This window comes from Lupinus angustifolius, chromosome LG12, assembly GCF_001865875.1.
Source record: "Lupinus angustifolius cultivar Tanjil chromosome LG12, LupAngTanjil_v1.0, whole genome shotgun sequence".
Taxonomy (NCBI): domain Eukaryota; kingdom Viridiplantae; phylum Streptophyta; class Magnoliopsida; order Fabales; family Fabaceae; genus Lupinus; species Lupinus angustifolius.
This window is the reverse complement of record NC_032020.1, coordinates 12,445,593-12,509,152: the sequence shown is the minus strand read 5'-3', so window position 1 is coordinate 12,509,152 and position 63,560 is coordinate 12,445,593. Positions and strand designations below refer to the sequence as shown.

At 32.3% G+C, this 63,560-nt stretch overlaps 7 protein-coding genes and 1 non-coding gene across 11 annotated transcripts; 7 read left to right on the top strand and 1 right to left on the bottom strand.

Annotated features, from left to right (window-relative positions):
- On the bottom strand, positions 13,354-21,201 carry LOC109362917 (phosphatidylinositol 4-phosphate 5-kinase 8-like). Of its 2 annotated transcripts, none has more exons than XM_019609008.1 (10): positions 21,003-21,201; positions 19,652-19,815; positions 18,473-19,546; positions 17,999-18,166; positions 17,269-17,434; positions 16,542-16,652; positions 16,274-16,461; positions 15,269-15,423; positions 14,481-14,646; positions 13,354-13,716 (listed from the first exon to the last, which is right to left on the bottom strand). In XM_019609008.1, exons 2-10 carry the CDS (start codon positions 19,666-19,668, stop codon positions 13,434-13,436), a joined length of 2,328 nt encoding a protein of 775 aa, XP_019464553.1. In that variant the 5' UTR covers positions 19,669-19,815; positions 21,003-21,201; the 3' UTR covers positions 13,354-13,433. The 2 variants fall into 2 exon arrangements, with proteins under 2 accessions (XP_019464553.1, XP_019464554.1); XM_019609009.1 differs by having other exon boundaries at positions 18,473-19,534.
- On the top strand, positions 25,307-33,087 carry LOC109363029 (probable 3-hydroxyisobutyrate dehydrogenase-like 3, mitochondrial). Its single transcript, XM_019609191.1, has 2 exons — positions 25,307-26,298; positions 33,071-33,087. The coding sequence occupies exon 1, from the start codon at positions 25,367-25,369 to the stop codon at positions 26,282-26,284; it is 918 nt and encodes a 305-aa protein (XP_019464736.1). The 5' UTR covers positions 25,307-25,366; the 3' UTR covers positions 26,285-26,298; positions 33,071-33,087.
- Positions 32,006-34,069, top strand: LOC109363028 (glutelin type-A 2-like). The gene is made up of 3 exons (XM_019609189.1): positions 32,006-32,215; positions 32,867-33,593; positions 33,743-34,069. The coding sequence occupies exons 1-3, from the start codon at positions 32,020-32,022 to the stop codon at positions 33,876-33,878; spliced, it is 1,059 nt and encodes a 352-aa protein (XP_019464734.1). The 5' UTR covers positions 32,006-32,019; the 3' UTR covers positions 33,879-34,069.
- LOC109361596 (probable receptor-like protein kinase At1g11050) lies at positions 36,546-38,497 on the top strand. Its single transcript, XM_019607097.1, has one exon. The coding sequence runs from the start codon at positions 36,625-36,627 to the stop codon at positions 38,494-38,496; it is 1,872 nt and encodes a 623-aa protein (XP_019462642.1). The 5' UTR covers positions 36,546-36,624; the 3' UTR covers position 38,497.
- Positions 44,070-50,852, top strand: LOC109362633. Of its 2 annotated transcripts, XR_002109428.1 has the most exons (12): positions 44,071-44,424; positions 44,820-44,944; positions 45,866-46,289; positions 46,403-46,521; positions 46,856-47,633; positions 48,023-48,478; positions 48,688-48,876; positions 48,999-49,226; positions 49,351-49,693; positions 49,803-49,986; positions 50,137-50,699; positions 50,736-50,852. XR_002109428.1 is itself a non-coding variant. In XM_019608576.1 (11 exons), exons 1-11 carry the CDS (start codon positions 44,218-44,220, stop codon positions 50,621-50,623), a joined length of 3,561 nt encoding a protein of 1,186 aa, XP_019464121.1. In that variant the 5' UTR covers positions 44,070-44,217; the 3' UTR covers positions 50,624-50,785. The 2 variants fall into 2 exon arrangements, 1 of the variants encoding a protein (XP_019464121.1); XM_019608576.1 differs by having other exon boundaries at positions 44,070-44,424; positions 44,799-44,944; positions 50,137-50,785.
- Positions 52,190-57,528, top strand: LOC109362580 (transmembrane 9 superfamily member 1-like). Of its 2 annotated transcripts, XM_019608460.1 has the most exons (12): positions 52,196-52,370; positions 53,264-53,462; positions 53,547-53,651; positions 54,478-54,495; positions 54,590-54,687; positions 54,774-54,926; positions 55,067-55,201; positions 55,319-55,485; positions 55,759-55,853; positions 55,957-56,330; positions 56,544-56,817; positions 57,132-57,528. In XM_019608460.1, the coding sequence occupies exons 1-12, from the start codon at positions 52,290-52,292 to the stop codon at positions 57,197-57,199; spliced, it is 1,767 nt and encodes a 588-aa protein (XP_019464005.1). In that variant the 5' UTR covers positions 52,196-52,289; the 3' UTR covers positions 57,200-57,528. The 2 variants fall into 2 exon arrangements, with proteins under 2 accessions (XP_019464006.1, XP_019464005.1); XM_019608461.1 differs by lacking the exons at positions 56,544-56,817; positions 57,132-57,528 and adding an exon at positions 56,426-56,478 and having other exon boundaries at positions 52,190-52,370; positions 55,957-56,376.
- On the top strand, positions 58,786-59,571 carry LOC109362908 (ferredoxin-like). The gene has a single exon (XM_019608992.1). The coding sequence runs from the start codon at positions 58,871-58,873 to the stop codon at positions 59,312-59,314; it is 444 nt and encodes a 147-aa protein (XP_019464537.1). The 5' UTR covers positions 58,786-58,870; the 3' UTR covers positions 59,315-59,571.
- On the top strand, positions 62,633-62,706 carry TRNAR-UCG. The gene has a single exon. It is a non-coding gene; the product is annotated as a tRNA-Arg (tRNA).

Below are 63,560 nucleotides of genomic sequence, written 5' to 3'. Positions count from 1 at the left end.
TCGGATATTACAATAAAGATCAAAGACTAAAACCTAAGAAAGAACTCACAAGACTTCCTAGTCTAATATGAAATGTACATGCATGAGGTTTCTGAAATTATGCAATCATAAAAAACTATCTTGTTTTCTTTCCAAGAAACACAAGAATGATGCAAGAAAACTTTTCAAAGAAACATGCAATATGAATGTGAAAACTAAAGCCTTAGCATGATCTAGTCTTTCTCTTAATGCAACACTCTCTAGTAGTTTCTAACAATGATGATCAATTCTCTTTTCTCTGTGTTCTTCGCTCTTAGTCATTTCTGCAATTTGCCAGAATTTATACAAAATAGTTTTTGCCTCTAAACACGGTTTTTTCAGTTATGCAGTTGAAACAACAGAAAACATACACGTTAATCGATTAAGCCATGAAGTTAATCGATTAACCAGTGTAACATGATTAAAACAAAAAACAATTGAGTTAATCGATTAAGTCACCACGTTAATTGATTAACCAACATATTAAAACACGTGATTCAAAAGACAAACTACTAATGTGTTATGCTTAACTCGACAAACTACTAATGTGTTATGCTTAACTCCTATACATGTTTTAACAATTATATTATGCCTAATATGCACATATAACATGTATGATATGCATGAACATATAATATGATATCTCATTTTAGTGGATTAGTTACTTTATTAAGTCTTGTGAGACTCACACCTAGATTTACCTAACTTAGACTCATTATCTATGGCAAGCATCTTAGACTTCTAAAAAGATAATAAAGAATTATAACCTAAGTCTAATAAGTCACCACTTGAGCCCTAGGCATGTTGATTGTTGAGCCATCTTCAAGCTTTAATTAACTCATTGTCTTCATCAAAATATAGGCAAAACATTGCTAATGCAATCCTTGACGCTTTGCACTTTAAAAAAAAACTACTTCACATCTTACTCATTCATTTTAGGGAAATCTAATGTTAAGATTCACTCACTAATTCAAACTATTAAATTTCTCTAACTAGAATGAATAGCTAAGATATAAAGTATCTTTTTACCATTTATTCTTGTAAGAAGATCCCATCTCTTATAAGAATATTTCCCTCTTATTACAGTCATAACTCTGCTTCCCTGAATATATACACCCAAAAAAATCAGAAAAGTTAAAAATAAATCCCAAAAGAAAGTCTTGTTAATGGAAGGAGATGTTGCCATTATCAAAATGACTTGCCCTTCAGATGAAGCAAATTCTCCTGGATGGCCTCTACTGCTCTTTCTAACTTTCTCGGCTCAAGCTTTAATTTACTCCCTATGGCATCAATTACATTTATATATAAGTCAGAAAACAGGAGAATTCAAAAGCAAAAGGAATAAGAGGAATAGATTTCAGCTGACTTAGCTTGCAATTACTTAAAAACTTCCAAGTTATAGTGTAAAAATACTTCAAGCTAGGAGAATCTACAATCCTAAAAGTTCTTAAAAACCATTGTGAAACGGTGCGTAAAATATATGCCAAAAATATAAACACTAATTATTACAAGTTAGGTTATCTTAATATGATTAGTAAAACCCTTTTTCAAAAATGTTAGTCCTCATGGACACTTCTTCTGTGTTCTTTTACACTCCTTTAACACTATTCCAACACATGTTAGACATCTCATTTTAGATTTTAACTTTAAAAATATTTTTTTATCAGCTTCGACATTTAATAGATACGTTTTTAAGATTTAGTTGATGTTTATTTGACACCCTAAATTGACTTGTACATCCTTCAGATACTCATCTCAATATTTTTTAAATACAATGAGGAAATTTTTAAAAATTAGAATATTTTGATAAAAATGAAACTCAAATATGGGATATAATAAATGATTTTATATCACCTAATGATTGTAGATTTCTTGAATTGAAGTTGCGAATTTGCCACTTGATGGACTAGAACCAGAGACTAAAATAATTAGGAGAAATGTTTTATGCAAATTGTAAAACTAAAAAATAGTTCACCTATTATTTTGAGGTCTTTTTTATTTGTAAAAGTGACTAAATTGTTATGTTTTAAAGTGATGTCTCTTAGTATATTTTAGGCTCATTATCATTATGAAATATATAAATATTGGTTTCAATATAGTTTGATTGTAATGTTTATATTTAGATTTATTTGACATTGGATATATACATATAAAAATATTCATTTATATTTATACTGTTGTGTTCATGTATTATATATTTTGGACATTATCCAAATAGTAAGTCAAGAACAAAGTTTCTGTTTCAAGTAGAGGGAGAGTAAAACTAATGAAAGGAAAATGAAGATGAGCAATGACAAGAAGAAAAGGTATATATATGATCGAAAAGAGTGAAAGTGATGACTCTTTGATTTCATTGTACAAAAACTCTCCTCCAAATATAGAGCATAGCAAGAAGAAAGGAAAAACTTATAATAAGTAAACATAGTTAATTAAATTTCTTTGTTATGTTGTGAAATGTGGTATTTTAATTGATGTGTCAAATTATGAATGGTTGGAACATGAATAGGGACATGATTTAGACGAGTAAGACTTCTCTTCATTAATGGAGAGACAAATTATAATTTGTAATGTATTTTTAAGGTCAAAATTGTAATTTCAATGAAAAGTAAAAGTCATAAATGTCATTATTTATTGAGTTTTTAGTGTATTTCCCTACAACTTGCCTCTCCATTAATAGAGAGGAGTCTAACTCGATTTAGACACATAATTTCACTGGCATAAAACAACTAAGATGTATATGATTGTCTCATTTATAATATATTTTTTATAATATCTCATTAAACTTCATAATATTTCAAAGTAACGCTCCACTTTTTTTTATATAAAATTGATTACATGGTTAAAGATATTTGCAGGGTACACAAGCTTATTATGTTACAACTTTATAAATTTGTGAAGTGAGAAAGGCTCACAAGGAAAAACACACAGGAAGGTAAGAACATTTTGGAATCTTATGATTTTTAGTTTATGAATTTTGATTTAAGTGTTATATATGTACCCTACTATCTCTACAAAGTACTAAAATTCTAAGCATGTATTGTTTCTAAGTTTTCTTTTGAGTTGTAATTTTCATTTGAAGGTTATGAATGCTCTAATACTAATCTTATCACTCAAATTTGCACTTGGTAGTTGAAGAAGAGGAATTAGACGAAAATGGGAAGAAGAGGTCCATGTTCTCACTGTGGAACTAATCGTAAGTCTTCTTCATGTTCTTAGAATTTGTTTTTATTCCTTCCACTAATCTTGAGTTTCTTCATCCATTTCACTGAATTGGTATGAATTGTATGATTTAATTTAATCAGTTTTATGTTTTAGAAATTAATAAGTAAATTGTGATAAATCAAGTAATATAATTAATAATTTTATTACAAAATTCTTAAATTCATAGTCCATTGAAATAAATGAATGTCACTAATGATACGAGAACATGAATATGAAACAAAGAAGATAAAATACATTATATTGAGGTCTCCATTATAAATTTTGACTTTTATAAAATATATTATTAGTTCTTTGGCATATACAAACAAATGATTATTATAATAAGGGGAAAAATTTCATTCAAGTTAAAAACATTAATATTTCCCCTTCAGTAATATGATGAATAGTAATTCACGTTTCTCTTTTTGTTTCATATTTTCTTTTAATCTCTTCCGGGTACATAATTGTCTCTTTCAACAAGTGTCACTCCCAAAAATTAAACCTTTAACTTTTTAGTCATCATCAATATTTAACAAAACTTTACACCACTAAATTAACACATTGTTAGTGAATAATGGGAGATTTAATCAGGAAGGAAATGTACTCTCTATCTTTATTTAGTTTGATTTCTCAAATTCAAATCTTATTATCAGACAGACACCTATATTAATTATAATTGCTGAATATATATACTACTAGAAAAATGTATGTACTAACCGTGTATTTTATATATTTTTATTGTATCATTCATCATTTATATTTTATTATTATTCTCTCTTCTAAAAAAGAATATAAATAATTATTAGATGATTGTATAAAAATATTTACACCAATAAAATATAGATTATTAATTATACTCATATATTAACATGATTTGAGGGAGGGATTCTCCTTAGAGTCTCCCACACAATTTGTAAATTTAATACATCTTTATCTTACTTATTTACATACTTTATCCTAATGGGTCAACTTAATTAATTAATTGGTACAACTATAAAACATTACCTTATGTGAGCTATTCAAGTGAGAATAGTTCTCATATAAAAAATTGTGAGAATAATAAATTTGGGCCTTACAACCAATTATGGATTGTTAGGATTAAAAGTGACTTACGATCACATGATAATCGTGTACATATATCTTTTAATTTTAACTGTTCAATCAAGATCTAATGATATATATTAAATATTCTCATTTCTTACGATAGAGTATTGTTATCAAGTGAACAACTTCCTTATCTTATGGTTGCTATTTCTCCCTTAAAAGAAGCAAACAAAAAATGTGCTATTAAAAAAATTATATACTATATACCAAACATCTATAATAAATTCAAAATAATTATATGTTATTTTGGACTGAAATGTGTGTAGATTATTTAAAGTAGTGTGTGAAAAACTAGTAGATCATTATACTCCTAATTTAGTTAAGAACAAATTATTAATATATTACGACTTATAGTGAAATTATACAAATTATTAATTCTTTTTTTTTTGCAATATATATATATATATATATTTTGTAATTACTACTCTCTAAATGAGATGAGTGTAATTTTTAAGCAAAAGAAAGTAGCTAGTGTAATTAAGTTAAATTTCAAGATGTCATGTAATTTACTATTAATAAATTATACATTACCTAAAATAAATTGATCATTTATAAATTTTTACATAAAATTTGATTATGACATCACTTTTTTCTTTTGTGTATTTAAACGATATCTCCTTATAATTATTAGTATATTTTGTAACAAACAAAAATCAAACTTTACAATTTATTATGTTTTGAATTGTATGTCACTCATTAGGAAATGATGAAATAAGTTTTGACACGGTACATTATTAAGTATGATAGTGATTATTTCTTATAACTTAATGGAGAAACTAAAATCCAATTTTCATTGGATCAAACAACAAAAAGGTTATCTCTCCCTTTATTACTTTTTTAAATAATAAGATATGTTTTATTATTTTGTAGTAATGATATTTTAATATAAAAATACATAATTTCATGTATGATTTATGATATTATGATTTTTTATATAAAATAAGAACTTTTTATTTGATCTTGAGTTGTCTACATTATTTTTAGTCATCTTCAATAAGTCTTAAAATAATAATAACAAAATGACAATTCATGTATGATTGTTTCATTTAAATCATTTCTTGGTTCTACCCGTATATCGTTAGCACCAACAAACTTAAGTGTTAGAGATAAAATAAAGTATATTGAGATTGACTTTGTGTTTGAGTTTCTAGGTACTTATTAATCATTATTTATTTTACAAATAATTATATTTATTAATAATAATGGTTATAGAGAATAAATGATACAACATGGTTTAGTCTCACAATATTTTCACAAAATATGGTATACTTTGGAGTCTAGTCAAATGAGATAAGATTCAATAACTCTATTATTTTTGGTTCATTACAAGATACATTTATAATTCTAAAGAAATATTATTTAAATATATAAAAGAGAATAATAATTTCATAATCAAATTCTACGTAAAAAATTAAAAATAATCAATTTATCCTAACTAATGTATAATTAAGTAAGAGTAAATTATAGCATTTAACTTGATTATATTCATCATTACTACTATAATTAATGTTTCTTGTCATGAGAGATTGATATGAAAGAGTAATTAATGTTTCCTTAAATATATCACATACAATATATGTTATAATAGTCGCCCCAAATTTATATATAATAATATAAAATAATAATGTATAATTAATTAATAGCCAATAAATTTGGGATAGTACTTTACATCAAAATTAAATTCAAATCTTAATTTCCAGCATAAAAATGTTTCACGGAAGTGCCAACAGCATCTTTCTTCTATTGTTAGAAAAACAATAAGATAAAAATAGCAAGAAATATGATGTCGTTAATATAAAATAAATAGACACAATCCTATAGAAGGCACACTTATATTATTTCAGTTTGGATAGATACAACTCTCAGTAGTCGTGTGTATAGCATATCTTTTTATTTGAATACATAAACACAATCTTTAACACACCATGTTATTTAAAGAGTGAAAAAGTAATAAAAAGTTAAACACGATCTTTCGTTAACCTCATCACATTAGGGTTGAGGATAAAGAGTGAAAAAGTAATAAAAATGCATCGAGAGTTTGTCCATTTTCTGTTAAATTAATAAATAATTAACTTTACTATGCAGCTTTACTTGTTATAGACTCTTATATAAGGGCTAAAGTTAAGAAAATCCTATAAAATAAGTAGATACAACACTTATGAACTATTATGTCATTTCTATAGATTCAGCAGAATAAGCAGCTACAATTCTTAAGAACTAAAATGTCCCTCTATAAATAAATAAAACTATAAAGTAACCAAGACAATGATATAAACTTAGTTCTTACAATGCAAATTAAAGTAACGTGTTTTGATCATGATCAGGTACTCCACTATGGCGTAAAGGACCAAAGGAGAATCCAACATTATGCAATGCCTGCGGAACGAGATACATGAGAAGGGGAACTTTTAAGAACTATGTTCCCAAGCACTGCAAGCAAAAACAACACCACAAATATCTGAAGGAAATGAAGAGCAGAGGCAAATTGAAAGTTTTTGGTAATGGATATAGTTATAAATTAACTTTTTCTTTAAGATCTATACTATGGATTTTTAAAATGTTTGTAATATTTTGTATCTTCATTTTCATAGGTGATTTATTGAACTTCAAAATACCAACAAGAAAACGTTCAAGAATGGTTCTCAAGAACATGACACCAATGGAGATGTTTCAAAAACAACTTCTTTTATTGTCAAAATGTGACATGGAACAAAATGAGTCATACGAGGAGGAGGTTTTGCTGTCCAACAATGGCAACAACTTTATACCCAACAATGAGATAGGACTTGGTGCCATTCTTCTCAAACCAAATGATGCTTCTACTTAGGATGAATGTACATTCATGTATCCTTGATCACCATATAATAAATGTGCCTTTTAAAATATGTTCGACCTTTTGAATTTATAGACCTTTGTATGGGTCTAGTAGTACAAGCTACAAGTAATTATATTTTGTGTTTTATGAAATGATTATTATAATCTGCACTCAGTATGAATCAAATCTATATATTTTGGTCTGAAATGGGTAGTTTCATTTGGAATATTGAACCAACTTGAATATTTTTAGAGTTTATATTTGATAGAATTTTTATATAAACATTCAATAATTTTGCATATCACTAAGAGTGTTGTGATTTTTAAAACAAAGAAAGCTACTTGATTTTAAGTAAAACCATTTATATATGATCTCATACCCTGCCTCATTCAAGTTAATTTGATGGAAATATGTTATCTTATAAATCATGTTTCATATGTTGTTATGAGCGAATGATAATGAAGTAAAAACAATAATAATAAATATTTAAAATTTTAATTGATATAATATTTTTTCATTGGCACGAGATAGGAGACATGATGTGAGACAACATATCTATATATATTTTACACCTGGCTACTTTGATCACGTGTCTTTCCCCAATGACTAGATCTAAATTCTCTTTGGTAAATTGCATTGTTAAATATATTTTTGAGAGAAAAAGGTGTATAAGTGTAAGATTTTCTTACATTGTTATTACATTATTTATCTTTCATTTTTAATCAAGATTGATTTTTTAAGAAAAAGTAATTCAAATGAAATGTGAATAATGCACCGATTGTATATAAATCTTTACACATCCATATTATACTCTCCTTTTTATGTGTCTATAAGTATTTTATGTTGTGTGCTAAGGCTAACTGCATCATCAATGAAGAGACATTTTTTTTATAAGGTGTTACAAACACCAAATTTTATAGAAGAAAGACAAGTTTTGATCATTTTTTCAATTGGAATAATTTAATGAATATATACATATTATCTATTATTTATATGTGTTACATTATTTGAAAATATCAATCCATATTAATATATAAATAATATATACAATGAAGGATGTGAGGAGTTCACATAAAATTGAATCAGAAATAGCTGGTGACCCTTGTATAGTAGTGGTCATCTTTAAGTTTTAAATGAAAACATTTTTTAAAATAATGTCTAACACGTTTTTGAAATTTGAGTAACATGCTACATGAGTGAGAATCAATTATCCAACAATATTTGAATTGGAGTAATCGATTATTCAAATTTGAGTAACCGATTATTCACTGTTGGACAGAACATTTGGGTAATCAATTACTCAATGCTGTAATCGGTTACTGAGAGATGTTACATCAGTTTTTCATATTTGAAACTCAAGAGTTTTCATCCCAAACGAAATGTCTTCATTCCAAACAATTTCTACTCTTTCATAAAGGAACAAAGACTGATTGGAAAGCATATTTAAATGCATTAGAACTCACAATGAAAACAACCTTTTGAAAAACTCTTTAATTCTTTTCTCACAACTTTCCTACACTTTTCTGCACTTTTAAGCACTTGCACTCAAACTTTCAAAGTAAAGTGTTTCAAACTTTTATAAACTCAAAGAACATTATTATTAAGTATACAAAAGAGTTGATTGGATTGCAAGTGTTATTATATTTCATACTTGTAAAGGCAATCCAAAGCCATCATTCAAATTCTCTATTCATTGTAATAACTTTCTTTCACGGGGTGTGAATAGAAAGGGGATAGAGTTACTTGGAAATGTGTTTTCTAATAGTATAAGTATTAGTGAGTGTGTAAGGTACATAGAGATCTCGGGGTGAGATATTGTAATTACAACTCATAATATTTAGTGGAAAATCTATTGTGCTGCAAGCAAGAGTACTGGACGTAGCCTTCGTTGGACAAGAAGGTGAACCAGTATAAAATTCTTGTGTACTCTCTTCTCCCTTACCTCTTTGATTTCTTCTTGTTTATTTTCTACAATATTATCCGCTGCACTATAACTCTTCATTTTGCAGAAAAAATAGTCATAATTTTTAGTCAATTAATTTCCCTCCTCTTAGTTGCAATCTCAGTCTTACAAATGGAATTAAAATTTTCTATCCGACTAGATAAAAGTTTGCAGACAAATAAAAAATAATATTTTATTTTAATTTCATTTTACAAAAATAAACATTAATATCTACCTATCTAAATTTAGATGTGTGGAAAAGCATTTGTATTTGTGATAAACGGTGGTCTGAGCCCATAGTTTTTCCCAATCCCAAGGTATACACGTTTCAATCAGAGTTGAGACAAAAGTATCACATTTTCAGTGCTTATCTTACTCTCCCTCTGCATATATAAAGAGGCGTTCTGCCAAGTTCTAGAGATCAAGAATGTTTTAGGTTCAGAGTAATTCATATCATTATTGGCTCTATAGTTTTTTTTTCCTTCACGAATGTGAGATATCTCCCCATGGCATATTATTGGAGTTTGGGTGTTCATGGCAATGTTGTCTGATCCGAATTCATATATAGATTATGCCTCAAAGATCTTTTGAAGCTTCCATTTCTAGGGTTTCCTTCTTTTGGATCTTTGAAACAAAGAATGCTTCTGGATTTTGTTGCTAATGATTTATGTGAATCCGGATCAGGCTTCATTACCATCAATAATTCCATCCCTCTTCACTCTCCTTCCTTTTCATATATCATTTTCTCCATCAATGGATCAACTATGGTGTAAAAATAATTTCAGTTATATATATATATATATATATATATATATATATATATATTATCTCTTTAAATGAATTTAAAAAAAGAAACAGGTTCATTTTATGGAAGGTCTATTACACTCATTTGATTCATGATGTATCGTAAAATCTCAGAAAGATGCCCTTAGAACTTGTAGAACATTTTTGTAATGAATTATGTTTTTTCTTTACAACAAATATGATTTGTTGTTCCTATAATTCTATTCTTGTAGATATAAATTTATGATATGAGTCTGTGTGTGTAATAATGTTCAAAGGAAAAGTCAAGAGATTTGGCAAACTGTTAAATGAAGCATTTATCTCAAGAATGCTGTTTTTTTCAGAGGCAATCAGTTTGATATCAATGTCATTTCTTATTTGATAAAACTGTATATGAAGCATTTGGATCCTCGAGAATTTTGTTATTTTTATAGGCAATCCGTTTGATATCAAAAGTGTTATTGATTTGACAGAAGTCAGAATCTAGTCTTGATTGAATGCATATTCATAATATCTTTATTTGATATTTAACTTGTGTAAAAAAATAAGTAATATGAAAAAAGAAAAAAGGGTGCTCATCCATATATAAAATTGTACTCATCAAACCATGTTACAAAGATTTAAGATATAAAGAAGATAGTTCATATGATACATGATTAAGGATTACCACATATAACATATCATTGAGTAAAGTCATGGAGGCAACCTAAACCAAAATCACATTCAAAATCCAACTTGAATTAAATCTATCATGTATGAGTACATATGAGTTTACTCTGGAAAATTACCATCCAACCAAATGATCCAAACTATTACAAACTAAAACATTCTCTAAAATTGACCCACTATTCTATGGGATACACAAATAGGTGCTGAATAGAATGATCTAATCCTGTAATATAAAACAAATTGAACACCAGCCACCTATAATATTAATCCACCGACACGTTTGATGCAAAATCACAATTCAATAATATATGATTTATATGTCTCCATATATAGCAGCCCTTGACTTGCATTTCAAATTTTAGCAAGTAGGGTATTTCGTAATATGTTTATGGGTTAATTAGAGTACTACTCTAGAAATATATATTTTGCCTTATACAACAAGTTTGATGAGATTCATTTCTTGCATGAAAAAGTTGTCAAACTTAATGTACATAAACTTTGCTATAAATTCTAAACTTTAGATGTAATACTCTTTTATAATGACCACAGTGCCTTTGTTTATCATCATCGTAATTTTTTTCTAATCACCTCTCATTTAAGTTCAATCTCTTCAAATAATTACACATCTTTGATGATGATTAGTGAGTGATTGTTATTAGCTTTTTTAGGGTAGTGATGATGACACTGTTCAAGGGTAACGCCTTTATTCAGTTGGTTTTTGTTTTCATTTTGGCAGTTCAGAAAAGTAACATACATTACTCTTGTCCTTTTCTTCCTATGTTGGTTGTTCCTCATAGTTTTCATGTTTCTTTTATGAGGTGGGGCACTAAAGTTGAAACAAACCTGATTCTAAATCCTGTAGCAGTTATATATGTGCTTATTCTCCTGTCTCTTTCTTCTTTTCTTGGGAATTGTCCTAGATAACTTGAAAATAGAACACTTATAGCAAAGGCTATGATATTTATTCTCTAGGATTAATTAGATATTCTCATATCAATAGAAAAAACTTTAAAATAAAAAACAATTTTTTTCTATTAATTGTTAAAATTTGATCAATCTGGAAGAGAGAATAAGGATAACATTAAGGACAGACGATCTATGTTCAAATAATTAGGAGTGAGCTTGAGATGAGTTAAGATTTGTTTTTACCCAACCCTAAATCTTGGTTGCGTCATTTGCATAGAGACGCATACAAACATATTGAATGACCATGAGACGAGTCAGTATAAATCATATTTGGTTCCTACCCGACTGTAAATATTAACCAGGTCTAATTTTTGAACTCAAACTTAATCCGATGAAACCCAACTTTATTCGGATCCGATCATAATTGGGTCATATAGAATGAGCGGGTAAGATCAGGTACTGCTCACCCCTAATTCAGATAACCTATGGAGTATTCATGTCATTATTCAATTTTATTAGATTTTTGCTAATAAAGAATGTTTTATAATAAAGAGAATGTTTGTGGAAATCTATAATCTGATTAATATGGACTTGACCCTTTTCAAATGTATGTTTGATGCCAAAGTCCTCAAACAAACATTTAGGAATGGCAAAATCAGCTTGGTCTGACGGACCAGTCCGTTCGAAAAGATATTTTTAGTAGGTTGGGGGTTTTAGCCCAAAAGTCCGTATTCAACCCGTTTCAGACGTTCGTTTTTCAGACGAGTCATGGAGGGTTGGTTTGGGCTAGCCCATCGGGCTTACATGAAGATTAAAGTACATTTGCTTATCATGTTGCTCATTACAATTAAAATTAAACTTGTACAATTTTAGTTTATGTTTGGATGCTATAAGCATGTAATTCTTCTTTCTTCTTGCAAAATGAATATTTAATATCTCATTCTGTACTTATCTATGATCTTCACTCTTATCCAATTATTGTACTTATTGTCAGATAAAGATGAAGCTTCATTGACAATTAGGGGTGTTTGAACCAAATATAAACATTTAATTAATTGAAATGGAAAATTAGAAACTCAAACAGAACTAGTGATTTTGATTCCTTTTGGAAAATTAATTGAATTCGAATGTGTTTCAATTTATATTTTTAATGTAGTTGAATTCAAATTGAATTGAGTAATATGTATACTTTATGTGACTGATTTATAATATAATAGTTTTGATTCTTATACATTTTGTAAAACTTAGAAGTTAAAATTTTTATTGTGAACTAGGAGTCTAAAAGTTTAAGACTATGTTGATTTATTGTTTAGAATTATAAGTTTTGAACTAAGGCGATATGTTATTATGAGATTGTGTCTTTTGTTTGTGATTTTTGTTTTAAAATACATTTATGAGGCATGTGAATTATTTATTTTTGTCTATAAACCTTAATGTGTATTTTTGGAAAGAAAAAAAACGAGTTAGCTCGCTGGTCTGTCAATCCTGCCAAATATGGGTCGGATTGACATTTTGAGTCTTTTTAACAATAAGAGTCGGGTCGGACTAGCCTAAATTCTGACAAGTCAAAGGCGGGATTTTATCCATCATGGAAATGAATGCTAATGATTTTTTTGGTAGATTGAATATTCTAACAATTTTATAGTTTTTATTAGAACATAAATCATAAACTCTGTTTAAGCAAATATCAATTGTTATTAATATTTCACTTCATTACCTTTTTCCCGATAATCAAAATTTGTTAAAGGTATCAAGCCCTTACAACAAGATCATGTCTTAATTACAGAAGCAATGCAATGCAATGGCCTTATACACCAATCTAATTAACCACTGTCAAGAACGAATCACAACCTGTAAAGCTTAGTTGAATCTTTATGATATTAATAGATGATATTAATTTTAGATAGAATACAAATAAATAAAAGAATTTGAAAACTAAGCTGATAAAATAAAACACTCTTCCAGTGTAACAATTACTTACATTGTTATACATATTCAGGCATTGTGTGGGAAAACCTCTTTATCCAAGAAATTGATAAAACGTTGAGCATATATCTTAGGTTCTACTACTGATATAGTGTGGGGGTCAAATTTCAGTGATTTGCATGCATTCTCAATTTTCTTTTTCATATTGTATTCTTGCAATATATCAATTATGCCCATGTAGAGAACCACATCATAAACCTCAAAAAGCTCAACTTCTGATGCATCCACTTTATCCTCATGAACTTTGCTAATAGCTTGAGCTGGCATGTTTACTCCTAATTGCACTCTCAACCTAAGTAATCAAATGAGGATACATTCAATTAGATGGGTTTTTATAAGAGAGGATAATTTTATTCATTTTAGAAGAAAAATTGAGAACAAATTATATATATAACAAATTTGTATTTAGACATATTATGTATTACAAATTTACAATCCAACACAAAGAGGTAATAATTTTTGCTTAGATTGTTAATGAGTGTGACATGAATTACAGTGGAAGAAACAGAATGCACAACAAAAAAATAATACTTTCTATTATCAATTTGAATAAAGTTGTAAATAGAATCAATGCCTTGTGGAATATATTCAGAACAGGCATTTATAGCACTCAAATGCTTGATGCATTTCATAATTCATCTTTCAATTCTGACAGTATCAAATCTCAGCAGACTATAGTATAGTGTATATATAGGTCAAAACTATATGCATGTTGAACATCCCATATAAAAAGTAAAATGTTGAACATCCCATAGGAAACAAGCTCATAAATGCTTAATGAAATAAACAGCCTATGGTATGCTCAACATGACCTGAAGCTTGTGGCATTCAAAGTATTACTGTGAATGCTTCTCTTGCTAAGACATAAATGTTAGCCAGATATAAATTTATACTTTTCTACTTCTGATACTTAGGTGCATATCAAGGGAAACTAATTTAATGCACCCTTCAAATTATACTCATAATTTTATGATATAAAGTTTCAAACTTTCGAACCGCTTTAAAAAATTTAACTCATCCCCCCCAAAAAATAATTTCTAGTTTAGTAGAAGATACCTTGCAGTACCAGGAAGCAAAAGATCAACTTCCCTGTCACCTATGGAGTATGCCCTCAATGTATGCCCTCTAATGTGGGGTCCAGGTGCAGTGTTCACAAAGTTGGGTTCATGGGCAACTAATAGCAATCCTTTAGGAATAATCAATTGATCCCCTTGTTTGACATCTAATGTAAGCAAAGCAAATGAAAAAGTACTCAATAGTAAGAAAAATACTGAGGCGTAAATGTGAACTTGCATATGCCAGAATTCACACTCGCAGAGTCGCAGATAGAATCAATGAGACAAGTTAAGAAAAAATTATTACAAAAGATGAGAAGAAATCCATAGAAAGCATGCTGTAATCATTTATCATTAGTACGTATTTGGGTGCAAAGAGAAGCAGTTAATCCTTTTTTCCCACATATAAATGAGTTACTGAAATAAACTTTGCTACCGCCCATTTTGCAAAATATTTTGATGAATGCCATGTGTCTTCTTGAATTCTTAGGGCACAAAACCAAAATGATAATCATGAGTGTATGATTTATGTCAAATTAGCTTAACTTCATTGCTAGAACCCTTTCATCCATTTTTGACTAAGATACATCACTTCTCGATATAACAGCAATTTGTTTACTGCAAAACATTCCTTGTGATCTAAATGTCATATTTAACATCTGTAGATTTTATACCATAAATGTGAACTTAAATATTTTCATTTAAATTATGTATATGAAAAATACAATAACTTTTGAAAGAAATTTTCCGAATCACGTTATAAATAACTGGCATCAGAGGAATATTTACCATCTCCAAAAGGTATGCTATCCTGACGCTGCATTGATCCAGGAAGTTCAGCTAAGGCCTTCAGATTCTCTGGAGCTCTAAAATGTAATCCTAACAGAAGGCTGTAATCAATTATGTGCCGGGACTCCAAGAATTTGCAGTCAAGAGAAATTTGGCTGCACCAGAAAAACAATTTTGATCATAACTAGAATATCTTACTAACCCTTCAATCAATGAGAAATTGAATGCAATTGTTATGATACATTTTAGTGGATATATACTCAGGCTATTAGTCACAACTCAGTACTATCACATGCCAAGTATGAAAGTAATCAATCATAACCAAGAGGGGCTCCACTATTCGATATTTATACAAGTAGCTGAGTTCCAGTTAGTCATTCTTAAATATGAATTGTAAATTTGACCATCCTAAATAAAATTCACGGAAGCAAGTTGCATCTTTGATGATTATTTCTTACAAATTTTATCACCCAGGGAAATGCATCACCTCTAAGACGGACGTATAATGGTTTTTGGATACTAATGTGAACTTCTATGTTAATCTTTTCATTTTTAAAACATAATGAGATGTAAAAATTTATGACTTTAGAAGTTCTTCCCTTCAAAGTCAACCAGACACTGTGATCACTAGATGTAACAGCAGCAGGATCTAACAAAGAGCTTGATTAAAGATAGAGATAATCCAATATATCTCTACTACTTTAAAAGACCATCTATTTCAATTTATGTGGAGTTGAAATAGTGACAATTCAGAATTACATGCAAAGTAGTTTCATGACCTATGGTTTTAACTTTTAAGGGTAAGATTCTATTACAACAATGATCAATATTGGACCAGTATTGTTAATCCACCATGAAATAGGCGATATATTATGTTTTATAGAATAAAACACTGTTATATTCTTGAAATTTGCAACAGGTACTCCTTGATTATACAGTAAAATACATTGCATATTAGTAAGTATAAGTGTATAACAGAAGTGGCTTCATAAAATAGAAACTTACTTGAGTAGTGATTCTCGCAATTTTATATCCATTTGAAAGACATATTTTAGATCAAGATCTTTCAATGTTGTATGGCTATTAATTTTATCTTTGTCTGTGCATCTTCCATGAGAAGATCCTTTCAGATCAAAACGACGGTGGATATGCAGTTCTGTGCAAAACATATTCCCCATTACCACAAAGCGCACCTGATGGACAAGGAATTATTTTTAGTTAAACCAATTACCAAGTAAGGAGGAAGAAGGTAGAGATAGATATTAGGAGTTACCTTTTTCCCACCTCGTAGTGTTATTCGGTGGACCCCGAAGAACTTTGTAATAAGAGTATTCTCATACTTTCCTACATGACTGTAGTATTTAGGAAGCATATTGAGCAGAACCTACATGAAGATAAACATCACTTACTGCATAAGTGCATGTGCATAATCATGAAGTTTGTAGTTATCATTTAACTTGGTAAATGAGTGATTTTTAACACAAAAACATTTTTCTCTAGAAAAACACATCTAAATGTGGTCTTAAACAGCCATCTTGCCATTGAATTTAATGAACTTTGTCTATAAAAATTGCCATTAGATCAGTGGCACTAGAAGAACTATTGGTATATATGGACTATGAGAGATGGGAATGCAACCAATCATCTACTTTGGTCTAAAAGTGCTATTTTATTGAAAATAAAAAGCACTTCTCTCCTGAGAAACCCCATCCAAAGAGGCCTTAGTTAACAACTTTGACATAGAATTTCATGAACTTTGTTTTTATATATCATATTAGTGGTACTACCAGGTATTATTGGTAGATATGCGATCAAGATAGCAGGCATCAGCGGAATTGTGTTTTACCACTCTTTAGTCTATATATAATCTAATCTGCTTATTTATCCAGTTGCAGAAGTCTTAAGCGGTCAAACTCCTACCAGTTGATGAATTCAACACAATAATTAGTGCAAAAATGTCTCTTGGCCCACTAAGCAAAAAACAAGTGGAAACTACCAACCTTTAGTTCAGATTTTTTCAGTGTCTTTATCACAAACCTATCGTCTTGAGAAAGATAGAAGATGCTACCACTTTTTCCAGGTGAAGATATGTCCCTCAGACCACAGTCGCCACAAATGGACATCATGTACTCTGCAGCATCTAATTTGAACATCTCTCTCAAATTCCTGGAAAAATATGTTTGTGTGATTAAGCAATGAACTAAGAAATAATAAAGATACTATAAACGTAAAATGTGCTTGACTCCAATATCATTAAATGTATGAAGAGTTAGTTTGGAAATCTGTGGTTGTTAGATTCTACCAATAAATATATCACGAAAGAGCACGTGTTGCTAACCATAACCTGACTAAGCACTTTATTATGCCAATGTAATCTTATATTCACATTATCAACAATTAATGCATATTACTCTGACAATGACTATGGTCACATTTAAAATTGGACATATTCTGATAAGGAAAAGGATTGGAATAAACTTCAACAACATTGATTCACTACTTTGAAACTCTTCATAAGGTTTTCATTTTGTGTTGCCACTTCAATAAATTATGATACACCAATGGTGGTAATCTAAACTCAATCATAAAAGAGAGGAGATAATGCTTTCATATCTTAAAACTTTAAGACAAAAGAATGATACATTAGCCATGTGGAAAAGATTCCTATGCATGGTGCTCATGATACAACTCTTCCATTATGACGCATGTTTGCATATAGTTAATAAATACCTGAACACCATAGGGCAATAATCTTTCCAGTAGAAGTCTATAGAACAATGTGGAGGAGTTCTCTGTGAACCCTCCTTAGGGAAGTACATCCTTATCCTAGCTCGTTCTCCAAAATCAGATGACCGAACTTCACGTGCAGGCACTGGTGTAATTTTTCCAACAGTATACCTGGGATTTCATCCAAATTTGTTCAAATTAAAACTTAACATTAAACATAAATACCAAATGGATTAAGCCACTTTAAAGATGATTTAAAACACACACTCACACCATCCTAACCCCTTAACTATAATGCCGACAAGATGAATATTTTTTTCAGAATGTACTTTGCTTTTTTTATTTGTTAGTAAACTAATTAGTCAAAAACAGCAGTGGAAAGAAATGTGATATTAAAAACTGGAAATGATAATTAACTATATCAAATTTTACAGCAACAAAATGTTTTAGAAGGTGACAATAGACCAAATACGTTACCTGATGCCAAGCTGCAAATTAAGCTTCAGATAATAGCTTCGGCGGCCTCCGAAAATATCCATTAGTGAACTCTTCATCACTGGCTTCACACTAAACTTATTTTGCCTTTTTTTTTTAGGTGATGAATCTGAATATGTCCTAGTTCTCTCCATAATTAGAACTCCTTGCATATATTCTCTTTCATAAACCAAAGTACTTGTACCAGAGACCTCAGATTGACCTTCATCAAGGGTCTGTGATTCAGCGGATGAGGAATCATGACATATGCAACCTCCTGCAGGATCTCGTAGGCTCCAATCTGCATCTAACGATGAGGTCCTTAGAGATATTTTACGCGAACTTTTTGATCTACTACTGAATGAAATCTTTTCACTAAAGCTACGCCTAACACTTGATTTTGGATCCATATGTGTCTCTGCATTCAATGGTAGACCACTATAATGGCCTTTAATGCTGCACCATTTTCTTAGAGATGGATATTTACTACCGGAAGGATAGAATGTCCCTTTCCCATCCTTTAGGCCCTTACTCCACGTTCCAATATAAAGCCCCCCATCGGCAAATCGATAAACTCCGGATCCATGCTTAAGACCATTAACCCAACAACCATCAAAGATGTCACCATTAGCCCTCTTCATAACCCCTCTCCCATCTATTTTCCCACTTTTCCAATTCCCAACATACGTATTTCCGTTACTCCAAGAATACCTTCCGCATCCTTCACGAATCCCTTCTCTCCATAAACCTTCATAACTATCTGAATTAGAATAGTCCTTCCGTCCAATCCCGTGATGAGCATTCATCCTCCAGCTGCCTCTATAAACACAACCGGTATATTCTGTAAAGGTGCCGTAACCATGAAGGTAACCACCAGAGAATTCACCCTCATATTTTGCTCCTGATGGCCATATAATCACTCCTTTCCCTGTCATTTTCCCATCTTCCCAATCACCCGCATATGCTGTTCCATCGGACCACGTGTACTTTCCCTTGCCATGGGGCAGTTTGGCCTTGATCTCACCGATGTAGACATCGCCATTTGAAAAGGACTTCTCTTCAGAGCTATAATTTACATTAAATATTTAAATCATAGTACATTCATACAAAACAGAACAGTTATAGTCAAAAAAAGATAAAATACATAACACAAGACGATGAGCGAATTTCTATGGATATTACCTTCCGCTGTCCTCCATGAATTGCAGCCTTTCAATAATCTATTAGGATAACTCCAAGAGATGCCATTTATTTACAAATGTTGAACTTGTGGCTCACTGGTGTGATAAGGAAATTCATCTCTGCCTTTACCAACTTGACGACACTATTGTGCCCCACAGTGAACTCTGTAACATATACAATGATCATAACGAACCTCAAAATGCAACACAAGAAAAAAATCATGCAATAATGAAATCTAAAAGTTGTTTCTTTCTAAATCAGATAAAAGGTCGATGCGAGCACCGCTGATATATTTACGGAAACCTTTAAGATTTACTTGTGAAAATGTATGCTTATTCTTGCTAGAGCTGTGAGTCAGTGACAATCCATGAAATATTTATGTATACCTATCAAAGTAGAGAAAAGATGATAAAATCGCGCCTTAGGTGGTTTGGGAAAAACCATAGGGGAACGATAAAGAAAGACTTAGACCTTTGTTAAATGGACATGATATATGATAGAGTATTATGGCGTCGTTTGAAGAATGTAGCTGACCCCAATTAGTGGGATAAAGGTTTGGTTGTTGTTGTATCAAAAGAGTGAAATTAACACCATAATCAGAAAGAGAAAAAAAAGAAACATTTTCTACCCACCAATTTGATTTCAAAAAAAATTGTATTTACATAAGAGGTATTTGTATTGTCATTGTACATCATGTATACAGGAATAAGCTGCTTAGCTGCTTTAACACAAAAGATCCCACACATGGTTCCACCAACAACTGTCTTCTTTTGCTAATCATATTTGTCAAACCATTGGTTCTAATAACACCATTTGTTAAGAGTTATGAAGCATAAACAATGAAGGAGATTTGCATCCAATGGTCTTAAGATGAGAAACCTCAATAAGTGGGTTTGATACCATGGGTTGAATAGAGATCCTCTCCACTCCTGCACCTAGAGAGTCCAATACTGGTGTGCAGATACTTACAAGTGCTACAGAGAATTTTTTAACGTCCATATTTTCATTATTTTTTAATAAAATAATGTTAAAAATTAACAAACTTTCTTTTTCCCCTCATATTTCAGTACTGCTGGAGAGGATCTTAACCCGCAGGTTGAACTTTAAAACCTTGGTCTAACACAAGTTTGTTTTCTGATAGATGATACATAATTTTAGTAACCTCATTTCCATGTTTATTAACGCTTATCAGCATAAAATGAGTAATAAAACCAAACTCTTCTAGAAATGCTAACTGGGTTAGTTCAATCAAAGGGCATCCATAAAAAGAATCTCTTATTAATGTTATGAGTCCACACAACACTTATATAAAATTTGAAACAGAAATTGACATAAGAAGTCATGAACTTACCTTGAATGAATGGAATAATGGATTGAAGGCCAATTAGTAGTATGCTGTAATATGAAGCAAAACTGAAACCCAGAATAAATCCCTCAGAAGAAAGTTAAACTCTGTTCAAAGATGTTTCAAACATTAGCTCAACGATACCCTTCTCTCTACCTGTCTTTATTTAACTCTCTAGTCGACAACTGCCCCACCACTCAACTTTATTTGACAACTCTTGCACCTTATACATTGTTCTGTACCATGCATTCACGTGTATACAGAGATATCAGTCAAATTTAATCATTATTCATCATATACTAACTATTAAGTTGATTATATATAAATAATACACTCTAAAAATATTGTCCGGAGAAATTTTTGCTTAAACATCTATCTGTACCATAAAAGGTTAGTGATTAGTATTTTGCACTAGAGGGGGAATAATTGAGGAAAAAATAGAATTTTTACCCGTTAAAGTTGTATGTTTTTTTTTTCGTGGTTGTCCCTTTCAACAAGTATCAGTTTTCGACATAGGAATTTAGTGAGGCATAATACATTTGACTAACACTTAATTAGTACTCCAACTTAAATGTAATGGATTAAAATACTACAAAGTACAAAGAGCCTCTTTTCTAAATAAAAATCATATTTGTGTCCCGTTCAAACACATGTACTAGACAGCCACACGTGTGTTTGTTTGAACTTTGAAGTATTTACGTTTATGACCTATATATTCCCTTTTAAGTGTTAACTAGTAGGGACTAACTACGGTTTGATTGGTAGTTTGGTTGTCTATGCCATGCAAAGAGGAATCTGGCAAAATGTGACGAATTCTTTTTGGTTTATTCACTAATTATGGCATTTTGTACTTATTATATACTCAACTTTACCTAAAAATAGTATAATCTATGTCCATTAGGTGTACTTAATGCCTGGCGGTGACAACAGCGTGTCTGTCAAAGAAAGGAATAAAGGGTACCCTACCCGAAGCTGATTCTCCCTTCCACCAAAGCCACTACTGCCCCCACTATTCTCCCTTTTCTTTTTTTAATTTTATACTTGTATATATGTCACGATTTCGACTTTTATTCTTCTTGAGTAGTGTAACATCATCAGTATATTATTTACTATTTTTTATATTATTTTTATAAAAATATAAGAAATAAATTGTGAATGATGTAACGATATTATAAAAAATTCTTATACTGTCGGTATATATATTTTTCTTTCTTTATTATTTTCAATTTTTTTTTGTAGAAAATGAATTGTTTAATTACATGTAAAATTACATTATTATAATTTTATTCACTATTAATTATTATTAATGTGTGAATAACAAAATTATTGTGAACAAAAATAATTATTAATGCAAATATTTTAAACTTATAAGCAATCAATAGTTATAAAATTATGTATAAAACTGAAAAAATATATGACAAAAAGTGTGAGATGATATTTTTGTATTCTTTTTTTATTGTTTTATCATATAGTACATGTTTAAATAGTTTTTCATACATAAGCTCAACCCATATCAATCGAGACATTTGGGTCCCAGTTTGTGGGGTTTTGCCCTATCCCTAGGCAAGCATGCACGTTCCCATTGTCATTTAGCACAAGCCCACTCTAATATGAAAAAACAAAGGGAAAAAAAATAATATGATGTAACACATTTATTTATTTTTTGTGAACAATGAAATAGTATTTTTATTACCTATATTTTTATATTATATATAAAGTTAAAATTTGAAATAACTTTTATCATGCTGTAATTTTCACTTCCTATTTTGTCCTTAATATTATTTAATTTTTACAAAAAAATCATATAATCCTAAGCAATTACAATCAACACATTAATTAAATACATATCTCACATTAAATTAAATATTATCATAAACACAAAAAAAAAATATAATATAAAGTACACCGAATACAACAAATATATTCTAAATCTAAAAAATGAAATATATAAAAATTTAATATATAGTATTATGTAATATTTACCAGCAAACACGAAGTATTTGTAGGCACTAGTTGAAAAAAAAGTTCATTATGCCATACTGGAGATAATCATTGTTTTGAGAATGGATTCTGTCATTAAATTTCTATCAAGTAATTAGGGGGAAGGGAGATGGACATCAATGTTGTAAAATAAATTTGATAACTTTTAGGTTGGTCTACTAACATAAAAATGGTATCTTCATTTCTTTTTTACTCCATCATTTGCCCAAAAAATACACTACAAAACCTATTGTGTGAAAATGATAGAATGAATAAAAAATATTTGATGATGAATTAAATTTAAACTCAAATAAAAGTTATATAAATTATATAACACTGTAGTAGTGAGTTTTGGTATTGGTGCAAGGATATCATTAATAGGTAATTTATAAATATTTTTATGAATCTTCATTAACTGTGAAGCTTAATTATACATTACTTAATACGTATAAACTTCTAGTTTAAAAAATAATTCAACTCAAAATGTCATTCAATCCATCTAAAATGCCAAAAAAGACTGAGATGCAATACCTTTTAATTTGAATTATCATAGGAAGGTTCAATTAGTATAAGAAATAATATTAGAAATTTGTGCACGGAGAATAAAGTGCATGAACAAATATTCTTGAAAAAGGGATGGATTGGAAGTGGGGTTACTACCAAGACCTATATTGGAACAAACCACGTAGTACTTTTAAATAGATTAAGTTAGTGCCTCAAACAACAAGTCACGTTAGAATCGAGATTATTAGAAAAATTAAGTGTTTAATCGTGTGTGAATAGCTTTTCACAACAACATATATTATCTGTATTAACTCATTGCTTTCTGATTCAGAAAGTTATCAAGCATAAACACTTTTCTTTGTCAAAAAGCTACATTTCAACAGCATATAGCATCAAGCATCTTATTATGCCACAACTGAATACTTTGATTAGGGGAAACGCTAACAAAAGTATATTTAATATAATTAACTAATAACTTTAGCCAATAATTTGATCTAGTGATCCACTAATAGTTTCAAAAAAAGTTGCTATACGCATTACCTTTCTTAAGGAATAATATCATATGTGATTGGAACATTGTAGTCCTGGCTATTTTTAAAAATTAAAAGAGACCAATAAAATAAAAAATATCACACAAAAAAAAGCATCTTTAAAAGACAACCAACTAGGCCTAAAACCCAAATTTGAAGTCCATTTCCTCCTAAGTCCATTCTCCAACCAGGGCAAGGCATAGATAAAATGGTTTAGGGGGCTTCTTTTAATCCTTTCACTTGGATCATAGAATCCCTTACTTGAATTTTGATCCATTAAATTGAATCTAACATTTTGAATATTTGATCATACATTCCTTATCCTAAAATCTAGATCATTTTTTATAGGTTCCCATTGTCTAGCTAAATTCAATTCTCTTGATAGATTCCTCCACTCCATTTCTCATTTTTATCATCCATAGGAGATGTGTATCAAGTTTTTTTGGGTAGAAAGATGTGTATCAAGTTACTTGAAGTCTTTTTTTATGAGTAAATATTTCTTGGCATACATGAAAGAAATTGTGCAACAAGTTGAGTTTGACCTCTCATTTACATTATATCTCATGTTATATGAAGTGATTTATAGTCTAATTATCAAGAGTTCAAGTCATACTATAAAAAGAGTTTCATTCATGTGCAATGTAATTTATAAGTAGTGATAAAAATGTCATTCAACTTGTTTAGTTTGTGTTTAGCCCGTACCCCTCAATAAAATAGAGTTCTTGAGAGGAAAAATAGAGTTCTAGAGGAACTCTCGAGGACCATGCTAAATGAGAGCAAGGTTCCAAAATATTTTTGGGCTGATGCAGTTCACACAACCTATTATGTAATGAATCGAATACTACTTAGCTTGTGTTTAGCCCGTGAAATAAGAATAGAGATCTATTATTTTGACCATGTTCTATATATTCATACTAAGAGCACCTACAATGGTAACAAAAAATCGTTCTTTGCAAAACAAACATGTTTTTTTCCCAAGTTCAGTGCTAGGGAGGAGTCGTTCTTATTATTATTTCACAACGATAAGCTAAATAAACATCATTCTTAAAGTTGTGAGTAAAAATATATTACAAAAGATAAATATAAATGTGGGTATATTTGTAAGGTAGATTTATGAATGAAAATAAAGTTATACCATTAGAAGTAATTTTAACTGCTTAAATTATTCAAAATTGTAAACAAATATAAATAATTAACGGTGTCTATCTAATAACAAAAAATGTGTTGCAAGATTATGAAGGTTCTTATGTTTCATTTCATTTGATATTTTTTCTTCATTAAAAGATGACATATTGTCCGTTTTGCCATCATTATTGGTAAGTACCTTGAGCAAACAACTATTTTCTCACCAGAAACATGGGAACACCATACCCAAATCCCATCACATCCTCTGAAACCCGAATCGGGTGGATCGGCATCGGCGTCATGGGCTTCGCCATGGCCTCCCGCCTCATCTCCGCCGGCTACTCTCTCACCATCTACGCTCGCAACCCATCCCACCCTAACTCCCTCTCTCTCCAATCCCAAGGCGCTCACTTCTCCAACTCCCCATCCCAACTCGCCCAATCATCCGACGTCGTTTTCACTATGCTCTCCCACCCCTCCGACGTCCGCTCCGTCTACACAGGCCCGAACGGCATCGTTTCGGGCCTTAACCCCAATTCCGTCATAATTGACAACACCAGCAGCCATCCGGACCTGGCCAGGGAGATATTCTCCCTGGCGAGGTCCAAAGGCTGCTGGTCTGTCGATGCTCCTGTCTCTGGTGGCGATATTGGCGTCAAAGACGGGAACCTGGCCATTTTTGCGGCAGGGGAACCTGTTGTTGTAAAATGGCTAGAACCGTTGTTTAGGGTTTTAGGTAAAGTTAACTATGTGGGTTCTGCGGGGTGTGGGCAGACTAGTAAGATTGCGAATCAGATCGTGATTGGATCGAATTTGGTTGGGTTGAGTGAAGGGTTGGTGTTTGCTAAGAAAGCAGGGTTGGATTTGGAGCAGTTCATGGGTGCAATTAGAGATGGTGCTGCTGGTTCTAAGGCTTTGGAGTTGTTTGGGGAGAGGATGATAAAGAGGGATTTTCGACCCGGTGGTTTCGCAGAGTATCAGGTGAAGGATTTGGGAATGGGAGTGGATGTTGTGGAGGATGGGGAGGTTTTTGTGTTGCCTGGTGCTGCATTGTGTAAGCAGCTTTTTTCAAGTATGGTGGCTAATGGAGATGGCAAACTTGGCACTCAAGGTATTATCTCTGTTATAGACAGGATCAATGGAACTTGAGATTCTCTTAGTAAGTAAGTTATAATGTTCAAGTTAGGAATTTAATTTTAATATTTGTTATCTAATCCTTGTTCTGTATATATCAGTTTATATGAGATGTCAAAGTTGCCAAATATTTAATGTGATAAAATGTTAAGGAGCTATGTTGATGGTGTAGTAAAAGTAGGGATTACGAAAACTGAACAAGGGGATATCTGCTTGAACCCAACCCGAGTTTAACAGGGAAAATTCGATTTGATTGAGTTCAGGTTTTACCTGAGTTTAATTTTCGGGTTCGGGTTTGGTAGAGCAAAAACCCTACCCCGAACCCATCCCGAAATAATGTAATTCAATTTAAAATCGAAAGTCTATCATATACCCATTGTTTTTAATTTCTAATTTTTCTTTACATATTATTGACTCTTCGAATGTAAAAATAAAATAATACATGGGAAAAAAGAAATGCTAGATAAAAATGAAATAAAAATAATATCATACTTTCCTTAGTACATTTATTATTTTTGGGTTTTTTATCGAGTTCGAGGATAATATCTTTATTTTTAATCCCGTTGAGTTTGGGTTCGGGTTTTTAATTTCGGGTTTGGATATGTACAAATCGGACCTCATCCGCTCTGTTGTCATTCCTAAGTAAAAGATGTATGCACTAACGGGATAAGACATTTTACATTATCACTTGTATCATTCACCCTTCATTTTCATTCATCATTAACTTTTAATTAAAAGTAATATAAATGAATGGTGAATGATATAGTGACTGTGTATAATCTTTACACTGTTAGCATAGCCACTCAAATTTAATTTCTTGAAGTAGATGCAAATTTGCATGTGATTTTTGATTGGCCTTAAGCAGGTTTGCTGTTAGTGTTATCAAGCCTGTATTACATTGTCTGGAAATTCTATTAAAAGCAGCATGTTTTTCATTGGACAAACCATGGTTTGAAGAATGTGGATGCATATACATCAACAGCTCTAGCATGATAAAGTGTAAATAGACATTGAAATCAATGCAGCAAGAAAAACATTCTAGATATTCACATATCAATCACTGTTATTTTTAAGGCGCGCCTTGCAATCTAACTTAGCAGGTTCATGATTGCATCTGCCACCAATGCTAAACAATCAATTCATTTTACTTCTAAAACATGCATCTTGGACATTGCTCTAACCAGCCAAAGGTAAATTGATAATGTAGTGAATGTACCAAGCATGAAAAAGATCCTGTTAAAGTAGCCATTAACTGAATATTCTGCAAACTCATAAAAACATGACCAAAGTAATTCCCCCTTCATTTGGCCTTCAATTCACCCTTGTAATGTGTATGGGGTTTTCATGTCAATAGCTTTATTCTGAAGTGCTCGACATCCTTGAGCTTCTCAAAGATTTCCAACTTTTGGGTTTTTCTGTTCTACAATTTCTTCTCTGTCTGGAATGCTCTCTTTCAACACACATGGCGCTAAATGAGGTGGTGGGAAAATTATAATTCTTCAAGGTGAATGAAAATTTAATGAGTTAATGGGAAAATTGCAAGATTGCTGAACAGAAAAGGTATTGCATGAGGAGCTCTGGATCATCAAATATGACTGATGTGGCAATTGAAGAAAGCTCCCATGTTGATATCCCTAACCATGTCCCGGCATCTCGCCCAATAAGGTAGTGTTACATCATTTAAAAGTTCAACTCACATAGACCCAAGTTGAGATCAGCGCACACTTTTAAATGATGTGACATTATTTCATTGAGCGAGATAAAGTTATAGATACCAACTTGAGACAGCTGATCAACATTCCAAAAAGTTGGCATGGCATCTCCACATTTCCTGCCTCAGCTTATATATATTGTAATAATAGAATAGAAAATAGGTTCTTGCAACATTCTTCATATCTATTTCAAGCAATGAAAGGGGAATGCTTAAAGTGAACCATAAATTACAAGTGCTTGCCAAAATTATGTCTTGAGAAGCAAACAAGGACAATCCTATAGAAAAAGCAAACACACTCCGTAATTCATTCTAAGCACTGAAGTTGTTGCTTTCACCCTTCTGAAATGCATGTGATCACCTACTATTCATGACACTCCTCTGTTCCCCGTGCTGATTTACAAACTCCACAGCTTATTGTAATTGTAGTATGGATTTCTTTATGCTCTAAAAAATGAAAAATAAAATTAACCATTTATGCATCCATGTGTATTTGTGTATGTTGCATACAGCATACATATTTGACTTTGTTACATAGCTATAAATATACTTTATCACAGTATATTAGGACTTTCCAAACATAGTGCTCTCTTTTTAAAACGATCAGTTTAGTAATGTGTACCCAAAAAGTAGACGACGACATCGTGTTTGTCCACTACCTTAACACAACAATCCATCGCTTTCAAACACCACTCCTTTTTTTGAGCAAGTGAATTTCTTTTTCACAGTTTATAAAAATCTTTCTACATCCAATATTATTTTCTTTTTTTATTGAAAATGACATTAGAATCGAATATCACGCTATGTATATGTCCATATGATTCATCCAACCACATCTTTTAATGCAAAGATCTAGCCTATATTAATTGGCTCTCATTTTCTGCATGAATAATGAATAGCCACCGTCTTATTAGAGAAAAGGATATATATACAAACAATATATGAGTTTGATATATTTTCATCGTATCATTCATCATTCATATTTAATTCATTGATTTTTCAAAAAGTAATATAAATAAATAATAAATAATGTAGTATTTGTATATAAACTTTTACTTAACTCGTTTTATTATTCATAAACGAACAGTACATGCACATCATATGATGGAGCCACTTTGTTCTAAACGGTTTTGTTACCTCTTACTATTACATCAATGACAGCATCCCATAGGAATATCTGATAAGAATAATGTCAAAAAATATAGGACATGATGATAATATCTATAAGTATAACGTTAAATACAAAATTAAATATCGGCATGACAATAAAATTAAGTTGATGATCAATATTTGTATATAATTCGTATGATAGCTAGGTCTAAAAAAATATTGATAGATGTTTTCTAATGTAAATTTTTTATCTCTTCAACAAAAAGTAAGGGGAAATACCAATAATTTTATGAGTTTCAAGGGAGGATGATACCGATACAACAAAATTATTTTCACCTAAAGTAATCGAGGTAGGAAGGAAATAAAATTTGCTTTCTCCTAAAAATAGAGTGGCACAGAGAAAGGATCCGGAAGACTCAAACGTTTTTTAGTTTGATCTAGTGGTATTAGTGTATTACTATATTAACCTTTGAGCTAAGCGGGCTCACAAAGCCAAAATTCTGTATAAATAAGAATTTTTGAGCGATACTTGTTAGAAGAGATAATCACACATTCGAAAAAGATTAGTTATTTACTTATGAGAGGAGATGATACTCTTACTTGTGAGTGAGTCGGACTCGACCCTACTTGCTCATTCGGCTTAGTCTGATCATGGTTGGACCCAAATAGGATTGAGTCTCATCAAATCTAGAGTTGAGTTCAGGTTTAAAATTTAGATTTAGTCAATATTTATGATTGAGTATGAGATAAACACAACCCGCTTGGACCTGTCTCATGCTTACTCACTCATTATGTTTGTTAGTATGTGTTTATTTTCAATTATTTATTGAATATTTCTTATTGAATTGAATTACGGTAACTAAGGGACCATTTATATACTACGTTGCCTAACTAACAACAAACCAGTTAATCAATTAATTATATTGTTAATCGATTAACGAAAACAATATTATAATTAACAAACTAAAAACAACTAACAGTTAATCGATTAATTATATTGCTGTTAATCGATCATCAAATAGAAAATGCAGACAAAAATTACTAATGAAAATGCCATTTAATTAGAAATTGTTAGTAAAATTTGGATTGTTACACCAAACCTTAAACCTTAAATAGTACACTGTGCCTTAGAAAGATGTGATAAGGACCTTTATCTTCAACTAGATAGAATTAAACCAATAAAACTGGTTTACGAAAGGAAAAAAGAAAATCAATAGCTTATTCCGTTAATACATATTCCTCTTGTATCTCAAATTACATGAATCTGAATTCCTTGTTAGTGTGAGAATCTTGCTAAAAATTATAAGCGGTGAGATAATGTCTTCATCAAGTGATGAGTCTCGTGAAGCCAACTCATTTAAATGTATAAACAATATTGGATATAATAATAAGGCTTTAATATGTTTTGATACTCGTAAAAAAAAAATATATTACCCTCGTTCATTTGTATTATTTAGATTTAGAAAAAATGTATGTAATTTTATATATAATTTTTAACATTATCAATGTATTATTCATGTTTAATATTCATTGGCACTTTAAGAAATATAATATTAATAAATGGTGAAGAATCTATGTATAAATATTTATACTAACAATACATAGATATTACACTCAAAAGTTAATGATAGTTAAACATAAACTAATGATGTTAAACACTCTTAAACTATTTTGGTCACTGAAAATAATTGTTCAAACTTCAAAGTCTTGTTTAGGTCAGTAATATGAGTTTTAGATTTGATTTCTCTCCCATGTTAAAAAAACAAAATCAATAGAGTTCTACTTTGTAATGACTACTAATAACATAGTCAAATAAAATGTAAGGACCGTATATGTCATTTAAAATAATATAAATACCCCTCTCGCCCCTATGTCTCTGTGTGCGTTGCTTTCTAGTCTTTTAAGCTTCATGCACATATTTTCCCCTATCTTCTTTTATCAATTTTTTGCTTCCTCTTTCTATATCCGATACTCATAAAGGAAAAAGGGGTCGTCAAAGGTACTTCTTAAAATCACTTTTAATTTTCAGTTTTATGATCTCATTTTCAGTTGATCTTTTTTTGTTGTTGTGTTTTTTAGTTTTAAAAATTTATTGGCACCTATAATTTCTACATTTTAATTTTTTTTGCTTATGCATGCTAATAGAATTGTGAACAACACAATTGGCCTTTTCATGTGTACGAAACCTAACAAAATTTCACATTTCTAAGAATCAGTACTATGTAAAAGTCAAGGTACTAGGTTGTCTGCGTAATGCTTTCATGCACAAATTTACATGCCCATAAAAAAAAACACGCACATGAATGCAGACGTAGACAAGTCACAAAGGAAAAAAATAAATATCATCATGAGATCCAATATATATCTTTATCCCTAATTTGTGTCTCATTTCTTGTCATACCCACTTAAATCGACACACATAAATATTAATATATTAGTTTTATAAAATAAAATTATAATAAAATGTTTTTTTTGTTGACAGAAGATGAATCTCATTTGCATGAGATGCTGATGCTATTATAATAGTTTAATGAATTATTAATAAATAGCATCAAAGTGAAAAGAAAAAAAACATAAACCAACTAGTGTGGTTCAAGTGAAGGTTTTAGGTTCAAGTTTGAGGTTTGTGGATGAAAAAAATATCCGCTGGAGAGTTAGTCCATATACTTGTGGATATTTTCGGTTCGGACATGATTGTCTCTAATGCGATGATATTTGTGGGAAACCAAAAAAGTGAAAAACATAATGAAGAAGGTTCAACATAAAAAACAGAAGAGTTAATTTTACATCCTTTTGTTAACAAGTAAACATGGAAAACAATACACATTTAAAATATTTAAAAAACTCGTTGATGATAATCTAATAACACAAGTGATTGATCTTGTTCCTAGCTAAATTATTTGAAATGACTTAATGTGAAAAGAAAACAATGGCATTGGACTTAACACCAAAGACAGCAGAAACACTATTGGAAGGAGAAGGTGGAGGATACTACAATTGGACAAGTTCTCAAATGCCACTGTTAGCTAAGAACAACTTGTGTGCTGGTAGGCTTGTGCTGCATCCTCAGGGCTTCGCTCTTCCTCATTATGCAGATGCTTCCAAATTGGGTATTGTTCTTCAAGGTTAGTGCCCTATGCCTATCTTTAATTGTGAGTAGAGCATTAGAAGGAAAATGAAAATTTTAGAGTCATTTTATAAATATATTTCATGACTATATAGTCTTCTCATTTGTTCTTTATCCTCCAAAATTCAACTCATAAATAACTCTATTTGCAAGTTGAGTTTTGAGAGAAAACGAATGGAAATTTAAGTCTTCATAGTTATTTCACCAATTTATTTCATGACTCTCAAGTCTTATATTTCTTTTTCTTCTCATTCAAAACTCAACTCAGAATAAGGAACTAATCAAAGGTCTCCTCTCACCCTTTTGAATAAGGAACTAATCATTTCGGAGCACGTGACTGTCCATTCCAGCAAGTCTCTCTACTAAAAATTGAACCTTTAACATTTTGATCATCTAAGATATAGCAGGACCTTAGACTATTAGACCAACACCTTATTCTTTATTGGTATAGGTTTGAAGCTTAAAGATGCAAAAAAAAAAATGTTAATACTCCCCCAACAAAAGAAAATATTGATTGTTTTTTGTATTCTATATATATACTTATTTCATAATGTAATCTGAATTAATAGGATAATAACTTTCTTATACCCTTGTTTTATATATATATACATAGACTCAAATTTCCTTAATTGTATGGCACATGATGTAGGCAATGGTGGTGTAGCTGGACTAGTAACCCTGAATAGTGGAAAAGAGGTAGTTGTGAAGCTTGAGAAGGGAGATATTATACCAGTACCTCTTGCAAGTTTCTCATGGTGGTTCAACAATGGAGACACAGATATTATAATCATTTTTCTTGGTGAAACTACAAAGGCTCTTATTCCTGGTGAAATCAGTTATTTCTTTCCAACAGGACTTCAAGGACTTATAAGAGGCATCTCTAATGAACTAACAAGCAAGGCCTATAATTTGACCCAAGAAGAGGTACATAAGCTCACAAAAAGCCAAACTGAGCCTATGATGGTGAAGCTAACAAAAGATAAGTCCATGCCAAAGCCTCAAATAGAGCACACCAAAGAGTTAGTTTTTAATGTTGATGGGCCAAATATACATAATGTTGTGAAAAATGGTACATTAATCACAACCTTAACTGAGGCTACTTTCCCTTTTCTTGGGGAAGTTGGGTTAAGTGTGATTAGAGTTACACTTGAAGCTAATGCTATTAAGGCACCAGCATATCCATCTAATGTTGTGGCCCAATTGATGTACATTGCTAGAGGTAGTGGCAAGATTGAAATTGTGGGCTTGAATGGAGAGAATATATTGAATACTGAAGTTGAGGCTGGTCAATTAATTGTGGTACCACAATTCTATGTGGTTGCTCAAATTGCTGGGAAAGCAGGGTTGGAGAGTTACTCTATTGTAAGAACTACAAAGTAAGTTTTTGTGACTTTTAACAATATAATGTCGATCCATATAAAAACTAAGTAGTGCTACATGAGATATAATTATATTATAAATTATTTGTATTTGAAAGTATAACATAATAAAAATACTAATAGAAAAATTGTATATTTCTTTGCAGGCCTATGATTGAAGAGTTGGGTGGAAGGGCATCCATTTGGGGTGTTTTATCACCGGTTGTGATAGAAACAGCTCTCAATGTGGATTCAGAATTTCTAAAGCTTTTCTTGTCCAAGTTTAAGGATACTACAAATTAAATCTCATTCCCTCCGCTATTTAATTTCACTTCATATATATATGTATGTATAAGTACCCTTTTATGCTGAATATTGGGGTGCTATAATATCGTTTATATAAGTTTCCTTTAATTATTCTGTAATTGGAATTTGGATTTATAGTCGTGTAATGTAATATGAGTTTGCTTTTAATGTATTCCTTTGTTTATTTTATATTTAATCTTTTTATGTATTTTTTCTCATTCTGGATAATTGATTATATTAACCATCCAAATTAATTATTGGATATTTTTTTGGTGTAAACGTGAGTTAAGAGCAACCCAATTGTTGTTTGTAAGGTTTAAGGTTGTTTTTAGTATAATAAAAATATTTCTACTATATTCTTCATTGTGTCATTTTTATTTTATGAATTTTGTTCTTAAATAAGAACGAGGAGATATAATGAAAATATATATGTTTGGTTAAGAATGAGGTAGGTTATGAGACTCGAATAAGAATAATGTTTAGAATTTTTTAGAACAAATAGATATTATTCTTATCTCATGAAAAATTGTAATAAATTATAAAATAATATGTAAGATCGAAAATATTGTTTATGATTGTGGTTACTTTGATCTCACCTACTTACACATTAATCTTAGGTAAAACTGTGAATTTAGACCAAACATTATAAGAAAAATAGCTAAGTTTTGGTCTAAGGTCAACGAAGGGAACATTATACTAAAAGCTATTCCTAAATTTAAAAAAAAAAAAGCGTGACAAATATAATTTAGTGAAAAACATAAAGGGAGGTCAACCTAATTTCTTAAAAATAATGCATTTTTTAATTAGTTAATTAAATACACCACTTTAATATAAAGAAGCTAATCCAAAAGCTGAAGTTTGAAATCCCATATTATTAATGTCACCAAACAAAATCTCATCTAACTCTAATTTCATTTCAGAACTCTAAACTTGTATCTTTATCCTAATCATTTTGATCGCGTAGTTTCTAACTTAGTTATACTCTTTCATTAATTTGTTTATTAAGAAGCCTTTGAATTTTTACTCGAATGACAATGACAAATATGATTTTGATGCATTACAGGAGCTTAAGAACCATGATTTTCATGTCAAATCTATTCAGATTGTGAAGCTGTACAATAGGATAAACAAAGTGTTGACAACATTCGAATACCCTAAGAAATTTACTATAATATCCAATTATCCCATTAACTAATGCTAATTAGTTCATCACTAATTTTACCAAATAACTTTAATTCAATAAATTTCTTACCTAGCTAGTTTTAATTACTTTTATATTTATAAATTCGCAAGAAGATAGTTTTGGATAGAAGACCATTGTTAATTGCTTTTCTTTCTCATCACCACTGGTCACCTTCTACTTCAACTTCTTGATTATTTTTTGGGCATTAAATGTAGAAATCATCTATTGTAGTTTGATGTGGCATGATCCATTATTGATGTCGTTGGATAGTCCATGATTTGATATTCAGTGCACAATCCTCTGTAGACCATTTTTTTTTTAAAAGTGTAGGTTTTTATTTATTTTTAAATTAAATAATTTAAAAACTTACAAATTAAATAATTTAAAAACTTATAAATTTATTCTGTACTTACATTCCGGTATCTCATTTTTAAACTGTTAAATCATAAAATATGTTGGACCTAGACTGCGACCGGGGAGCCTCCGACCACCGGGGAGTTCCATTGTTACATGGGTATGGGAAGAGTGAAGAGTCACAAGTGAGACACCACGTCTTGAACCAAAACCTTAAGGCATTAGTTCCATGAGTCTTTCCTTATTATAAACCCTTTCACTCCTCCCTACATATCCAATGTGGGACTTCACACTTGAATAAACCCAACAAAATAATAGTATTTTTTAGTCTATGCTCCCCCGTTCTACAATTTTCATAGAGACTGTAGTCGAAGACTTTTGATAAAGTCTTCTCTTTTGTTCATTAGCTGTCACTTGAGACAAAGTCAACTGCGTGTGTTGCAGGGCAACTAACACTACAGAATCAGACATCAGTATTCCACTCAGTCATCGTTGGTTTTAAAAATCAATGGAAAATTACTTCTTCCGTTTTGGTTGAAATCATTTTTATATTACTCACAATGACTCAAACTTTGAAGACTGTGACTTGACCAGGCCTTAATTGGCACGGTTGAGAAAGGAAAAATATATATTTCCATGCCCCTTGATTCCAACAATGATTTCTTATTTCAAAATATGTTCAATGATAATAAAGAAAAAATAATAAATATTTAATTTTTTAAAATTTATATAACATATTTTTATTGGTTTTAAATAATAAATTATTATTTATTGTATTCAACTCCATATCTTACAGATTCGACAAAGTTTTATATCGGCTATCTATTGTCTAACACATTCCTCACCTTTTATATGGATTTAAGATGTACTATGTATATCATTACATAGAAGGGATTAAAGACTTGGTTGTTTAATCCCTTGCATAGGAGGCAGATCTCGTGTGCTCATTCGTGTCCCCAATGATGTACCAAACCAATTAAAATGTGTTATTTAATTGAGATTTTTTTTATAAAAAACAGAAATTAATATTTTATATTATTTTAAAAAATATTATTGGTTAGGGACATGAGGATAGGATATTTTTGGGATAGAAGATCCTTGCCCCCTTGTATACAGCTACGACCAACTTGGTCATCCAAATAAAAATGTTTCTAAGTATAAATAGAGCATTATATCAAGCTCCAAAACAGCATAAACAGCCAAAACATGAAGTCTGTGACTATGTTTATGCTTCTGATCTTTGTCCTAGTTCCAATTCCAACCTCAGCAACAACCTCTCCAACCAACAATATATGTCCAGTGGACATGAATTATGTGCTAACAGTGCCTTGGAACTCCTCTAGTTGCCACAACTTCCAACCCTTAGCATCACAAAACCAAACACAGAATAGTTTTTGTTGCCAAACTCTTTTATCCCTCTTTGGCATAGCACTTTCACAAAATCTTAAGAAGAACTCTCTTTTTCAACTCCCTAACCTTTCTAGCTCCACCTCATGCCTTCAAGAGTTCCAGTCCAAGCTTAATTCCCTCTCACTTCCCAATAATCTTGTGTCCACTTGCTTTGATCCACTTCAGTTTGTTATCACTCCAAACATTTGTGCTCATATTCAAACCGAGCAAGATTGGCTAAGCAAGCTTGGTCCTACACCACCATTTGACACTGCATGTAAACCAGACCTTAGTGTTTCTTCTAATTGTGATGCATGTGTGAATGAAGGGCTCAAGGTGCTGCAGACATTGAATGCCATTGATGGTAATGCTTCACATTCCAAAGATTGTTTTTACTTCATAATACTTTATTCTGCTGGAGTTGTGAATGAGTTTGGGCCTGAAAGCAAAGGTGTTATGACTTGTAGTTTAGAGTTGCCACTTAATTCAGAAGAGGGTACCAAAAGAAAGGGCCATCATGCCCTTATATTTGAATTAACTGGAACATTAGTTGCATTCCTAGTAATCATTTTGTTAGGTTTGTATTTTTGGTACACAAGGTGGGTTAGGAGGAAAAAATGTACTGAAAACTTTGGATTCTATGCTGATTCAGAGGAACCAAGGAGGTTGAAACCAAAACCAAATTCAGGGTCAATTTGGTTCAAGCTTGAGGACCTTGACAAGGCCACAAACAAATTTTCACCACAAAACTTTATTGGTAGAGGTGGGTTTGGGGTAGTTTATAAGGGCATTATATCTGATGGCACAGTTGTTGCAGTTAAAAGGATTGAAGAATCTGATTCTCAAGGACATGCTGAGTTCTACCGCGAGGTGGAGATCATTAGCAACTTGAAGCACAGGAATCTTGTGCCCCTAAGAGGGTGTTGTGTGGTTGATGAGAATGATAATCCAGAGTACAAAACAAGAACTTATCTTGTTTATGATTATATGCCTAATGGAAGCCTTGAAGACCATCTTTTTCCACCAAAGGACAATACAAAAGCAAAGAAATTATCACTGACTTGGCCTCAAAGAAAAAACATAATCTTGGATGTTGCAAATGGGTTGGTTTATTTGCACTTTGGAGTTAAACCTGCTATTTATCATAGAGACATAAAAGCTACCAATATACTGCTTGATGAAGGTATGAGAGCAAAAGTTGCAGATTTTGGACTAGCCAAACAATGCAGTGAAAGTAGGTCTCAGCTAAATACTAGACTTGCTGGAACTCATGGATATCTAGCACCAGAATATGCACTTTATGGTCAACTTAGTGAAAAGTGTGATGTTTATAGCTTTGGTGTGGTTATTTTGGAGATAGTGTGTGGAAGAAAAGCTCTTGAAATTTCTTCATCTGGAACACCTGCTTTCTTGATCACAGATTGGGTTTGGTCATTGATGAAATCTGGAAAGTTAGAAGAAGCTTTTGATGCTTCTATCTTGGAAGATGGAAATGCTAATAGAAACATATTAGAGAGATTTTTGCTAGTTGGAATTCTTTCTTCTCATGTGGTTGTTGATTCAAGACCAACAATGTTGGATGCTTTGAAGATGTTAGAAGGGGATATTGAGGTTCCACCCATTCCAGATAGGCCTATGGCTCTTGGGCATAATATGTACTCCATTGCTGATTTCTATGTGAATATGTAAAGGAAAGTTTATTAAAAAATTATTGAATGGAATTATGTAACAACGTATTTATATTATTTGATCATAAATAACAATAATAATTTATTGTTGGTCAATAGATAATTAAAGCACATCATTCTAGGATAATGATCCCATGAGCATCCTCATACACGAAAGGAAACAACAAAAGAGAGACCCTAATAACATAAAAAACAAGTAAAATCCCTATCATGTCCAGAATAGACATAAGTATGTCACTTATTAAGAGTAGTGGCTGAGTGACGACCAGATCACTCTCTTTGTGCAAGTAGACTATCAACTACGCCGTCCCCAGCAGAATAAAACAGCAGATCTCTGTTATCGAATTCTTACTGCACTGTAATCGGCGAAAAATATTAGGGAGAAAGAAAAAATTGAATGAAAGCACATTCAACTTTGGGCAAGAAAATATGAAGGGAGAATGCTTCTATTTATAACTTAGAGATTTTTTCCATGTTCCTAGTTTTTCCAACGTGGGACTTTAGTTCCAATGTGGGACTTTAGAGTTATTTTTTATTTTTTTTTCAAAACTCTCTTATGTGGGACTTGAGTGTTTTTTATGATTCACACCCAAAAGTTCTCACTCATGGTTTTCAACAAACCATGTTCCAACAATCCCCACTTGAAATTAAAAAATGATTTTCGAGAATATTTGTGGTCTCAATAAGATTGTGCATAAACAAAGGTGTCATGCGACTTGAACCTTTGCATAGTGAGTAAGATCCAGATTTTACTAGAGTGACTCGTAGTCTTGAACTCTATCTCCAACGTCAAACCACACCCAATCAAAGGTGTATTACGTAAAGCCCGTGCGTTAAAGGTCATGCACGTTTATCTCAATATAGTGAACGCTCTAAAAATTTATGCCCCAAAATTTCATATGAAGCGGTATCCACTTCCACATTCACATAGGTGAGTCTATCAAGAGTACTCCTATAGCCTAGGTACTCCACTCCAATTGGAGTATCTCATTAAGAGTTTTAACTCACCCTTCATATGCTACAGGAATCATGCTGCTCATAATTTTATAGCATGTTCATTCTCATATCACTTCACAACTTGTTATTTACCATTGAACCCATTTCTTGGGATCTCCAGTCAGTTAGGTCGGGTTACCATCATGAGTGATCCTCGTTCTAATGGCAATAGTCCCATACTCTTAGAAGTATTATGAACTTTCTATCTAACTAGTCTTTTCGTCAAATGATCTGCTAAGTTATTCTCAATGCGTACATGATCTACTCCTCTAACAACTTATGTAGAGAGTAATTCTCTAATGGTGTTGTGCTTACGACGTATTTGTCGCTTCTTACTGTTATGAAAGCGGTTCTCAATTTTTTTTTGCAATAGCCGCGGTACTATCACAATGGATCAACACAACTGATGTATGTTTTTCCCATAGAGAAATCTCTACAAGCAAACTTCTCAGCTAACTTGTTTCTTCATTACCTGTTGTTAATGCTATCATCTCAACTTTCATAGTGAATTGAGATAATATAGTTTGTTTCTTGTTAGACTCTAGATAGTCTATCTCGTCATTTATGGCTTCTCATCACAAATCAACATCCAAAAAAAACTTATTGGAGATTGATGGATTATCCTCCAATATATATACCATATAATCACGTCTATACTCTCTAACAATTATTGTTCTCTTACTTCTTCTAGGTTATATTTCAAACCTTTCATTTTCTATCATTATTTCTAATCATAAGTATGTGACTAGTTGATGTGCCCCCACTATTCCTCAATTTAAAAAGGAATTTCTTCTCATTAAAATCAACATCGTTAGAATCAATGATCATTTGGGTTAAGGTCGTAATGCCTATACACAATACTGTTTATATCATACCCAATGAATATATATTCATAGGCTCTCTGAGTTTAACTCTCTAAGGCCATACACATCAAAAATAATTTCATGAGCAATTTTATGTATCTCATAAGACTGAGACTCTACTGATTTATTATCAGTCATTTGATACTTGAGGTAGTGATAACATCATATATATATTTTATCTTAATTTCCTCGGTATCATATTTCTTTATTTCTCAAGTGCATACCTAATTAATTTGGCACACTTGTATGAGCTGTAGTAATCATACAGATCATCAGACAACCCATTCAGAATGAACTTCTTACATAAGTAATTACTTTCATTCCAGATAGCTATTTCAATAGTCAGTTTATCCCTTTCATCTTTTTCAGTCTCATCCGTCAAACCGAAATAGCTTGTTCAGGTCATAACTGTTTGGTCCAGTAATATTATCTACGAATGTCATTGTAGTATAACGTCTTAAAATTGTTGTAATCGTAGCTTGTAGCAATTATAAATGGCACGAAATAATACTTACTGACTGAGGCACGACCAGGTTGCTCTTTTTAAGACGTTTCGTGACACTGTCCAAAATGTGCAAGCAGACTATCAACCACGTCGTCCCCAGGATAAAATAGCCCAGATCTCTGTTATCGAATTCTTACTGCACTGTAAGAACCAATCTCGAATACACCCTCCACAATATGGCTACCAGTGCCAATTCTCGAAATTTCCCACAATATGGCTACCCGTGCCAATTCTCTTCCCACAATACTGACTACCAGTGTCAGTTCTCGAAACTCCCAAAATATGGCTAATTGTGCCAATTTTTTCTTACAATATTGACTACCAGTGTCAGTTCTCGAAATTCCCACAATATGACTACCTGTGCCATTTCTTAGTGCCACGAAAAGAAAGAGGGAGAAGTTTGCCGGAAATGCATCGGCAGAAAATATGAGGGAGAAAGAAAAAGTTGAATGAAAGCGCATTCAACTTGGGGCAAGAAAATATGAAGGGAGAAGTTTTTTTTTTCAAAACTCTTCAATGTGGGACTTGAGAGTTGTTTTTTCAAAACTCTCCTATGTGGGACTTGGATGTTTTTTATATTTCACACCTAAAAATTCTCACTCATTATTTTCAACAAACCATGTTCCAACAGTGTCAGTCACACATAGTTTGGTGGCATAGAAAAGAATTGATCTAGGCACATGTGAATCTACTGGCATTACCATAAACATAGACCATCCTAGTGGTACAATAGGTCTGAGTAAGGAAGAATGGTATGTTGTTCTAAACTATGTATCAAATTTTGTCTCATATTAATTGAAAATATATCATGTCAATTAATTTTTTTAAATATTTATTGTTTTTTCTTTCTGTTTTAACTTCAATATCATTGGTGCGAGATATGGAATGAGATATGATTTGGTTTAAATAATGCAACATTCTTTTTATGTGTCAACATTCTTTTTTCCTTTTAGGAGGTTGTCATTTTCAACTTTTCTTAAAAATAAATTATTGATTTGATTGACTCGACCAATTGTGTCACTGATTTTATATGTAAAATAGCCGAGTCTTTGATTCATATAAATTATGGTTCATGACCAATCAAAAGAGCGACTCAAACTAGTTAGATATATGGTCTAGGTTAGATCAGTCAATTTGAGCCGAATTTAATAACATTGTCGTCAATGGAATTTGCACCATGTGCCCTGGGTCCTGAATCCATCACTATGGTGTAGGGATGGCAAAATGGGCTTGGCCCGAAGGGCCAGCCCGTTTGGATATGTGTTTTTAGCAGGTCGGGCTGAGGGTTTTAGCCCAAAAGCCCGTATTCAACCCATTTTGGAAGCCCGTTTTTTAGACGGGCCATGGAGGGTCGGGTTCGGGCTGGCCCGACGAGCCAACATTAAGATTAAAGTTCATTTGTATATCATGTTGCTCATTGCAATTAAGATTAAACTTTTATAATTTTAACTTATGTTTGGATGCTTAAGCATATAATTCTCTTCTCTCTTTGTAAAATGAACATTTAATATCACATTATGTAGTTATCTATTATCTTCACTATTATCCAATTATTGTACTTGTTATGAGATAGAGGTGAAGTTTCACTGACAATTAGGGGTGTTTGAATCAAATTTAAACATTTAATTAATTGAAATGGAAAATTGGAAACTCAAATAGAACTACTGATTTTGATTCCTTTTGGAAAATTAATTGAATTCGACTGAGTTTCAATTTATATTTTTAATGTAGTCGAATTCAAATTAAATTGAGTAACATATATATTTTATTGTGATTGATTTATAATATAATAGTTATGATTTTTATACATTTTTAAAATTTAGGAGTTATAAGCTCTATTGTGAACTGGAAGTCTAAAAGTTTAAAATTATGGTAGTTTATTGTTTAGAATTTACAAGTTTTGTACTAATGCAATATGTTATTATGAGATTGTGTCTTTTGTTTGTGATTTTTTGTTTTAAAAGACATTTATGAATTGTTTGAATTATTTATTTTTGTCTCAAAGCTTTAATGTGTGTTTTGAAAAACAAAAACAAAAACGGGCCAGCCCACCGGCCTGCCAGCTCTGCCAAATATGGGGCGGACTGACATTTTAAGCCCTTTTAACAATAAGGGATGGGCCAGACCAACCCATATTCTGACGGGCCAAAGGCGGGCCAGGCCGGGCTGACCCATATTGTCACCCCTATTAGGGTGAATACAATAAATGATCTACAACTTGAATTCGATATAATAAATTGAATTCGATATGACTAAAATAATTCTTTTTAATGGACATTAAAATAGTGTATCCATATTTTATTCTACTAAAACTTTCTACCCACAAGAAAGTAAAATATGTCATGCATAGATGAATTACTAATAAATAAACCATAACTTTTTTTGGTATTACCAAATGTATTCACTCACCTTTTTGGATAAGGAATTAATCTCTTTTGGGTTCATGGATGTCTCTCCCAATAAATGTCGCTCAGAGAAATCGAACCCTTAACCTTGAGGATCTTATGGAGCCTTACACCATTAGACCAATGACTTGTGATTACTTTTTTAATGATATAGACGAATATGTAAGATAATATTATTTGATTGAAATATAGGGTGAAATGATGAATATAAGAAACAATCCAGCTAGGGATGACAAAAAAACCCGACCCGTGGGTACCTGCAATAATAGCTTATGAGCGGGAGTGAGTTTTGTGATACCCGTTCCGCGGGTACCCGCAAATTTATGTATTTAATTTGTAGTTAAATTTTTATATATGTTTATTATTATTTTAAGACTATATATCATATACTTTATTATTATTTTACAATAAATTATACATATTTGACTATGATCATAAATTTATCATATAAATATCATACTACTCACGTAACAATTATTTTTACATATCGATTATTATAAATTATATAAATTTATAATTAAAATTAAAAACTCATTGGATACCACAAATACCAAATACCCGTTACCCACACGGGTACCCGTAAATATTACGCGTCCGCTAGTGCCTGTTGCCATCCTTACGTCCTACTCAAAGTAATTACATGTCATGACTACTCCAATGTCAATAAATTCATATTTTTTGAATGACTAGAATAAAAAGTAACAATTTGGTAGAGACCAATCACACCATAAAAAAATATCATTCTTTGATGCTGAAAATTAAAACAACCTTACAATAAAAAAAAATGAAACAACATGTTAACCTCTCTCTAGAATTGAACCATACTCAAGTTTAAAACAGTTTAATTGAGAGGGAAAAATAGCAGAAAAAGAAGCGATCATTCTCTGTTGTCTTCACTTTTTCAGATTTGCAATTATTTTACGCCTTCATACGCCGTCCTATTTTTTCTCACTATGCCAACTGGAGCGGAGTTACCGGCGTGTAGATCCGCCGGAGGCGGCATTGCGATGGAGTTCCCGGCCGGAAATGCTGATCCCGAGCTGCCCCCGGCGATGCCACCAACGAGGCTCCGGCAACGGCTTGTTAATGTAGATTGCAAGTCCCTTGTTACTGTTGAGGAGATCGAAACTAAGCTCAGGGAAGCTGATCTTCGCAGAGAGGTTTCTTCTTCTTCTTCTTCTTCTTCTTCTCTCTCACCATTTCTCTAGAAACTGCTTGATTGGTTAAATTATTCGTTTTTTCCAATGAAATTTGAGTAGTTGTCTTTGAAAATGTTCCTCGTTCATAATTTACTTATTGATTTAAAGTATGTGTAAATTTTATCACTTTGTCATTTTGTTAATCAATTTTTTTCTCAATATTTTATTACAAATTAATTTGGACTCAAAATAAGCTAATCTAAACATGTTCAAATTATTCAAATTCGATTCATCTTAGTCCTTACTGGTGTGAACTACTGAGCAAGTACATTCTCAATTTTCCAGAAACCAAAAACTTTAAAAAACTGTGTTTGTGTAGAAGAATATTTATGTAGATATGCCATTTCCGAATGCAGAAATACTATGAGAAGCTGTCAAGCAAGGCACGCGCCTTTCTAAGAAGCCCCCCGAGGTGTTCATCTCAGGAGGAAGATCATGGCCATCCAATTGAAGCTAAGATGCGAGCTGCTGAACAGAAGAGGTGAATACTTGCCTGCTTGGTTGTTTTGTTGTGACTTACTATCATGTATTTTTTTAACAAGTATGAACATGTTGCTTTATGTTGTTTCCAAAACGCAACGGCTGCTTTTATGTTGCTCCAGCGGTCCAGCCTATTCTGTAGATCCTTTTGTTTATCAATTTAACTTTCTTGGTCAGATTTTAACTGCTACTAAAAGCAGCATTTTGGATTCTGGGGACGTTGCTTGTTTTTGGCGTAAAGTTTTGAAGTAGTAATGCCAAATTAGGAAATTTTCCTATTTTGATACTATAGCGAGTTCCATGCTATATGTATTGCCTATGTTTAAGTTTTTTGTTACAATGATGGCACTGAGGTTTGAGCCTACAATCTTGTGCAAACTACTCAAACTCCTCACCACTTGCTTAATCCTAGACTCCTAGTGGCTTTACCAGTATTTTTAAACTGCAAGAACATTACGACATTATATGTGGCATACTGGCATTTACTTTGTTTTATTTTTGGTGTCCTCACTGGAATTGCATTACTCATTGAGTCATTGTCAGTATGTTCTTGTCTTTCCCAACTATTTCGATTTGGGAAAATTAATTACTCCAAATATGACCAGCATGTAGTTAGTACTCAGTGGCATTAGTTTAATGTATAAACTTAACTATCTTGAATTTAAAAATAACGATCCTTCTCTTTGATAGTCTGACTGATATACCTCTCGTATTACTCCTAATGAATTCTTTTTTGTTAGCATTTTATGTTTTTGAATGAGACACACTGTCTTACACACTTCTTTCTGGAATTTTTATAGTGAAAGTAATTAAAATATACTCCATTTATGAAAGAGCTCTTCTTGCCAGAAACGGATATAAATAGTTTATGTGAATGATGCTTAACCTGTTCCATTGTGCTAATTTAATGTCTACCTGACAGGTTACTCATTTTGGAGAAGTCCCATATGCGCTTAGCAAGGTTGGATGAATCGCGGAAAGCAGCAAAAACTGGATTAGAGATGCGTTACAAGAATGAACGTGTGAAGCTTGAGACGAAGATGGAATCACGTGTTCAGCAGGCTGAAGCTAATAGGACGCTTATCCTCAAAGCTCGAAGACAAAGAAGTGCCTTCCTTAGAGAAAGGTCATCTCAATCATTGAAGCAAAGGATGGCTCGAGAAAGCAAATATAAGGAGTGTGTGCGTGCTGCAATTCACCAAAAACGAGCTGCTGCTGAAAGAAAACGACTTGAGTTTCTGGAGGCTGGGAAGAAGAGGGCACGTGCTTTGGCAAATTCTGTATCTTATGCGGGTGAAATTGAGAGAATGAAAATAAAGGACACAATTGAAGATCGATTACAGAGGGTATGGTGTTTATTGAAGTTATTTGTATGTTTTTTCACCATCCTAAAAGTTTCCAAGGGTGCTTGGTAGATTTTTGTTACATCACTAATGCCTTGCAATTTCATATTAATTAGGCACAAATACAAAGAGCTCAATGTCCCAGGCAGAAGGGAAGGCTGCATGGTCATGCACAAGATAACTGGGATAGTTTGCCAAGGAAGCCAGCAGAACTTCTTTCCATAAAACTGGCAAGGTTATTTGCATTTATAAATTAGGATATTTCTTTTGCAATATTTTAGAAGTTTTGCTAGCTTCTACTGCTTACTCAGTTGTAGTCATGATGGAGAAGGGTCTAAGCTAAATAGTATTTTGTAAATTAGTATTTGAAGAAAAAATGTTTTTTCTGTTCACAGAATTTATAACTCTAGAAACTGAATTACAGTGTATACATCCTGTCTTGAATTGCTTTCTGGTTGTATCATATGCTATGGATGTTATCTTGCTTTGTTGTATTATTTTATTTCGTTTTTCCTTCAACTTTACTAGATGTTACTTAGTTCTTTTCCTAACCTAATTGTGTTTTGTAGATACTGGAGGGAGTTTCTAAGGCAGAAGAGAACCACCTTTGAGTTGGCAAAGGCATATGATACACTGGGGATCAATGAGAAATCTGTCAAGTCAATGCCTTTTGAGCAGCTTGCTCTTCTGGTTGAATCAGCTTCTACGCATCAAACTTTGAAAGCTTTACTTGACCGGATTGAGAGTCGCCTTAAAGTGTCTAGAGAAGTTGCTCCTGCTAGTCACTTGTCTAGCTTGGATAACATTGATCACCTTCTTAAACGGGTTGCTTCCCAAAAGAAAAGGCCTTCTCCTGCTAGTTCTGTAAGGTCCTGGGAGACAAAAAAAGTAGTTTCAGTCAGGGGGTCTTGGTTATCAAGGTATCCACTGAGAGTTGTTTTTTGTGCTTATATGATATTGGGTCATCCAGATGCAGTTTTCAGCAGAAAGGGAGAACACGAGATTGCTCTTGCTAGGTCTGCACAAGATTTCGTCCAGATATTTGAGTTGATGATAAAGGTTATATTAGATGGGCCTATAGGACAGATACAGTGTTCTGATCAAGAGTCTGGCTCAGCAGTAATAAAGAGTGTTACCTTCAGGTCTCAGCTTGTTGCTTTTGATAAAGCATGGTACACGTACTTGAACTGTTTTGTGGTCTGGAAGGTGAAAGATGCTCAATCACTGGAGGAGGATCTGGTTAGAGCAGCTTGCCAGCTGGAGGCTTCTATGATTCGAACATGCAAGTTAACTGCAGAAGGAGATAGTGGTCAACTCAGTGATGATTTGAAAGCTATTCGACGTAAGGTAATTGTACATGTCAATAGCTGTGAGTTCTGACTTTAAATGTTACCCATTATTGATTAACTGTTTTGCAATATCATAGAAGCTTGAACATTAATGGCTTTAGAAAGTGTCTACGGCTTATTGAAATTTTCAGATGTGTACAGAATCTGCCTCTTGCAATGAGTAACCATTACCACTACTTTTCCCTTCTCCAACAAATGTGTCATGATGCAAATTTACAGTTATTTGGATGTTCATGCATTTCAATTTGGATATATGCTTTAACTTCTTTATTATTGCTACAATAAAGTAAGCTTTAGCCTTGTCCTTCTTTTCATGATGTAGATGTAAGAAGATCAGTCAAGAATCTAACGTCTGGACAAATATATTGTTTTTGCCTTTCATTGTAGGTTATTAAAGATCAAAGACTTTTGAGAGAAAAGGTGCAGCAGCTCAGTGGAGATGCTGGGATTGAGCATATGGAATGTGCACTATCTGAAACACGATCTAAGTACTATAGAGTGAAGCAAAGTGGAAGCCCATCTACAAGTGTGTCTATATTGGTAAACCCAACAAACGTATCTCCTCTCTCTACTCTTGCCAGCTCAAGTGAAAGAAACATTTCAGATGATAGTAGTCAAAGTACAAGCACTGTAGTTCGCTCACTATTTAAGGAGACCAATACTCAGTTCTCTGCAGGGTCCAGCTCCTCTGGACCTAGAACCAGTTCAGACAGTCTGATGGCTTCTTCCTCTGAAAAGTTAGTGACAGAAAATGAAGTTCTAGTTAATGAATTTCTCCATGAGCATCAACATAGTTTCTCTGATGGCTTTGGTGTCTCTGATCACATTCAGGATGGCGTTGAGGTCAGTAGTCAGTACATCTCTATAAAAAGTTATCATTGATGGCTGATTTTGTATGAAAATATGTATACTCTGGCCTTTGACATTGACCTGCTCATGCTTTGTGCCTTTGTTATTATTCCTACATGACATGGCTGTCTATTTTATTAAGCTGATAAGGGCCTATGATCTATAATTTTTTTAATTCTTATTCATTTACCTTTTACCTTCAGCAGAAAATAAAACAAACAATGGAAAAGGCTTTTTGGGATGTTATCTTAGAATCAGTTAGGCAGAACCAGCCCAACTATGATTTGATTGTTCAGCTCATGGGAGAGGTTAGGGATGAAATTTGTGATGTGGCTCCACAAAGCTGGAAAGAAGATATTTTTGCTGCAATTGATCTAAAAATTCTTTCTCAGGTAGCAGCCAGTTATATTCTCTTGTATGTGATGACTAATATATGCAAATGCAGCATTTACATATCAACTCTTATGTATCCTTTTCTGATTCTGATATTTATCTTTCTTATTCATTTCTAAAGGTGCTCATATCGGGTAATCTGGATGTCGATTACCTCGGAAAAATTCTAGAGTTTTCTCTAGTCACTTTGCAGAAGCTCTCTGCTCCAGCCACTGAGGAGACTATGAAGGCAACACACCAGAAATTATTTTCACAGTTGAGTGAAATGTGTCAATCTGGAGATGAGTCAAACAATTCATGTGTTATGACCTTGGTCAAAGGTTTGCAATTTGTCTTAGAACAGATTCAGGTTTGTTTCAATACCTTTACTTTATTGGTTGTTCTATTTGCTTAATTGGTCATTTAGGAAGTTTTCTTGTAAATATTTATTTACTTGGTTTTATATTTTGTGACACAATAAATTCTTCCGGCAGACTCTTAAGAAAGAGATAAGCAAGGCACACATAAGATTAATGGAGCCTTTAGTAAAGGGGCCTGCTGGTCTGGATTACCTTAGGAATGCCTTTGCTAACCGATATGGATCTCCATCAAATGCCAATGTGTCACTGTCCTCAACACTGAGATGCCTTTCATCTGTTATGAATCACAAAGATCAGGAATGGGAAGAACACATTAGTTTCTCCCCAGCTTTGGCCAACAATGATAGTTCATCCCAAGATTGGCTCCCTTCAACCACTCTCAGAACTGGAGGAAATATTCTCCTTAAAACAACTGGCAGTGAAATGGCCTCTTCCACTGATGGTGGAAATGCTTCAGGTTCAAATTTTACGAAACATTGAATTTGTGATTCTTATACTTGCATCGTTACAGGTTTTGAGGCAGATACTTGTTTTAACAACGCATGTATGTTATATTATTTGCTCAGGTAATCAGCAGCCAGAATGCAAAGGAGAACAAGTTGATCTAGTTGTGAGGCTTAGTTTGCTAAAATTAGTAACTGGTATATCTGGTTTGACCAAAGAAGATCTGCCAGAAACTCTATTTCTTAACTTCTCCAGGTTGAGGTCTATCCAGGCTCAAATTCAGAAGATTATTGTGATTTGTACCAGGTAAGAGTGCTGTGATATTTGTGTCCACTGTCCAGGGGTTATCACGTCTTATGTGAATAATTGTTTGGGAAATGGTACTTCTTTCAAGGTAATTTAAAATGTGTGCATGAATGTATATCTAACAATTTTATCTGGTTTTTGGAATTGCAGCATTCTTATATGCCGCCAGATTCTCCTGAGTGAAAATAATGCAGTAGCTAGCCCAGTGGATAAGGAAATTGTAGTGTCCAAGTGCGCTGAACAACTCATTGAACTGCTAGACCGCTTTAAAGATGCTGATACTAACAATATCGTTGAAGTGATTTGCAATGTGTCTGCAATTGGCGATGAAGTCATGGATACAGAAAAACTTCAATCAAGGAAGATTGTTATTGCCAGGATGTTAGGAAAGAGCTTACAAGCCGGTGATGCTGTGTTTGAGAGGGTGTTTAATGCTGTCTATTCAGCTTTGCGTGGAGTCGTACTCGGAGGAAGTGGGGCCATCGGAAAGAAAATTGCAGAAATGGCTCTGAGGAAAGTTGGGGCTGCTGTTCTCACTGAAATGGTAGTGAGTGGTGCTGAAATTTTGATTGTGGCTGCCACTATATCAGTTAGTGTCCATGGACCATGGTATGAATATTTGATTGATAACATATGATATTATTGGTAAGTACGTATATAGGTAACACAAATTTGTATATAGAAGTGTGTAAAGTAGTTTGCTGTTGTGTAAGAGTTTTATTAATTAAAGAGACCTAAGGGCAAATTATGTAAGATATGCCAAACTATGTCCCAATCAAATGATGTGGAATTATGTTCTCAAATTCATGTCCCTTTGTTTTAAAGACCAACCACATGATATTCAGAGTGGTGAAAAGTGAAAACAAAGACCTTGCACTTATAAGTTATAGTATTGTGACTATTATAACTCTTGTAAAATAACAATATCAACTAAAATGTGCAATTCAAGGAAGAGCTAGAACTTATAAATTATAATACTGTCACATCTGAATTTTATGCCGGCAAAACTCAAGCCATGACTTGTTTAAGAGTTGAATTTTGGAGGAGAATGAAGAAAAATTGAAGGCTTGAGAGTCATCTCACAAGTGCATTTCATGACTCTTAAGCTTCCTCTTTCCCTTCCAAAATTCACTTCCAAACAAGTCCTAAGAAAAAAGTAAACCAAAAATTTAATTTATCGCTTAAGAATTTATGTTAAGTTTGTTGAGATTCTCTGCAAGCCTAGTGTCTAAGATAGGAACCAACTGGGCAAGTTTTATTTAAGAACTAAAAATATAAAACTTGTGAATTTTTTAAATATATTGTCTAAGATAAGAACCAAAAGCGGGCAATTTTTTAAATTATTCAAGTCTATTTTCTGGGCTGAGGTTATGAGGATGCGTAATAAGGTTTATTATATGATAGTTTATAAACTAAAACTAAAAATATAATTTGTATCAAACATGTTCAATAATTTTTACATACAAAACAAAATGGTGAAAAGAAGAGGTAAAAAGAATAACAAATGACTTAAGTGTGATTTGTGGTGAGTGGTGACTACTTTATATTTATTTTGATTTTGATTTATTTTTTAAAGCTTTTAGTCCTTGTATTTTTAGTGGACTTTTATTTTAGTTATCATCGTAAACTTTATTTTTTTTTTGTATTTAAGAATTCGTCCATATTATCATATTTTATCCATGTTAATAATGAAATCTAAAATCAAAGCTAACAAAATACATGAACTAAAAAGTAAAAACTTTAAAAACACAATGACTAAAATAAAAATTAACTATAAAGTATAAACAGAACCATAATAATATTTAGCCTTACAAAAGTGTATGAGGTTCAAAAATCTGAAGAATGCCCATAAAGTATGGAGAAAATGGACATAGTTAAATAGATAGCCCTAGACAAGAACTCAAGAAGGAAATTTGTGTGAAATGAAAATCATATGTCTAGCGTGAAAAAAATTTATCTATCTCGTTCAATGTCCAACTCAATTATAAAAATATTATAATAACATTTTTATATTATTTGTTAAAATTTGATTAACTAAAGATATAAAAATAATTTTTTTTTGGACATGATGATCTTTTATTAGAATTGCTTTTGTATGGTGAAATGAATTGTACACCTTTTTCATTCTGACTTTCAATACCAGCAAAGTGAATAATAATAAGGATAATAATAGAATAAGAATATAATAATTTAATAATAACACTATTTTTATTAGTCTCTCTCTATTGTGTTCTCTTTCTATTCCCCTCTTACCCACACTTCGGTTTCAATCTGAGATCGATCTCACTCTACCCTTCACTGCCATGTCATTCGAATCCAGATCTCTTTTTCTCTTCTTCTTCCTCTTCTTAACTTTGGTCTCTGCTTCTGAATCAGATCATAAGGTAATTTAATGTTCCTTATTTTCCAAACCCTTCTTTCGATCTGCGTTTTATTTTCTCAATTGGGATTTCGATCTATCATATTTTTTTTTGAATTATGAGTGATGGGTTTGTCTATGAATGAAAAAGTTTGGGTTTTTAGTGTTAGATCTCAACTGGGTTTCTATGTTATATGGTTTTGTTGTGCTCACGTTGGTGTACAATGTAGGTGGTTCAATGCTTAGTTTTTTTGTTTGTTTATGAAATTCAATTTAGGTTCTTTTGACCTAGGATACCAATTGTTTTATTTAATTATATATTTGTTGAAAGGGCATGTTTGTTTAGGATTAGAAAGAGGGATTTTGCTATATAGCTTTTATGTAAATCAAAAGCTGTTTCATATTTAGATTCAATTATAAGAAAATTAAAATTTGTTAGTGGTTTCTCTTTTAAAAGTAAATTAGGGGTTATTTTAGAAAAGCTAGATAGGGGCATTTGGAAGAGCGCATGGAAACCAGTTTAGTTTCATTAAGCCCATGAGAATATCTTTCGACCTTTCTAGTGCTTCTTTCCATATGCTTATTAGAGAAGTTTATGAAAATAAGCTCTTTTTAGTTTATTCCAAGGATGTTCATTCAATAAGCGCTCAATTAAGCTTTTTACGTAAATGTGTCAATTTGTTTTCCTTATAAAAGTGCATTTCATTTTTTGTGTGTAGATTTTGCATTTTTAGCAAAAGTCTAAGCAAAAGAAAGTGTGAGATGTGATTTATTAAATAAAAAAAGCATTTTTTTAAAAGCTGAAATAGAAGGGTCCTTAAAATGTTGAGCTTCAAGTTATGCTTTGCAAATCCACTATGTCATGCATCTTTCAGGTGGTGCATGGTTCTATCTTAAAAGGATGTATTTTTATTGCAGTATCAACAAGATGACCCAGTTACCCTTTGGGTGAACAAAGTTGGTCCGTATAACAACCCACAAGAAACTTACAACTATTACAGCCTCCCTTTTTGTCATCCATCTAGTAGTGTTGAGGCTGCACACAAATGGGGTGGTCTTGGTGAGGTGCTTGGTGGCAATGAACTCATTGATAGTCAAGTTGAGATCAAGTTCCAAAGTATGAAGACTTCTGTTGTATTATTAACTTCATACAAAAAATTTCAGTATCCAACATGTGTTTAATGGATACTCTTAATTTCAGGAAATGTGGATAAAACTGTCTTTTGCCAGGTAGCTCTCGATGAGGCAAAGGTGAAACAGTTCAAGGATGCAATAGAGAATAATTATTGGTTTGAATTCTTCGTGGGTATGTTTTTCATTGTTTCTTTTACTTATTATTTTGAGAACTCATAGAATGATTGCACTTGCAATAAATGTTAAAAGGTTGCAGATTTTTGTTTTTTGTTTATAGCATGTCTTGCTTGGCTTCAGGTAGTCAACGGCTAATTGAAATTATGGACATTCTCCCCCTACGTTCCTTTGCAACCAAGACTGATCAGCTTGATTAAAAATAGACATTTACATTACATGTTCGGGTTATTTATGTCAATTGGGAAATAATTATCTAGTTTCATTGTTATTTTCATTATGTGTGTGATTGTTGATGTATGCATGATGACTTTTATCATATGTTTAGGCATTGTACTTCTTGAAAGGAGATGCATTCTGAACCTATAATTACTATGACCAGAGGATCCATCGGGCTGAGTATTTTGTGATATTTATAGTCAATAGTCACTGAAGCTAAAAGAATATGACGTTGCGAATGAAGTCTTTATGTGAAGTTGTTTTTGAAGTATTCTTGAATACCTTAATGTCTGCTAGTTTACTATGTTATACACCTATAATCTGTAGAACTGAAAGAAACATGAAATTAAAAATTATGCTTGTTGTAATTTCTTAAGCATTTTCCAATAATTGAATGTTAGATAATCAAAATCTTATCTCGTCCTGATTCAGTTTATTGTAATATGGTGACTGAGCAAATTTTCTGCAGATTTCTGTCAATTGTTTTTATTTAATAATTAACATGTCATGGTTATCCTTTCCTTCCTTTTTCTGAACAAACTAACTTTCGTTTGTTATTTGCTTGGTTATTTCTTTTGGTTGTGATGCGCTAAACACGAGTTCAGATGATCTTCCTTTGTGGGGTATGTCTAGAACTGCCTCTTTCTTTCTTTATTTGATATGATTTTGCATTTCATTTTTTGATCATTGACAAAGATTCTTTTATTCATGTTTAAGGATATGTTGGTGAGCTACATCCTGATAAGAATAGTGATAGTGGCAAGCATGTCCTTTACACACACAAGAACATTATTGTTAAATACAATAAAGATCAGGTCAGAAGTTATTCAAATTTATTGCTGTCTATATGAGGGTTTTTTAGATCCAAGAGGTTTCATTTCTACATCTTTTTTTATTGCAGATCATTCATGTTAATCTCACTCAGGATATTCCAAAGCCTTTGGAAGCAGGAAAACATTTGGACTTGACATATTCTGTCAAATGGATTCCTACTAATGTCACTTTCAGACACCGCTTTGATGTCTACCTTGACTATCCTTTCTTTGAGCATCAGGTTAAAATAAATGCTGACAGCTGTTTTCAAGATTTAAATGGTGTTTATGATATGTTAACTTTTATGTGTTCATCCAAGTGGATCCTACCTTAGATCCGTCGCTGACACCCTGAGTAATTTGCTTCTATGGCCTTTTCCAGATCCATTGGTTCTCCATTTTTAACTCTTTCATGATGGTCATCTTCCTTACTGGATTGGTGTCAATGATATTAATGCGAACTCTGAGAAATGACTATGCAAAATATGCTCGGGAGGATGATGATTTGGAAAGTCTGGTGATGGCTTCTTGACTTTTATCCTTTCTTATTTATTTATGGAATATGGATTCTTTCTTCTAGAGAATTGTTTCAGTTCTAATTGTCAAATTTTGGTCAATACTTACATGCTTACAGGAGAGAGATGTTAGTGAAGAATCTGGTTGGAAACTTGTGCATGGTGATGTTTTTCGGCCTCCTCGCTATTTAGTTGTTCTTTCAGCTGTTGTTGGTACTGGTGCTCAGCTAGCATTGCTGGTTCTTCTTGTCATCTTGTTGGCTATTATTGGTATGCTGTATATCGGGTATGTTTATAACCTTAAACTGACTGTAACATTAATCTGGATATTGATATTTATGGTAGTGAGAGGTTGTATGCAAGTTTTTCTTGATGTAATATGTGCATAGCTTTTGCTGCTTGCATATCTCAGCTACTGATTCACTGTTCTAGTTTTCATTCGTTGTCATGTAAAATTTTCCAATACCCATTTATGTGTTGCATATCTCAGCCACTTATTCATTGTTCTGTTTTCGTTAATTGTCATGTAATTTGTTTCCAATATCCATTTGTATCTCAGGAGAGGAGCAATTGTCACAACCTTCATTGTCTGTTATGCTCTTACATCATTCATTTCTGGTTATGTGAGTGGGGGAATGTACTCCCGCAATGGGGGTAAGAATTTCATTGAAGTTGCTGAAGTTTGTTTGGCTGGCTTTGTCTCAGCCTTCTCTTTTTTTGTCTTCGAAAGTTATTAAACATTTTAACTCTTTGTTAGGTAAAAGCTGGATTAAATCCATGATCCTTACTGCTTCTCTGTTCCCATTCCTGTGCTTTGGAATTGGATTTTTCTTAAACACAATTGCTATATTCTACGGGTCTCTAGCAGCTATCCCATTTGGCACAATGGTAGTTGTTTTTGTCATTTGGGCTTTCATCTCTTTCCCTCTAGCACTTCTTGGAACAGTTGTTGGCAGAAACTGGAGTGGCGCTCCAAACAATCCCTGTCGTGTAAAGACCATTCCTCGTCCCATTCCTGAGAAGAAGTGGTACCTCACACCCTCTGTGGTTTCTCTGATGGGAGGACTGCTACCCTTTGGCAGCATATTCATTGAAATGTATTTCGTATTCACTTCCTTCTGGAATTACAAGGTGAATTACAACTGTCTGACTTGTTTTGGTAATAAGGTTTCTCTTTGTACTTATTGGTTTGGTTAGAAAGGTTACTTGTGCTCAGAGCACAGCAGTATTAAGAAAATATTTCTTTATAATATCTTTGAAGTAAATAGATTTATATGTCAGTGGAAGCTGAGTGAACATCTGCAATGGCTTATATATATATTTTTCTTCTTTTCTGACAAGCAGGTGTACTATGTGTATGGCTTCATGCTATTGGTTTTTCTGATTCTTATGATCGTTACTGTTTGTGTGACAATCGTGGGGACATACTTTTTGTTAAATGCTGAAAACTACCACTGGCAATGGACTTCTTTCTTCTCAGCTGCCTCAACAACTGTTTATGTGTATTTGTACTCAATATACTACTACTACGTTAAGACGAAGATGTCAGGCTTCTTCCAAACTAGCTTCTATTTTGGATACACATTAATGTTTTCTCTTGGACTAGGAATTCTATGTGGTAAGTCTTTAGTTTGATTGTAGGTTTTTATCGGGTACACATCTGCTGTCCCACAGTTTGTGCCACTCCATGTGCCATGGGCTTGTGATTGGTCAGAAAAAATATATTTAAGTTAAAAATTAATTATCACAAGCCCATAGCATATGAAGTGGCACAAACTGTGGGACAACAGATGTGCTCCCGTTTTTATCTTGCAGATGTGGTATATACCTTAATCATGTTTCGAATAAATCCCACGTCTTCCTATGGTCCTGCTTCAATGCTTTTGTTCTTATTTCCTAAACTCGAGTTAAACTTTTTCTTCAAATGTGCAGGAGCTGTTGGTTTTCTTGGTTCAAGATTGTTTGTGAGGAGGATCTACCGAAACATCAAATGCGACTAAGGCGGTTTAATGAGTGAGACCTGAGCACTTCCATGTGTGTGGGGGAACCTAACAATCTTTACAAGTTGAATCACAGGGTTTGGAGAATGAGGGTGTATTATTTTTCTATATTGGGGTAGCCCTGAGATTTTTTTCCCCAGGCTGTAATTGTTTGTCCTTATAATTTAGATAGTTAAAATGTCTGAATCTTGTGGTCACTGTTTCATCTCTTTATAAATAGGTGCCCATTGAAGTACTATTGTCAAATTCCCCTACATGGTTTTAGCTATTCATTCTACTAATAGGGGATTAAGTCTCAGAAATGAATTTTGTATTAAGATTTGAATATCCTTATGTGCTTCCTTGACACCCTTTTATGTTTACATTTTAATTATTGCTTGCATTGACTTTGTTAGTTTTTCTTTTGCCTCTAAATATTTCAATATCTCATCATTGAAGTGACAGTCATTTTAGATGGAACCTAAGAAGTTAGAACACTGACTAGTGTTAATCTCATGATGTAAAACTGCTCCTTCACATATGTTGCAGTTTTAGCAAATAAGTTTTCATATCAACTTAATTTCACTTACATGGTTGTCAACTTAATTGGTACAAAATAGTTTTCATTAGTTACAGTTCATGCTGCTCTGCTTGTGATATGTACTATTTTTTATCTGTTTTGTTCTTGCTCTTGATTTTGGTGGACCTTTTGTGTGGGAAAGGATAAATATTCAGTGCAAGGCATCTTTCACTTTCTCTTAGAATATGCCTTGTAAACTACCTTCTTTCACAATTGCTAATATGTTTCAGTTTGATATGAAAATTGTAAGTGAAAACATCAGATAAATAATGGTGTTGTTTAAAAAAATGCCCAAGGTTTCTAATAAGTCATCTTTTTAACCAGTAAAATAAAGTTATCTTAACTTCAATGCCACTTGAAGCAGATGATGGTGACACTGTCAAATGACTAGCTGGAAGAATCTAGCAGTTTTTCTTTACCATTTTCTGATTTGAGCTTATGGGCAACTTAAAATGTTTATCTGTTGCAGTGACAATTATGAGTTGCAAGTTCAATTGAAATACTAATATATATGCTCTTAATTGCAAGCGAGTGACCGAAGTGGAATTTTGAAAACAACATTAATGGATAAATACGTTGTATCCAATAACAACAATCAAATATTTATCTTAGCAAGATTGGTTATATAGAGTAAACAACATTATAATCTTCTATCATAAATCATATTTATTAATGAATCTTTGATCTCTAAATTTTACTTAATCATTTCATGTATGATTTTTTTATTGGTCTTTCTTCCTAAGGAATTGGACTGATATTTATTTGATATATTCTTCTTTTGGAATTTCTATTAGCTCCTTCATATATATATACAAACCATATAAAAAAGAGAGTGAATCAAATTTTTTTATGGTTCAAAATTTATTGGGTTTGGAAACTTGTGAGGAGATGCTTGTGCCAACCACAGTGACCAAGTAACCATGATGATAAAGAGATAACAAAGCAAGGTGTAACATGCTGCCACGTGGCAGATAGGGTATCCATGCAACACAACTTGTAAATTGTAATAAATCACAGCATTTCCACAAGCTCACCCTTTATCATCAAACAACACAAGCAAGTGTTGTTCTATCCACTCTTTACCTCCACCAACCACTCTTGCAACAACACCAATGGCCACTACACCAACCCTCTCTGGAACCATGGTTAGCAGCACCTCCTTCCTTAGGAGCCAGCCAATGGCCACAAGCCTTAGGGCATTCCCAAACATGGGTGAGCCTCTTTTTGGTGTGAAAGGTGGACGTAGTCTTGTTATAGCCATGGCTACTTACAAGGTTAAGGTCATCACCCCAGACGGACCTAAAGAATTTGAATGCCCTGATGATGTATACATCCTTGACCAGGCAGAAGAAGAAGGCCTTGACCTACCCTACTCTTGTAGGGCTGGTTCTTGTTCTTCATGTGCTGGTAAGGTTACGGAAGGAAAGGTGGACCAAACTGATGGTAGCTTCCTTGATGATGATCAAGTAGATGAAGGGTTTGTTCTTACATGTGTTGCTTATCCTCAGTCAGATGTTGTCATTGAGACACACAAGGAGGAAGAACTCACTGGTTAAAAGTAGTCACATGTTGTTGTGACCTTATGTTACTTATCTTATTATGTTGTTTTGTTATGTCTCTTGTGTTTAAGTTTTGCTTATGATATTGGCTATTTGGACACTTTGGCCTTTTTTTGTTTTGTTTACTATTTCTTAAGAATGAATCATTACTTGCTGATTTAATTCCTTCTTGTAGATTTAATTATGGTTTTGGTTTCATGATTGTTTCTTTGATGTGCTTGTCTGAGACAATTTAAGTAAATCTTGTGTGGTTTCCAGCATCTTATTTGTTTTCTGGTGTTGAATTTGAATAAGTGTTATAATCTTGGAAATGGCACATAAATTTTCTACAATGGAGAGGGAAGGGAAGTGGATCATCATTCCCTTGGAGTTCCATTCTCTGTCTCTGTGTCCCAATCCAATTACTCTTTGCCAATAAATAAAAATAACACTTTATTTTAATTTTATTTTATAAAATTAAAATATTAAATCCATGTGTTTAAATATAAATGGTATGAGACAGGATTAGGGACACCATTTTGGAATAGCTTCAAAAAGTAAAGAGAAATACAACTTCAAATTACATATATATCCTTTTGATTACAATGAAATCACACTTTTATCATTAAAAACAAACGAAAAATATGTACTTATCTCTTCATTAATGAAAAAGATCCTTACTCATTTTCTACGTAGTGTAATTTCTAGTTCTTAAAATTGAAAACTTTATCAAATTATTTATATCTCCCACTTTATATTTTTTTATCTATACACCTATCTCAATCAATCATTTGGAAGATGTCTCAAATTATTTGTAGATAAAACATACTAGTATCTCTTTACTTAGGTACCAAATCCTTTCTTAATGGCTTTTTAACTTATAATGAACTAGCTATATTTCTATCTTGAAAGCATTTTTTTTTTTTGTATAAAGAGAGGTATTTTATCACTTTATTGGCAAAGAACTAATCCTTTCTGAAATGTATGGTTGTTCCTCTCAATAATTATTGCTCATAGAAATTGAATTTTTGACATTTTAATTTATTTAGAATTTAGGACCTTAAACTATTAGACCAACATTTTAGCATTTGAGAAAGATAACAATGTCCTCATAGTCTCAACTAGCTATTTCATTATCCTTCATTGGTTGGTAGCTTCTATTACCAATTTACCATTGTAAGCCATTGAGGCCTAATGTTTCTTGTAGGAATCAAATATCTTCTCTCACTCTCTGTTGGATACACCAATTCCAATTAATCCACATCTTAATCTTTTACCAGATTTTCGGTTATTAAAAATCAAATTACTTTTAATAAAAAACCAATTTTCTGTTCTCCCTTCTGTAGTTCCCAAAGAAGCCTTAAACAAGAATTTACTACAACCTAAGAATAAAACAAGGGAATGGAGTATAAGAAGATAAATTATCTCCTCCTGCCAGTGAAACTATGACATGTGTCATGTTTCATCATTTTCTATAAAAATCTTTTTTAAAATAAACAAAATAGCACACATGTCACATTCTTACTGGTTATAGAAAATAAGTTATATCCTGATATAAAGAGATACATTATTCTCATAAAACAATATTAACCATAACAAATGAGACCATTAAACCACATTGCTATTACAGATGTTATAATATTTCCTTGCAAAGCAAAACTTTAAAATCAAAACAGAAAAGGTTCATTGCTGAATCAAATATTTATGGTGATAATAAGCCTATACACTTCTTATGTTGGTCCAAATTGTTTTCATTTTACTAAAGGAAAGCAATTTCTCTTAAAATTGAAAAGAAAAAAAAATCGACAATGGGACTTGAACCTTGTTACTACAACAATATTATACTCTTCCCTTGCAAACCATATTTTTATAACTCAACCATATATAGTGATAAGCCTATATCTTATATACATACTTCTTATGTTTAGCCAAATGATGTAGAGATGTAGACTTCCGTAGTATAAAAAATTATACACAGTCTATGCATCACCATCCATAATTCATTTTTATTACTTTTATAAATAGTTAAAATGATTAAATATAAATGATGGATAATGCAGTAACATTATATAAAACTTATAAATGATAATCCTTTTTCTCTTAGAGGCTTTGTTTGGGAGTGAGGTTTTTGAAGAAAAAAGAAGAGAATGGATGACTTTGAAAAGCCTCCCCTTATTTGGGAGTTGGATGAAAGAGAGAGAAATGTTTTGAAGAGTTTCTCAAACTCTCCAAAACTCTTCATGTGTCTATTTTTAAAGTTTCCTCAATTTATGATTTTTTGGAGATAAAATGTCAAAAATACCTAAATATTTTTAGTAATATTATATAATTATATATTATTATCTATTTCTCATTGTTAATTACATTTTTTTTTAAGGAAAAATGAAAAATATTCTAACATTATCATTAATTTATTTTTCCTCTTCCTTCCTAACCATTTGATCCCTCTTCCTCTCTTTTCCTAGTAACTCCCAAACAAAATGGAGGAATGAATATTTTGTCAAAAAAAAAAAAAGGTACACTCTCAAGATTTGAACCCAAATTACATCCAAATCCTTTTATCCATGTTGCTATTGCGAATGGTGTAGTTATATAACTTTATACCATGTTGCTACTATGGATATTTTAATCTGCTTGCAAAGCATATTTATATAACTTAATTAAATAGAGAACAGTTCATGATTGAAGCAATAGTGATATGCCAATATACTTCTTATGTTGTTCTAAATAATGTTGATTTTACTCCTATAAAGGAAATAATTTTGTCTTTGATTTGGAATATAAATTCCAGAGCCGGCATTCCAATTTAGAATTAAACCATAACAACTAAAACCATTAAATCATGTTACTACTGCAAATATTATACTCCATGCTTGCATAACATTTTTTATAACTAAACCTTAGTAGGTTGATGGTTGAAGGAACTATTTAAAGTGATAAGCCTATATACTTTTTATATTAATCCAAACAATTAATAATGTTGATTTTAAAACTCTTATATAGGAGAGCAATTTGTCTTTAAACTGAAAACCGAAACATAGAAGAGTTATGCAGTTCAAATCCGGAATTAAACCATAACAACAAAAAATGAAAAAAATAAGTCTTGACTAACAAAGAATGGGTCTAATTGTGTACAACCCATAGATATTTACGATAATCAAAAGGTCAAAATTCAATTTATAAGAGTGACACTTGTTGGGAGGGACAGTCACGCATCCCGAAACATATTAGTTAATTTACTGGTACCCTGGTACATGGTACTAGGTAGTACCAAAAAATCACCCTAAGGAACTAGGTATACATTATATAGTACATTGGCAGATGAAGAATATAAAAGACCGCATAGCGCAGTGGATTAGCGCGTCTGACTTCGGATCAGAAGGTCGTGGGTTCGACTCCCACTGTGGTCGTTTACTTTATTTTGTTTTCAACCAAATCAGTAATAATAAGTGGAGAAGGAATATCATGGAAGAACCCTAAAACCAAAGACGAGAGTGACATTTTATTCATTTTTATCATGAAGAGTGTTGCATACCATGCTATGTTTTGCAAAGAAACAATGCCTTCACCTTTTTAATAACTTTATCCTTATGCTATTGGTATATTCATTTAATCAAACTTAACAAAAATAATATTTCTCATCGGATGGTGAAAAAAAATATATTTTACACCTCAGAGGGGCTATCATTAGAGATACCATTATTTCTGGTACAGAAGTTCCTATAAAAATGGGAAATGTCTTACCTTTGAGTGCGGTTTGAACTATTGATTTACGTAATTGGAAGTAACCAATTAGGTTTACGACGAAACCTAGAAATCGATCACTAATCCAATTTGAGTACTTCTTAGACCTCAATAGAAAACTGAAGGGTAACGACAGCAAGTGATTGAGTTCAGTAGTTCCTCATATAAAATTATTGACTCTAGAGATATAATAATAAGTAATATGGAGAAGACAAAATTGTTTTAAGCACCGACAGAACCAGAAGCGCCCCTTATTTCAAAGAGGGGAGGCGGGTTATTCACATTTCATTTGATAGTCAGAGGCAAATTGAAAGCTAAGCAGAGCTAATTCGACGGAAAATATTTTTTTTATAGATGATAATCTAGTAAAGTTTATCAATTAGTTCACTTTGTCTCTTACCTTTCTATTTATCTGATATCTATTTTTTTTTTGTTTCTCACAGGTATCCTCGTGCTAGAGGTAATCTTGTCCGAACCAAGAACATCCACAAGTACGTGGGGCTATCTCTCCCAGCGGACA

Bases quoted from the DNA above. Each gene is read 5' to 3' on its own strand.
- LOC109362917 (XM_019609008.1), bottom strand. The intron at 16,653-17,268 runs GTTGGTAGTTTC...ATCTTCATGTAG, and splicing joins TGAAAAAATCTGAACTAAAG to GTTCTGCTCAATATGCTTCC. The intron at 16,462-16,541 runs GTAACTCCTAAT...CTTGTCCATCAG, and splicing joins CACTACGAGGTGGGAAAAAG to GTGCGCTTTGTGGTAATGGG.
- LOC109363029 (XM_019609191.1), top strand. From the start codon at position 25,367: ATGGGAACACCATACCCAAATCCCATCACATCCTCTGAAACCCGAATC.
- LOC109363028 (XM_019609189.1), top strand. From the start codon at position 32,020: ATGGCATTGGACTTAACACCAAAGACAGCAGAAACACTATTGGAAGGA. The intron at 32,216-32,866 runs GTTAGTGCCCTA...CACATGATGTAG, and splicing joins ATTGGGTATTGTTCTTCAAG to GCAATGGTGGTGTAGCTGGA. The intron at 33,594-33,742 runs GTAAGTTTTTGT...ATTTCTTTGCAG, and splicing joins TCTATTGTAAGAACTACAAA to GCCTATGATTGAAGAGTTGG.
- LOC109361596 (XM_019607097.1), top strand. From the start codon at position 36,625: ATGAAGTCTGTGACTATGTTTATGCTTCTGATCTTTGTCCTAGTTCCA.
- LOC109362633 (XM_019608576.1), top strand. From the start codon at position 44,218: ATGCCAACTGGAGCGGAGTTACCGGCGTGTAGATCCGCCGGAGGCGGC. The intron at 44,425-44,798 runs GTTTCTTCTTCT...ATATTTATGTAG, and splicing joins AAGCTGATCTTCGCAGAGAG to ATATGCCATTTCCGAATGCA. The intron at 48,479-48,687 runs GTCAGTAGTCAG...TTTTACCTTCAG, and splicing joins ACATTCAGGATGGCGTTGAG to CAGAAAATAAAACAAACAAT.
- LOC109362580 (XM_019608460.1), top strand. From the start codon at position 52,290: ATGTCATTCGAATCCAGATCTCTTTTTCTCTTCTTCTTCCTCTTCTTA. The intron at 53,463-53,546 runs GTATGAAGACTT...TCTTAATTTCAG, and splicing joins AGTTGAGATCAAGTTCCAAA to GAAATGTGGATAAAACTGTC. The intron at 54,927-55,066 runs GTTAAAATAAAT...GGCCTTTTCCAG, and splicing joins ATCCTTTCTTTGAGCATCAG to ATCCATTGGTTCTCCATTTT.
- LOC109362908 (XM_019608992.1), top strand. From the start codon at position 58,871: ATGGCCACTACACCAACCCTCTCTGGAACCATGGTTAGCAGCACCTCC.